General features: G+C 39.8%; 15 protein-coding genes across 15 annotated transcripts; 10 read left to right on the forward strand and 5 right to left on the reverse strand.

Moving 5' to 3' along the window:
* Positions 1-1,869: 1,869 nt before the first annotated feature.
* Positions 1,870-3,368, forward strand: K444DRAFT_515966 (major facilitator superfamily transporter; the record flags this gene model as incomplete). Its single annotated transcript, XM_024873638.1, has 3 exons — positions 1,870-2,780; positions 2,827-2,892; positions 2,942-3,368. 3 exons carry the CDS (start codon positions 1,870-1,872, stop codon positions 3,366-3,368), a joined length of 1,404 nt encoding a protein of 467 aa, XP_024744283.1.
* A 1,218-nt stretch (positions 3,369-4,586) lies between these two features.
* On the forward strand, positions 4,587-6,516 carry K444DRAFT_14718 (uncharacterized protein). The gene is made up of 3 exons (XM_024870570.1): positions 4,587-5,465; positions 5,515-6,409; positions 6,474-6,516. Exons 1-2 carry the CDS (start codon positions 5,029-5,031, stop codon positions 6,320-6,322), a joined length of 1,245 nt encoding a protein of 414 aa, XP_024744284.1. The 5' UTR covers positions 4,587-5,028; the 3' UTR covers positions 6,323-6,409; positions 6,474-6,516.
* K444DRAFT_14753 (ankyrin) lies at positions 6,250-8,453 on the forward strand. The gene is made up of 2 exons (XM_024870574.1): positions 6,250-6,310; positions 6,474-8,453. Exon 2 carries the CDS (start codon positions 6,647-6,649, stop codon positions 8,234-8,236), a length of 1,590 nt encoding a protein of 529 aa, XP_024744285.1. The 5' UTR covers positions 6,250-6,310; positions 6,474-6,646; the 3' UTR covers positions 8,237-8,453.
* Positions 8,454-11,391: 2,938 nt separating this feature from the next.
* On the reverse strand, positions 11,392-14,551 carry K444DRAFT_14729 (uncharacterized protein). The gene is made up of 4 exons (XM_024870572.1): positions 14,456-14,551; positions 14,324-14,403; positions 14,035-14,181; positions 11,392-13,880 (listed from the first exon to the last, which is right to left on the reverse strand). Exons 2-4 carry the CDS (start codon positions 14,335-14,337, stop codon positions 11,585-11,587), a joined length of 2,457 nt encoding a protein of 818 aa, XP_024744286.1. The 5' UTR covers positions 14,338-14,403; positions 14,456-14,551; the 3' UTR covers positions 11,392-11,584.
* On the reverse strand, positions 14,544-15,151 carry K444DRAFT_14664 (uncharacterized protein). Its single transcript, XM_024870567.1, has one exon. The coding sequence runs from the start codon at positions 15,075-15,077 to the stop codon at positions 14,715-14,717; it is 363 nt and encodes a 120-aa protein (XP_024744287.1). The 5' UTR covers positions 15,078-15,151; the 3' UTR covers positions 14,544-14,714.
* Positions 15,152-15,817: 666 nt separating this feature from the next.
* On the forward strand, positions 15,818-16,306 carry K444DRAFT_14784 (uncharacterized protein). Its single transcript, XM_024870576.1, has one exon. It carries the CDS (start codon positions 15,855-15,857, stop codon positions 16,137-16,139), a length of 285 nt encoding a protein of 94 aa, XP_024744288.1. The 5' UTR covers positions 15,818-15,854; the 3' UTR covers positions 16,140-16,306.
* Positions 16,307-20,980: 4,674 nt separating this feature from the next.
* On the forward strand, positions 20,981-22,744 carry K444DRAFT_515380 (uncharacterized protein; the record flags this gene model as incomplete). The annotated part of the gene is made up of 4 exons (XM_024873594.1): positions 20,981-21,150; positions 21,332-21,578; positions 21,643-22,329; positions 22,391-22,744. 4 exons carry the CDS (start codon positions 20,981-20,983, stop codon positions 22,742-22,744), a joined length of 1,458 nt encoding a protein of 485 aa, XP_024744289.1.
* Positions 22,745-24,119: 1,375 nt separating this feature from the next.
* K444DRAFT_623568 (NAD(P)-binding protein) lies at positions 24,120-25,199 on the forward strand (the record flags this gene model as incomplete). The annotated part of the gene is made up of 2 exons (XM_024882292.1): positions 24,120-24,186; positions 24,235-25,199. The coding sequence occupies 2 exons, from the start codon at positions 24,120-24,122 to the stop codon at positions 25,197-25,199; spliced, it is 1,032 nt and encodes a 343-aa protein (XP_024744290.1).
* A 42-nt stretch (positions 25,200-25,241) lies between these two features.
* On the reverse strand, positions 25,242-27,802 carry K444DRAFT_550752 (uncharacterized protein). Its single transcript, XM_024876516.1, has 7 exons — positions 27,585-27,802; positions 27,420-27,517; positions 27,053-27,364; positions 26,575-27,009; positions 26,251-26,522; positions 25,691-26,203; positions 25,242-25,636 (listed from the first exon to the last, which is right to left on the reverse strand). The coding sequence occupies exons 1-7, from the start codon at positions 27,678-27,680 to the stop codon at positions 25,491-25,493; spliced, it is 1,872 nt and encodes a 623-aa protein (XP_024744291.1). The 5' UTR covers positions 27,681-27,802; the 3' UTR covers positions 25,242-25,490.
* Positions 27,803-28,218: 416 nt separating this feature from the next.
* On the reverse strand, positions 28,219-30,006 carry K444DRAFT_623570 (uncharacterized protein; the record flags this gene model as incomplete). The annotated part of the gene is made up of 1 exon (XM_024882293.1): positions 28,219-30,006. One exon carries the CDS (start codon positions 30,004-30,006, stop codon positions 28,219-28,221), a length of 1,788 nt encoding a protein of 595 aa, XP_024744292.1.
* A 1,139-nt stretch (positions 30,007-31,145) lies between these two features.
* On the reverse strand, positions 31,146-33,040 carry K444DRAFT_639363 (uncharacterized protein; the record flags this gene model as incomplete). The annotated part of the gene is made up of 2 exons (XM_024884375.1): positions 31,146-32,931; positions 32,982-33,040. The coding sequence occupies 2 exons, from the start codon at positions 33,038-33,040 to the stop codon at positions 31,146-31,148; spliced, it is 1,845 nt and encodes a 614-aa protein (XP_024744293.1).
* Positions 33,041-34,154: 1,114 nt separating this feature from the next.
* On the forward strand, positions 34,155-36,191 carry K444DRAFT_515577 (MFS general substrate transporter; the record flags this gene model as incomplete). Its single annotated transcript, XM_024873608.1, has 4 exons — positions 34,155-34,825; positions 34,874-35,205; positions 35,261-35,349; positions 35,424-36,191. The coding sequence occupies 4 exons, from the start codon at positions 34,155-34,157 to the stop codon at positions 36,189-36,191; spliced, it is 1,860 nt and encodes a 619-aa protein (XP_024744294.1).
* Positions 36,192-36,569: 378 nt separating this feature from the next.
* K444DRAFT_550762 (translation initiation factor eIF-2A) lies at positions 36,570-39,495 on the forward strand. The gene is made up of 2 exons (XM_024876517.1): positions 36,570-37,512; positions 37,562-39,495. Exons 1-2 carry the CDS (start codon positions 36,928-36,930, stop codon positions 39,077-39,079), a joined length of 2,103 nt encoding a protein of 700 aa, XP_024744295.1. The 5' UTR covers positions 36,570-36,927; the 3' UTR covers positions 39,080-39,495.
* Positions 39,496-44,808: 5,313 nt separating this feature from the next.
* Positions 44,809-47,172, forward strand: K444DRAFT_578971 (HET-domain-containing protein). The gene is made up of 3 exons (XM_024877637.1): positions 44,809-45,840; positions 45,966-46,938; positions 46,990-47,172. The coding sequence occupies exons 1-2, from the start codon at positions 44,919-44,921 to the stop codon at positions 46,853-46,855; spliced, it is 1,812 nt and encodes a 603-aa protein (XP_024744296.1). The 5' UTR covers positions 44,809-44,918; the 3' UTR covers positions 46,856-46,938; positions 46,990-47,172.
* Positions 47,173-47,302: 130 nt separating this feature from the next.
* K444DRAFT_606334 (uncharacterized protein) lies at positions 47,303-47,803 on the forward strand. Its single transcript, XM_024878966.1, has one exon. It carries the CDS (start codon positions 47,439-47,441, stop codon positions 47,619-47,621), a length of 183 nt encoding a protein of 60 aa, XP_024744297.1. The 5' UTR covers positions 47,303-47,438; the 3' UTR covers positions 47,622-47,803.
* Positions 47,804-68,777: the final 20,974 nt, after the last annotated feature.

Here is a 68,777-nt window from a genome sequence, read left to right on the forward strand (position 1 = left end):
TCCTCCCGCGTTCTGCCCGCGCTGAGTAAGAGAGGCTTCTGGAGGAAAGATTCCGGGCCAACACGAACCCGAGCGTGAGGTGTTGAGCTCTACGTCAAACATTAAGAGCCGACATCGGACTCCCGCAGGCTCACAATCCATTCTTTCGTGCATAATAGATGAAGAAAGCATAAGTTACTTCGTGATAATAGAGCTTCAGGTTTTGCAGAACTCGAGAAGACCACAGCCGCAGATCTGTTCAGACTTGGGGCCACTAGGATATTGAGATGCGTGAAATTGAGAACAGCAAGTTGAAATAAAAAAGCCTTCTCGCAAAATGTCATCTGATTATCAACCAATATACTATAAGGTTGAGATGAAAGTTGTGGTCTGAACTTGCAGAAAGCTTTGACTGGGGATGAGGTTGAAATTCGGTTTACTGGATGAGGATTAGCAAGCGGCCCGTTCACAGGCTTTGAGAGGACTTTACGAGCCTGCGGACATGGGTCTGTGAATTACAGGGCACTTTTCAGGCGTCGCGAATTGAAAGGCGATCAATTGAATTCAATTCTATTAAATAACCACAAAATATAATAATATAAAAGGTAAGCAGTACGATAATTAAGAAGAAGAAGCTATAGTTTATTCTCTTAATATAATTAGAAGAGTACTAGCATCTTTTAAAAAGTTGGAGTTTTCCTTTAGTGGAAGTTGGTCGCTAAAATACCCTATTCCATAGACCCGTGTCCGCAGGCTCGTTACGAGCCCGATCGCATAAGTCTCAGGCTAATTTAGCGAGGGCACCTCCCAAATCCAACAACCCCACAATATGCCTACTACCCCCTCACCACTCGTGTTTAACCATACTCTAGGCTTTGAAATTGCTACGAAATAGAAGGAGGCAATACGGGAGCTTCATGGCTAGAAACAAGTCAACTGGGGAGCTAATAGAGCGCTAACAGCTCGGTAAAACTACGATTTATCGTATTTTGGGCATATAATGTTCCCCTACTACAGTTGCCGAGATAAAAGCAATATTGCTAGAGGAATGGGATAAGATTCCACAAGATTGGATAAATAAGTTGATTTTAAGGCAGAATCATTGGGTTTAGGTGCTAATGGAGCGTTACGGGTAATTAACTCCTAATTAATATAATATGGTTGTGAATTGATTGGGGCGAAGTGTGCCTGATAGCCTGAAAAACAGACTTATGCGATCAGGCTCGTGAGAAGGGGTCATCCACCAACCACCCAAAACCCCTTCCCGCCCACGCCTACCCCACCAAATTTTTCCGATTTTTCAAAGTCTTTGCAAAATTCTAAAAACTTTCCAGATTATAGAGAATACTCGAAATATTGTGAATATCGTGTTAGTTCTTCGAATTTGTAGCGTTAAGGTCTCCAAGATCCAAGTTGAGCGGGAAGGGGGTGTGAGCGATTGGTGAGTGACCCCTTCTGCTCGTTGACACATCTGCCATAGTACAGTTTCGCCTATGGCTGTAGCGAGGAGACCCCCTGTCTTTGACATTGCGGTGCCTCGCACTCGCCTCGCGTCTCTCGGTCTTCGGCCTTTGGCTGCGAAAAAGCGACAAGTGTCTCTCTTCTCCTTATTCAGATATCTTATTAAAGATGCAGTGCCCAGGTCTATGGCATCTGATACGCGCTCAAAATCTTCTTCAAAACTGTCTTTTGCATCTCAGTTGTTCTCGTTAGAAGGACCAAGCTAGAAATCAAAATTCGTTTATATTGCTTTGTTTTGTTGATCAGAGCGAGTCTCTAGCCTCTCCATCTCCGCCGTTAACTCGGAAATTTCTTGCCATCCTCATTGGGATTGTATAAATGGCTACAAATGCCCCTTCTTCTCGTTCTTCTACAGTTGCAGACGGCAACATGGACGACAAAGTTGAATCAGTGCCTTACCATGGCCGCAGGCACTCCACAGAACGGCAATCACTTGAACGAATAGGAAGCCAAAACAAGGAGACTGAAGCGAATATATTTCCAGGACCCGAAGCTGAAGTAGAGGCAGACCTCGAGAACGCTGGAGTGATTCCCAGGTCCGTTGTAGCTCCTGGAGGTGTGAACCCAGCCGACTTCCCCGACGGGGGCCTCGAAGCATGGCTTGTTGTTTTGGGGAGCTTTTGTTGCTTGTTTGTCAGTTTTGGGTGGATCAACTGCATTGGTGTCTTTCAAGATTACTACCAGGAGCACTTACTTACGGGGTACTCATCAAGTACGATATCTTGGATACCATCTTTAGAGTTGTTCATGATGTTCTTTGGCGGCCCGTTCTTCGGCAAGACTTTCGATAACTTCGGGCCCCAAGGTCTCTTAGCTGTGGGCTCTGTTCTCCATGTCCTGGGTCTAATGATGGCCTCGTTAGGAACACAGTACTACCAGTTCCTGCTCGCACAGGGAGTTTGCAGTGCTCTTGGTGCGAGTGCTATCTTCTTCACCGCCATGAGTTCTACAGCCACATGGTTCTTCAAGAAGCGAGCTACGGCTTTGGGCATAATTGCATCGGGATCATCACTAGGCGGAGTGATCTTTCCCATCATGGTTTCCAAGCTCATTCCACAGATCGGCTATCCCTGGACCATGAGGGCTGCTGCATTCACGATCTTGGGCATGCTCGTCGTTGCCAATTTAACAGTGAAGTCAAGATTGACCCCTCGACGAAAGAGAGTCGATGTTATGGAATTCGTACGTCCTCTGAAAGAGCCAGCGTTTGGTATTCTTTGCGTGGCCGCATTTTTGTTCTTCTTCGGGACATTCTTACCCTTCAACTATGTGATCCTCCAGTAAGTCAATCGAGCCCGCCATGCAAGCCTAGTTAACAGATAACAGGGCTCAAAGCCATGGCATGTCAACCAACATGGCCATATATTTGATTCCAATTTTGAACGCTGCCTCGTAAGATGGCCACGGTTACTGCACTTCCAGCTTGCTAACATCTTCCCAGTATTTTTGGTCGCATCGTTCCTGGAATCGTCGCTGATAAGGTCGGTCGTTTCAACGTTATGATAATCACCACCGCCTTCTCCACCATAATTGTCTTAGGATTATGGCTTCCTTCCGCATCAAACGCACCAATAATTGTCTTCTGCGTCCTCTACGGTTTCTCCTCCGGAGCTTTCGTCTCCATGCTCCCATCGATAGTTGCCCAAATATCACCTATCAGAGAAATTGGAGTCCGTAACGGAACGATATTTTTTTGTGTCGCGTTTGCTGGGTTGACTGGAAATCCAATTGGAGGGGCCCTGCTTGCGAATGATCATGGGAATTTTCTATATATGCAGATCTTCTGCGGTGTTACAATGGCGGCTGGGACGTGTACGTTTATTGCAGCTAGATGGGTACAGTGCGGGTTCCAGTTGAAGGTTATATAAGGAGGAAAAGGCAGGCATTGCTTGAGAGTTTGGGTTGCGTTAAATAGGTACAATGTCGGGAAAAAATTGTATGGAGGTATCAGGAAAGAATGAAAATAGATAAAAAGATGTATCTTACTCTTTGCATAGCTGTGGACCTATCCTTCTTCTAACTATTAAGTGAATAGCAATGTGAAGGTGGGGGCAAATGTAAACAAGCCAGCCCTCAATTGTCCGAAGTCAATCTGATACAAGGAGAATGTCAAGCCAATCCCGATTTCCTCTTCATAATCAGACGAAAAGTTACTTTCATCTAATTTTGTTGCCCCCTTGCCCTTGACTGAATCCACCTCCTTCAATTTCGCCGCACATCGCACTCAATTTTCAACAGCGGCAAAAATTGACTCAGCATCGTGTCCACCATCTCAGTTCGCGCTATTTCCTTAGATTCCTATCAAATCCACTACGGGTTTCCTTTATACTCAGGTCGGTCACCATTACGAATAAATTCCCGGCTCCTCTACGTCTCATGCCGTTACGTTGGGGAATTAGGATGGAAGATTGTTGCGCATGGCACTCGATTCCATTTCTTTTTGCCCGTGTCGAATGCACAGCCTCGGAGGTAAATAGAGTTCAAACAAACAGACGGTTGATATCTGATAAATTATGTTTGAGCTCTCGCCTCGCCGCACTCGGCACAACCACCCCCCTTCTACATCCGAAAGGACGAAAATTGAAACTATCAAGTGCCTCACTAATTGCTATCACGCTCCTAGAACTTAAATTCTCCCGTTGAGCTTTTTCGAGCTACAGTAAGAGTTGCCTGGTGATTGGCAAGCGAAAGTGGTAGTGGGTCTTACCCTGGTGAACCGGTTAATTTGCGAAAAATAAGAAAAGAACCTTCCTTCAACGACATCTACTAACTGCAACGTTTTCCTCCAGCTAAATCAAATGCTCGCGCCCCAGAAGCCGTTTGGTCCTTCTTTGCAATATTCTCTTTCATGGTGAATAGACATTCGATCAAGCACAAGACCCTCGCGGACGTCTGACCGCTTCGAAGTTTGCTCTGAGGATGTAGGCTGCTTTAGAAAACTTGCTCGATCACCTACCTATAAGATTGCTCTGGAAGCCGCGATGCTAGAGTTGCAATGGTGTCAAAGCTCCTGATATAACCTTCACATTTACCTGGCAGAAAGAGTCATCACAGATGGACTTACAGAGTTTTCTTGCTCGAGGCTGGCATGTTCGTCGATTTGTTTTTTTCTTTTGGATGAAGGCCCAATCGGATGCCGACCTCAATCTCTGGTCGGGCGGGCTTCAGCTGCAGGCCACGAAAAAGAGAGGCTGTCTGCTCACGACGATACCTACTTTACTGGGTTTCGACTTTACACGGATGGCAACATGTCCGCAGCTGAAGCAGAAACGTTTTAGAGAACTTGGGATATCGCGAGATTATTCCCAGGCATTTGGATATCTCCCAAAACTTTTTGTACTTCCAATCGTCACTCCCACCACAGCGCTCTCACGAACTCGGGGATGCAGCCTGAGACATGCTGAAAGCCACGCGATAGCGCCATCAAATCCGCCTTGAGCTGCGCCACTTCGCCCTGCTCATTCATCTGCCACGTCTTTCCTCTTTCAATTCAATCATATCGAACGTTGCATCTTCGCCGACAACGATATGGATATTGCTTCATCTGCTGCTAACGTTGTCGGTCTTGTCTTCAATTTCGCAAAGGCGGCCAAAACGTGCAAGGCAGTTCGTGGCCGTTACAAAGATGCCGCCTTTACGATTGATAGCATTAGGCATCAGTCGGAGACGCTGCAAGCCGCTCTGCACCAACTTGCGAATCTGATGCTCCACGATGCCTCTGCACTCACCTCACAATGGGATAACAATAAGTCTCTGTCCAAGACTTTCGCAGCCACGATCAATGGCTTGGAGCAAACAAACGCAAAACTCCAAGCTGACCTCGAGAGGCTTCACCTTGGGAAGGAGAAGCTAGGACCAACAGATAAGGCTAAGGTTGTATGGAACGAGGATGTGATGCGAGAGCATCAAAGCCGGCTTCAGAGCCAAGTAGGATCCTTGCAGTTTCTGCTCCAAGTACTCCAAGTGTACGTAGATTTGTTTAAGGCTTGAGGAATCTGAGCTGAGCGTTTACAGAGGAGCCGTGTCCGAAGTCAAGAAGGATATCAGAAGTTTGGAGGCCGCCCTCATCCAAGCTTCTGTCTCTCCGGCCGGGAACCAGTGCGATCCGGCTGGATATGCGCCAACGCGCCAACATCTCATATTAGATGACCAAGAAGACCTTTTAGGCCTGGAGTTGTCAGAGGAGACGGCAGGAAAATCTTTCGCTCTTCGAAAACATCAATCCGTCCATTTAGAGTTGCTTGAAAAAGAATTTTCTACCGACTGCGATGCTACGACGAGCGCCTGCCTCATCTCAGATTCTACTTTAGCACCTTCGTTACACGTCGACGAGATTGGAAGCGTGGAAGACCCGCTCAAGGACGCCGAATCCGTCGAATCCTCGCCTGTCTCGCAGCAGCTGCAGCCGGGTGATGGAGATAGTTTTGATAAGGGTATCAATTCGACACCCGCCACCAAGCCTCCTCCAGCGATAGAAGTGGCCGATGATCCCAAATTGGACCCCGATACAGACATCCCAGAGTTGATTAGGGAAGTTATCAGAGGAGATCTTGAGAAGATCTCAAATTATCTGGATGCCGGCCATGATGTCGATTCTCGCCATCCGAAAAACGACAGAACTGGAGCGATGTTTGCAGCATTTCTGAATCATTCCAAGGTTTTATCGCTGCTATTGAAAAGAGGTGCGAATGCTGCTGCCATAGACTGCGATGGAAGAACGGCTCTACACTTTGCAGCGTCAGAAGGGTCCTGTAAGTACATTTCAGGAGACCCTGTTTCTCAAATGTCGTGTCTTGCGACTCCTTTTCCCGTAGGTTGTTAGTTGCGAGACCTACCCGAAGAATTTAATACACGAGCAGAAAAGAGGCAGATGAGTTGCACCCCCATTGGCCCACCTGCATTAGAAGGAGTACTATTTCATTTATTTTACAAAAGTTCCTGGATTGAATTTAGCACAGTCTGACACCCTTTAGATCAATGTGCCAGACTGCTCCTCACGTCAAGGGCCCCCGTAACGAGTCGAGACTTTCTCCATGAAATACCCCTGCATCGAGCGAGCCGATACGGCAATGCAAATGTTGTCAAGTTACTTCTATCCCACCACTCCAATCCTTTAGTATTTGACTGCGAACGAGGGCGAAACGCAATGCATTTAGCGGCTTCACACGACCGGTGTGAGATTGTTGAGCTTCTTTGTAACCACATAAAGAGAATCGAGCATTCCGGGGACTGTTCACTCGCCGGTGGCGAAACAAATGTCTCCTCTCCACAATGTTCTTGTCCGACAATTTTTCCACGCCTGAATGACAAAGATGCTTGTGGTGATACGGCACTCCACATTTCAATAGTTGAAAATCGTCCACGGATAGTCTCTACATTGCTTAGGTTTTCAAAATCGATCGCCGATACGCCAATGAATCACTATGGCACTACGACCAAAGTGCTTCTTAAAAAACCTCAACATTGGTATCGCCCTTTGCATGGAGCACTTCGCGACTTAAAGTTGGTGAAAGCCCTCGTCGATGGGGGAGCGACTGTTGATTTGCCTGATTCCGAGGGGTTGACACCGCTCGTGACCGCGATACACGGTAAAGACAAAGAGGCAGTCGGATATCTTCTAGAACATGGAGCAGACTTCCTCATTTCTTGTTCGAAGCATAAAGAAACGACTGTTCTACAAGAAGCAGCCGATCTCTGTTCTGCCGCTATACTAAACCGGCTTGATACCAAGGACCCGCGAAATGACTTATCCACCAATCGTGGCAGGGCCATCCTCCTCGAGGCTCAGGCCTGTAGAAAATGGGACATTGTTCAGAACTTGATTCGACATTGCCGTGCAAAAGACTGCATTGGGAAAGTTTTGGATGGTGAAAAGATTATTGAATATGCACTTCGTTATTCCACAGTACCGGTTGTGGAATTCTTATTGACGAACGGCGCTAATCCCAATTGTCAACTTTATTATCAGGATGATTATTGGAACTTACCAATTCATGTTGCTGCAGAGGTAAACAGCATCCGAGCAGCACAATGTTTATTAAAACGTGAGGCGTCGTTACTATCGAAAAGTCAAAGGGAGGAACTGCCATCTCAATTCGCGATGTATTTCGCTGGCCCTGAGACGGTTGGCTGGTTTTTGAGGGAAACCATCGCGGCAATCAGGAAACAGACAAAGACTATACACATTGCAGACACGATGACAAGGTTCCTGGTAGAAAGTACAGCACTCGCCTGCCAACAGGGATCGGTGGAGATATTGCAGATCGTCCTCAAGATTGGCAAACAAGAGATTGACGACCTTCCGAAAATGGGACCCTTGCTCCACATTGCAATGCATTGGGGTCGAGTCCAAATAACGAAATATCTCTTGGAAGCTGGTTGCGATCCGACAGAAGCTGATCTGAGAGGGAGAACGCCTACACAAATTCCCTTTTCCGCTTTCAAAGGCCACCACAACGCGCCTAGCAACAGCCAGGAGGATTACCAGGAATGCCTAAAGCTGGTCCAAGAAGCAATCGACCTCAGGGGGACCACCGACACGACGGCTGAATCTACAACTAATCAAATGCAGCTGGTCTCCACCACAACAGACTCACCTACAAGTCGGCGTGATAGAGGAACAGCGGAAGCGCCGCCGAAACCCAATCTAAGGCAACGACCGAAACAAACTGTTGCTCTTGCCCAAGCGTTCGCACCTCGAAGAAGCCGCCGTTTCTTGGGGATATCTATGAAATAAAACAAGAGTCTCGCAGAGAAGGACTCGTTCAGGTCAGACTGCTTGCACTCCAGAGTGATTACAACCGTGCAAAAATCATCAAATCCAATTCCTGAGAGGACTATGGTTGCGATGGGATGAAGCGCTCTGACTAATCCCTCTTGCATCTCTCGAGTCGCGTCAAACCTTTACAACCATCCTCTGGCCACCCGATCCAACGATACTCAGCTTCGTCCCGTAATGCCCGGAGAAATGCAAAATACCCTTCCATTGAACGCCAATCAGGGAGAGAACAAAAAGACATGCGCTCTGCTTTGGTTGAAATCAGGATTGTCGTTCTCGTATCAAGAGGTCCACACTATTGTCCCTGAATCGGTCACGTGCTTCACGGATCACAACCTCTCTCGGCCAATTGAAAGCAAGTACAGAACGAAAGGCTACGGGATACACGAGCATGCCTCGTAATCAATACTTTGGTACGAAAATGCCGCTTGCCCAACAGGCACTAGAAATGCTCCCGTCCAACGCGAGTGATGAAGGCAAAGGCAGCATAGCGGACGTGAATTTGTGCTGCCGCCTGTCTTTAGAAGCTAGGAGGCACGGAAAGACTTCCATTGAGGTTCTTGCCAGTCCTGTCCTTATCAGATCTCAGAATGATGAAATAGAGAGAGTCTCCTTTTTTCGCCACCGCTTGGCATCTCGCTCGGGAGGAAGGTGGTATTTACCCAGAACTTCCGCCGCTGATGGTGGTTTGGAATTGAAATGGCGAAGGAATAACGTAGAGCAGATATCTTTCGGTCCTATTATCTCCCGAGAAGATGAATAATATTGCACTTAAATTCGAGATGGTACAATATCCCTTTCCACGCGGTCCGAAACTCCCAGGCACAAACTCAGATCTGACGGTACAGTAAATGTTTAGATCAGATAAAGAGACGGAAACATTCCCCAATAACAGAAATAATTCATGCACAACTCCATCAATTCGGCCAAACCCCGCACTTCCTTCAAATCGAAAATGGTCATGGGAATAGGGGTGGACCAAAGTCACGTGATATTATCGAGCAACCCCCTTTTCGATCACTTGATCAATTCCACGCTAGGCTAGCTTCAAATAGAGAACGACCCATCTATTAGATCTCAAGGGAGGCCTCACTTGCCTTCTACACCGCTCCAGACGTCCGATCAAGCTTTTTGCTCAGAATAGAGTTTTTCATCGCGTCGGGTGCAGAAAAACTGGTCATCCGCACAACGACCATCCAATGCCAACGTCGAGGAAAAAGGATAAAATCCATCTCCCTCACTCACTCTGCCCTTCCAGATCGGTAATCGTCAAAATAGGCTGATAAGAAAGACCGAGAGATGATAATCCGATTGTCACTGTCGATCCCCCACCAACCCTGTCACCGTCATCATCGCTTGGCGATCCCCTCCTCCATCTGTCACAGAACGACGAAGGACGTCTAGAACCGCCTTTACCCATCCCCAATTTCCCCGCGCCGATCTTGGCCACCCTCAGACACAGCTGTGGCTCGTCTCCCTCACGGTTGTGGCTTGTCTGACGCCGGATCCATGCCCTCCCTCTCCTAACTCGTCGTTGCAGCCTCCTCTTGCAGCAGGACTAGTCTTCCTTCGACTCATGCCGCCACACCCAGCACGTGGAGAGCCACTCCCCTCGCAGCCGTCGCTGCTTCAAGGCAGAGATCGGAGCAGATCGAACCACATCTATCCCACACCTCCCCACCATCAAGCCTCACGCTACTGTAGCACTCTGCAGCGAGCAGGCTCTCACACGAGCCAGTCCGGGCCGGATGTCACGCTGCGTTGCAAATGCACCGTGGTCCACTGCGCCTGGCAATCCGTCACTCCAACCATATCATCTCGTCTTTGATGTTCCTCCCTCCCCTCCGGCCCAACCACGCTCGCAATCGAATCCATAACGAGCGTGGAACAGCCCGCTTCGGCCGTGCCTGACAGGAGATCACCTGCTCGACGTGCAGCACTCGCCGCCTTTCTCGGGATCCCCTGCCGAGGGGAGGTAAAGCAGCAAGGGGAGTCGTTTTGTACGTACCTACGGAGTAACGAGCTGGAGGCGTCAGAGCCCGTTTCCATTAGCGGCTGAACGGGGCTCGCGGCCGGACAGCGTACCCGGGGCCGAGGCCCGAACGACTGGTTCGGGACCAGAGCCGTAGGTTGAGATGGTGACAAGTAGTTGTGGCGTGCTGGGGCCCTTGAAATCGTCGTCTGTTGTAATAATCGGTGCTGTTCTTAGATTAGAAAGATAGAGCGGTAGGTTGGTGTTGGTGTTAGCGAGCCTAGGTCCGTTCCACGTGCTCGGAATGGAGTCGTTTCGTCTAGTTACGACAGCACTCGCCACTTCTAGTCCGCATTGGGGCAATCGACAGTCGATCTTTGTGGCTGGTGTCGACACCTGGGGATGATCTTTATTCTTGGGGAGAGCTGTATCCCTATCAGTCCGGACGATCGGTAGGCAGCTTGCGTGTCCTGAGGGTGTTGTTCAGGTGGGATGTTGTGATTAGGACGGGAAAGGGGTCCAGGCCCAGGGGAGTGGGGAGGGGCCTTGACCAGCTGAAGCCCACTCAGGCACAGGAGATGAAATTAGAAGGGCGAAGAGTAGGGCCGTCCAATTGAGAGTGGTTCACGCTTGGCGTTGGAACCGATTTAGTCGCCGACTCCTGAACCTAATTCATGGCTCGCCGGCTCGGCCAAACACATGTTGAGGGAGAGCAAACGATCGAAGATCTGAATCAATCGCGATTCTCAAGGAAGTGCACAGCATGAGGTGGAGGTTTGAGCTTGAACAGTGTTCCATTTGTGATTTGTTGGGGCAGACACTGCTCCTGGAGATCTGGCTCTGCAGCCATAAACCCAAAAAGACGCCAATTTACCACCTGCCTCCAGGCCTTGTGGTTCCGCCCCCTCTGCAACAGGAAGGAAAGTATTCGTGTGCTTCGTCGCGCCATGTATAATGTCCTCGTCAAAGCGTGTATGCGTCGCTCCTTAAGAGCTAGAAATGAATGAAACACAGCCAAAGCTGCAAAATATGTTCGAGAAAGGGGTAAAAGCAACGTCCCAGGTAAATCCTTCCCAGTACAAGATCTCGACGCACACAATATGATATCGCCTTTTCAATGCAAGACCTCTACACGAAAATTGAAGAAAGATATTGTGAGCTTGTAGTGTTCCAAGGAGAGGAACTGGTATCTTAGAAAGCAATGTGACGCCATTCAAGCAGTCCGCCCATCCTTTAGGACAACATATGAGATCCGTAACAATTACATGAGCATTAGCAGGGCCGTTGGGTATAAGAAGAAAAAAAACCTCCCCTAAAGTAGAAGCAAAACGGTGTTAAAACATTAATCGAAGTTCGTATCCGTCGGTGTGGACCACATTCTGAGCGTCGCCTGCGTTATCGCTGTCGACGACGACATCAACGGACATCTCCCATTCTCGTTTGAGCTGCGAGCTTGCTGAGTTGTGGACTTCTGCTATCTCCATGATGATGTCTTGTCCCTCAGCGAGTTCTCGAATAACGTCGTCTTCAATTACGACCTCGAGGCCACGATCCAGAACATGGAGCGTTCGCATTATTTTCGTCGGCTCTATGTTCCACTTCGCAGCGATGGCGTTGGTGAAGTCTTTCAGAGTTCGCTGCATGAGATATACAGCTCGATAGTACTCGTGCTTCTCTGGTTGATTCGGGTCGCGGTGGAGAATATAGAAAGAAGCAACAGGCTTTATAAGTCGCTGTTCTTGAGGAGGTTTGTAGGAAGAATCGACTCCTAAAGCTTCGATCCAGCCACTGAAATGGCCAGTTTCGTCGGTCTTTGGGATTTTCGTGAGTTGATCTGGAGGACTGGCGAGTTGTTGTGGATTCGATGACTGGACGTCTGCCGGTGCCAATGACTGGAAGTTCTCCCATTGCCCCGGTGCGTTTGGGCCCGAAGTTCCAGCCAGCTGGGATTGTAACGATAGTGAACTCGGAGATGGAGATACTAGCGACGAGGTGCCTGTTGTAGAGCTGCGGTCACTGGTCCTCTGCTGCCATATAGTACTTCCTCTTGAATCCACTTTAGTGAGATCTAGTGGTTCCCCAGCCAGAGCCACAGGGTGAAGATCCGGATCATCCTGTTCAGACCCACGAAGATACAAAATGCTCACCGGCCGTGTGCTAGTAAACATGTCCTGCATGGTCTGCAATTTGAAGTGTAAGTCCTCCTCCATAGGTGGTCGTCCTCCAGCCGAGGACGCAGATGACATTGACCAGGTTCTCTTGTGTTTCTGCACCTTCCCGGGTCGTTGACTTGCCTGAGCCTTGACCGTTGTAGATCCAGTCCGTTTTCTCTTGCCAAAATCCTTCATTCCCGTTTCTGCCTGTGCGATCTGCTGCTTCAATTTGTCGATGGTCTTCTTGACGTGGGCAACATCATTCGAAAGCTTGCGTTCGGCACCGTGATCTCTGAACAGCTTGACCTTGCAGTAAGCAACCTCTGAAAATTCAGGTCCTGAACGTGGTGATCCCGATGTAATCGTCTCGGTTTTCGCGCAGAGCCGAACGGGAATTCCTTTGACACCCTTTGAATGACTGAAATCAGTAGAGAGGAAATTGAATCGGACAGCGATATTGCACTCTGCCGATCCATTCACACCTGGAGTCCAGATGACGGAAAATCCATCAAAGGAAGCAGTGTCGAGATCAACACGGGTCCTCTTGTCGTCGCTTTCCGCTGGCTGATTGGCCTCAACGTACTCGACAGCCTGAAGTTTTCCGCCGCGTTGATGGGCCTCGTTCGTTCCTCGCCCCTCCTTCCATAGCTGCCAGCAAGTAGCCGGGCGTTGTCTTTGCTGCTCGTCTTCGAAGGAGATCCGGACAAACGTTCTGTAACGAGCTCCCGGAGGAAGAGGTAACGTTGGAGCGGAATCCACAATTGAAACGGAATAAGCTTGGCCTTTGTTGAGGTAGGTTACTGGAATTTCGTCCGCATGTTTTATCATTGCCGTTGGCGCATTCAGAGTAACATGGAAGCGGAATTTCTCAGCAGAAGCAGGCATCTGTGCCGCCATAGACATGTCGTATTGTTGTGGTTGGAATGACATTACTGGAGAATGATGCTGAAGTGTGGTGTCCATCGGTCCGATGCGTCCCTCATCATCCATTGGGGAACCGTCGTGATCCATTGTCTCATAGCCCGTATCCTGATGCACAAACGATGATGGAGCAAAGCTTTGCTGCTGCTGCGGTTGCTGTTGTTGTTGCTGGTGGTGATGTGCGTGCTGCTGCTGATTGGGATGGCCAAATGGATTGTAGTTCTGGAAGTGAGGAACGTGGTGGCTGAACGCATTCATGTCCATCATGGTGGATGCGTGGAGAGCATCAGTAGATGTAGGCATGGACAGAGGGGTCCCAAGGCCCATGCTCAGGCCCATGCCCATCCCTGGCGTATGCAAGTCACCAGCTTGGTTGTGATATAAGGTATTCGTGCCTCCTGGTGTTGGGGTGTAGTATCCAGGGGGCTGGTTTGCGAACGAAGAGAAGGCAAAGGAGTTCGGGTCCAGGAGCGAGGGAGTGAATCGCCATGCTTCATGCTGCGCCCTAGGCGTCGGATCGAGGTCTTTTATGTCTTCATGGCCCAGACTGTGGTGCCTAGAAACAGAAGAGGTCAGCGAAGTTCTTTGGAGAGCTGGGGCGCGCCAAATGGCGGTTTTCAAGTGCTTCCTTTTCCACCGTCGTCGACGCTCCGAGTCGCTTAGAGCTCCGAGGTTGCAACAAACCCAGGGAAATGAGGAGATCTACATACCGATCTAGATGGGGCCCACCAGCGACTGCGTCACCGAGGGAGCTATCCCCAGGGCCTGAACCCGCCGACGAGGTCGCGACTGCTACTTCGGGGAAAGTTTGGCGGAAATTGGCGATAAACTCGTCGCCAGGCTTTTGGGACGATGTCCTGCGCGCAAGCACCGTCAGCTCCCCATTCTTCAGAAACAGGCTCCAGGTCACATATCCAAGTCGGATATTGGATGCCTGCGCAGCAAGTAGCTGGCAATACGTGCGCGTGTGTTGTGGCGCCCATGGGGGAAGTTACTTACCGATTTCGAAACATCTGGTTGGAGGCGGAGCTGGCTGCAGCTCACTCATTCAAAGTCGGCAGCTCGAGGGAACTTTGTTTCTCCGGGGTGTAAGATAGCCAAGGCAGGTAATCGGGGTTAGTTGGAGCGTACTTGATCGAAGCATGTAGTAGACGGCCAGGGGGAGGTTGGAGTACTGTAGTAGCGAGCGTGATGGTACGGTACTCTACGAGTGTATGGTGTAGAGTGGCACGGGTGGGGGGGGTGTCGAGGAGGAGGGGGAGGAGGAGGAGGCTGATGTTATATGAAGTGATGGGTGAACGAGGAGAGCAGTGACGGATAGTTCCACTTATGAGCTTGGGAAGACGTTGACATGGGGGTCCATCAGAGCAGACGCAGAGTGCAGAGCCAGCTACGCAATATGGAATAATCGGCGGTACCCACGTACCTCACCAAGAACACACGCACGGCTGCAGCGAACCTTTTTTTTCCCTGGGCTCCCTATATTGCCTAGGGGGCAGTGGAGGTGCAGGGGAGGAGGAGGAGGCCAGAGACTTTTGGGGGAGGGCACCGTAGGGCCACTGGCAAGGGAAGGCGGATAGCTCACGCCCTGGGTGCAGGTGTGCAGCAGAGGGAGCTGGGTTAGGTTGGGTGGTGGAGGCCGCGAGGTCACGACGGGGACTCTTGGACAACAGGCACAGCACCACAGTGGGGCCGCCGGACAGGCTGGAGGCATTTGCCCATGGCATGGCATACAGTAGTAGGATAGTAGCATAGCGGGGCACGAAAGCGAAAAGCAGCGCCGTGTGGCTTCCGGGGCTACTGTAGTAGCTGGCTGCGTGTGTGCCGTCACGGCCTCAGCCACAGCCTGGGTGTATGGGGAAACGATCACCGACCATCAGAAGTGGCAAAGGGAGCCCTGATTGCCCATCTACACACTATGGCGAATTGGACGCGGATGCGGGTTGGCGGTCTCGGGGGGGGCGCCTGGACGGGCCAGCTGCAGCGACGAGGGAGCCGAGGGGACAAGGGCGAGGGACGACGACATGAAGCGCTTGCCGAAGGCACAGTTCACCTCCGCACCCATCCGCACAACACAGTCAGTATCCGAGGGAATGGCAACGGGCATGGGCATGGGTAGAGGGACATGGCGTTGAGGGCATAGTGTTGAGGGCATGGCATCGAGGGCATGGCATTGAGGGCACCCGGCATCTCAATTGTCCCCCGTGCCCAGAGTCGAGTCTCCTGTACTATGCGGCCCAGCGCAGGCCACACAGCTAGTCGGCATGGTCAGAACTACCGAGTACTGTACACCTGTTGTATGAAAACCGTTGCGAAAGTCCTCGCTCTGGAGCCTCCAGCACCTGCTGCTTGATGGCTGGCTTTGCTGGTGGCATGTTGTCTGTCGCGATACACGCCGGGCTCTGGTGTGGTCCAAACCACTCATCACTCGCCGGACGTCTGGCCGAGACGTGGCTGGCCTGTGCTGCTGGTGCATTGCGGCAAAAGAGTATCCCATGCTGAAATTGCATTGGATCACCGGCTCTTCTTGATGCCATTCTGCTCTCCCATCCCACCTGCAACGCGCAACGCGCAACGCGTAAGGTGCCTGTCCCTGTCACTCCACTCGTGCGACCGAATTCCAAACAGCGCCGCCAGTTCACCCATAGTTTTGTCTCTTATAGCTCTGCTCTTGGACAGTACTCCGATGGCGCCACGAAGGCGATATCTTGTGGGCAGGGTGTATAGCGCCACCTCTGGTGGATCTCACTGGGTCGGACGAGATAAAGACGAGTCTTGTGATCAAGCAGCGCTGAAGCCATCCCACCTTACTTGAACTTCCGTCCAGGCCGTTCCATTCGATGCAGCCACTGCTCCGTCTTCCATCAATTGTGGTTGGTATCGCACATTATCGACGCTAACATTTGGACCCGCGATACATATGAGCGATTCGAAGTCGGACTTCAGCCACAGCGATCGACGTCTCGGATTTCCGCCCACGGCTGCCGCGAACGTTATTTTGGTTCAACGACATGGCTCATGCAAACATTGATTTCCCCATACAAACACCAAAGATTGCAAATGTGCTCTCGGAGATGAGGCGAAATTGCGCCTTGCGTGAGTGTCCGCCGACGGCAGGAGCTCCGCACTCAGGCCGTAGCAATTTTGCATGGTTCTTCAAATTACTGATGCCGTCATACCTCGTGGAAGAAGCACTCCTTTCCCCCTCGCACTCCCTGCCCTCAATTTAGCGTTTACATGCCCCGGAACATTATTCTTCATCCCAGGGCAACAAGGTTGCGGGAATGCTCCCCGGATCAGCTCTGAATTCTCCCTTCTGTTGTCCCCTGGCAGGGAGGCCCTGCAAAGGAACCCTTCTCGAAGTTATATTCTCCGCTATCAAAACGGTCATGCTTCTGAATTTGCGACTCTCTTATCCCTTAGCCAAATTAGCTTTGACGTCCTCCGTTGGACGCAGGATGCGTCTAATTTTCCGGCCGTGTCAGTGGGACTTTGATCTCAAATGGCGTCCACTTTTACCCGTCCGCAATTGTAAAGTCGATGGGTTCTAGTGGTGTCAACAAGCAATGTTTGCAAAGCTCCTAACCAGGATTGTAGTTTGCTTGGACTATCCTCTCCGGTTGCAGTAGCATTTGTTTCGTCCATGCTTCAACGGCGGCGGTAACGAAAGGAGAGATTTTAAGAGTGCATAAACGCACATTAGGGCACAGTCATATCATGAGGGATTGCATCGGTCATTGGCCCTGGGTCGTTTGTGGACGCTGCAGCGTAAGATGAAAGCACCAGGACAAATCAATCGCCAGATCTGAAGTCATCAGTCGACACAAGGCGTTGCTTCGACCATGGCATTCTAAATCATCCTTCGCCACTCTCAGGCGTACGGAGCGTAGAGCCGTGGTCCTCAAAGCTCCCTCGGTTTGTCTAGCAGACTTTGATCCAGATGCACAGCCACAGATCCAGACGGCAGCACTTCGAACAACGTCGCTCTCGATCTGTCTGAGGTGACATTATTTACGGGCATCTGCGACACTCGTTGATCATTACAGGGAAGGCGCGATTCGACCTAAAAAGGCCAGTCCTCGCAGAGGGTAAATTTGAGGGGCCTGTCATCCTCAGGTTATCTCGCCAATGGGCTTTGGGGACGGCCGCATCAGCCACTTTTTCTGAACCTTGGGGAACCCGCAAATTCGGTCTAAAAGTCAAATTGCAGTACTACTCAGCTGTGCAAAAAAGTTTCAACTAAAAGTCTCCGAAAGGCAGGACGACGATTGGTCAACTAGAACGAAACGAGGGGCTTCCAGACTCGTGGCCATTGCCTGAGCCACAAGCCACATGCGGCCGAAGGATGATCTTCCCTTGAACTGGTTTAAATGTGGCGAAGGTTGCGTGGCTTGACTGCGTCAATCCACACTTTTCCCGTGTGTTCAGTTCAGGGGCTGCTTTAGTAGACTACGTCGACGGCTTGGGTGCCGCCCAAGAAAGCAAATCAAAATCTACAAGAACGACACACTCCTCCGAGCTGCCGTGACGGCTCTCATCAACTGCTCTCTTCAGTAAGAGCTGTTCTACGAAGGTACATATGTCAGCGCTGAGGGGAAGTTCCCTGAAGCCTCAGGTAAAATCCTTGAGCCACCGGAGAAGCGGGGTAGCTCTCTTGACAGCGCAGTCTGTTGAGAACCTGCTCCCGTGGTCCATGGGTTTTTTGTGTTACTCCATCCCTTCTGGTATTGCTCTTTTCAAGCTGGTTCTCCGAGCATACGCGACTCTGTCGGATTTCGCAAGTGCGTATTGCATCACTTCTCAAACTCTGATCGGCAAGGGCTGCGCTATGTAGAGTAGTACAGTGACAGACTCGGAAGCAGCCCTGCATACTTCAAAGGGTGACTTACGTAGTCGGCGCTGAACGAGTTCACGGGACTCCAAGTCCCCTCCAAGATCCGTTCCGACGTCTGAGGATTTCTGAGAAGTTTAGTTTGAGTGTCTCGGCTGAGATGCGGCATGGATGCACAGGGGCTGGCTAAAATCGTCGCAAAAATCACACTGACGTCATTATCCATTTTCTTTTGCGACTTTCATTCGCTGCTCAATTGATCATTTGATGAGCAGAATTTCTTCTTATTGACAAGGTCAACAGAGACGTGGCACAAGCAGTTGCTGCCCATTCCCATGCACGAATGTTTGCAGCATCGTGATGCCTGCCAGGTAGCTTTGAAGTGTCATCGTAGACGAGGTCTGGACGTCGTCGCAGCTGGCGATAATCTGGGGAAGCTCAAGGGGAAGAGGCTAGCGCGCAGCCTGAAACAGGCGCACTTCAGCACCTCACAGTGTCAGGTGTGAGGCGTGAAGTGAGGCTCGGGCCAGCACGTCCATCCGAATCTGGAAGGGTCACATTGCCCTACGTAGTACAGGTGGCTTGAAGTCGCGCATCTGATGGAGGAGCTCGAGCCGGAACCTATCATCCCCCCTTTCCTCGTCTTATCTTCCTTCTGCAGGAATACACCTGCATCACCGAGGTCACTGCAAGTAAGTCTACAATTCAAAGCTCGCGAAGCTACACCGCTCCGCTCAGTGCTCAGTGGCTTGCAGCCGCCGCCGAGGGCATCCCAAAGCTCAAGTGTCACCAGCCACCGGCCGCTCTAAGCTGTCGCCAGGGGCATTGAAGAGACGATTCTCAACTACCGCCCGTCGGTCCTCCAGGATGGCCCTCGACAACGCATGCGGGGCAACGTACCCCATCCGTCAAGGAAGCCGTCGACAGTGACAATGAACGGGGGAGGCTTGCATCCAATAAGACATTTGGGACACTGCTCCGCACATCTTATTATTTCCTTATCCCTTCGTCTCCTTGCAGCAATTTGTCTGGCCGCTGGGAAATGTTGCCCCGGATATCGCCACCGCAAAAGCTCAAAAATAATTGAACATTTTCAGCATATTCGCCGTCAACACGAAGTTTTCACAGTCCAGGGACGCCCCGCTTCGATATTAGGTTTGTAACGTTCACGGGCTATCGCTTCGGAACAGTAAGTTTATAAAAAGAAACTCTCGGAGGGCTCTTGGATCTGCAAACTCGATGGAGGAATGGATCATCAGCGGTTCTGGGAGATGGGGAAGGACCGGGCACGTATGATGTCATTGTTTCTAATAATGTGTGAGCGAAGCTAGCGAGGGGAGGGGACTCGACGGGAGCCGATGTAACAGGGGTCCAGGTCTGACATCCGGGACCCGATGAGATCTCTAACGGGTCTTCGACAGTAGTGCCCAAAAATTCACTCCTGGGAATCTTTGGAAGAATTATGGAATGGCTTGGCAGCGAAAGGCGCTAGGCAAGAATTTCTCCTCGAGATCTTACGAGGCCTTGCGCGAATACGATGGGGATCTTCACCAGTCGTTTCGTATTCCGCGAATAGCCTCAGCTCTGCCTTCGGAACTGCAGTCAAGATCCTGGCCTGATGTCCTGACTCCTGATTTTTGGTCGCCACATGGTTACATTTCTCTATTTTTCTTGAGAAGCATTGAGATGGACCCCTACTGATAGTTGAACCCTTTTGGGCATCCCAGACGCTGCATTGCACTGCACTGCACTGAGCTTTAGCTTATGAGATGCTTACGACCCTAAGGCGCGCCCTCTCTGACCTCCTCTCACCTCCAATCGAATCTCGACATCGATTCTGCACTTCAACAGCACTGCAAAGACAAGTCCAATGCAGGCATGTTCCGAGGTCTGTGGGGTCGCGATTACCGCTTCGAGCCACGGTTGTTGGTCGCCAAGTCCATTTCCAGATGGAGTGTCCGATAAGTTTTTATTGTATGCCCGAGAGAGAGGGGTGTGATGATGATAATGAGGCCATTACACAAGCACATGAGAGTGGATATTCCCGGGCTATATGTGTGTTTGTGGCGAAAGGGGGAGGGAGGGAGAGCTTATCTGATTCTTTGAGATGCGGTGAGTGGCTTGGATAATGGCACTGGGGGAGTGAGGCGTGGAGAATTTGAGCGAGTCATGCAAGGGGAAGTGCTGTGGGTGAAGATTGGATGGGTTTTTGAGAGAACCCTATGGTGCATCGCCTCTGCCTCTGCGGCGCACCACGCAGCAATAAAGTCGAATCTCCAAATCACTTGCCTTCCATGGAGCAAAGGTTTAGCAGAAGCCTCTCTTTTAGATTCTATCTGGGGGATTCAACCCCTCCAGCCCCCATCGCAAGCGGCATCCATGACTAAGGTTCCCTCGCCAGCCAACCACGGGCTCCCGTGCCCCTCTGATTCGCGAGGAAAGGGTCGACGACGAGGGGTGCTGTTTCGTGAGCCTCGAACATGGCATGCCTCCTTAGAAGTGGGATCGTGACCTCTTCGCCTCCTGTCCCTCCTATCCACCCGTCTCAACCATCTAATTTTCATCACCATTTTCTAGCTTTCTCTGATACAGTTTGAGGTGTTTGAGCAAGGTTTCGAAAGGCAGAGTGAAGGCTGGGCTTGGCTCTCCCTATCGGACCCTTATCGCGCCCGCGTCAAACGTCACTTCTCCGTCAACCACTCACCTCAACCGCAACTCTCCTCTCGGTCCGTACAACCCCGGATCTTTATATTTCCTCCTCTTTGCTTTACTTTTCGTGCGGCTGTGCGACATATCATATTCTAGAGGCGTAGTTATACCTTATAATGGCGTCCACCAGCTCAGGGTCCTTCGAGGACTCGCCGCCCGTCTCGACGGCTCCGAGCTCGACGTCGAGCGAGACGGAGACTGCTGGTGTGACGGGCGCGGCGCATGCCCCGGAGAAATCGCCTGACGATACGAGTAAGCTGCGGATGTTTTTGGGGATTCTGAGGAAGTGAGTTTGATTCCTGGTGAGAGAGGGGGGGGGAGGGGGGGAGGGGGGGCCAGCGGTGTGGCCGATGCGCTGGTTTGCTTTGCTTTCTCCCGGCCTTTTCAGCGCGCATCAGGAGGGGGAGGAAATTGGAGGGGATTTTGTGGTTATGGGGAAAGGGCTAACTAACGCTCGGGAATTGCAGGTTCATCGGCGTAGCAGACATTGCCTCTGTACGGTTTTCGTTGCCCGCCCAGCTCCTGGAGCCGACGCCCAATCTCGAGTACTGGAACTACCTAGACCAACCGAACACATTCATCGCGATTGGGGACTCGAACGACGAGTTCGAGCGTATGCTTGAGGTGCTGCGCTTCTGGTTCACGAAGGATCTGAAATATGTCAAGGGGAAGCCGTGCAAGCCTTACAATTCGGCACTGGGAGAGTTTTTCAGGGTAAGATACTGGGCCTGAGAGGGCTGGGGGTTTTGTTCATGGGATTGGAGCTGATGGGAGTTAGTGTAATTGGGATGTAGAGGATAATGCTCCTGCGATCTCGACTATCAAGGCGGCGTCGATGAATGGGAGTGCGGCCTCTTCTATTAAATCGGGGAAACACACGCCGGCGGGGTCGAGACATGCGTCTTCGTCAAGCATTCCTAAAATCACCAACTTAGAAGCTGTCGCTACGCCTAAGTCAGGGAAGAAAGTCAAGGTTTCATACCTGACCGAACAGACATCCCATCATCCTCCAGTCTCGGCTTTCTTCGTCGATTGTCCCGAAAAGGGACTGACTGCTCGGGGCTTTGACCAGTTGTCTGCTAAGTTCACAGGCACGAGTATCAAAATCACGCCCGGAGAGCATAATCTCGGAATCTTCATCACGCTCGCAAAGCGCGATAACGAGACCTACCAACTCACGCACCCGGCTGCTCACCTGGGCGGTCTGCTCCGTGGAAGCTTAAGTGTAACAGTCGGCGAGCGATGCAGCGTCACTTGCGAGAAAACAAAAATCAAGACAATATTGCATTACATGGAAGAAGGCTGGCTCGGCAAGACGCAGAATAAAGTGGAAGGAGTGGTATTCAGATATGATCCGGAGAAAGATGATAAAGTGAGGATACGAGATGTGCCCGAGAAGGATGTGCTGGCGAGGATATCGGGGACTTGGAGGGAGAGGATTTTTTTCTCGATGGGTGCGAAATCTGTATGTCCCCATTCTCCCTTTCTCAAATATCGCTTTGGATGATTCGCTAATTTGATGATAGGACCAATTAATACCTCTAATTGACCTGGCCCCTCTCTCCGTACCCCCCAAGGTCCTGCCCCCAACCGCGCAACAACTTTCCAATGAGAGTCTACGCTTCTGGTCCGGCGTCACGGATGCGATCACAGCGCGCCAGTTCTCTCGCGCTACCGCCCTGAAGCAAGAGTTAGAGGAGCGGCAAAGAGAGAAGGCGAAAGAGAGGGAGGAGAGCGGTGTTGAGTGGCAGCCGAGGTTTTTCATCGGTGCTGTTACGCCGCTTGGGAAGCCTGAGCTGACGGATGAGGGGAAGCAGGTGTTGAAGGGGCTTCAGGAGGGAAGGTGGGAGTTAAAGGAGAGCGAGGTTTTGGGTGCTTAGAGTCTTCTCCCGCTTTCCGCCTTTCCCTAGCCTCGCAATTTTTCCTTGATAGACGGTTGGCAGTGGGCGGGTTGGATTGGATTGGATAGCATACGCATGGCTCACTCTTTAAGCAGCATCATCATCATGATTACAGGCGTTGGATACGGGGGTTTATTCATGACAGACAGACGGAAGCGGCAGGTTATCCCTCGCCGCGGCAGGCTAGATCTCGACCATAGAGCAGGAGACGTTGGATGAGTACATACATATCATACGCATAGAGTGTTAACGAATCGAATCTTGTACAGCCCCCAGATACTCACTTCCCTTAAAAACCTTGGCTTGTGTGGGTTTGGTCAATCGGTGGGTGTTGGAATGAGGGTCTTTTCCCCCCTGTTGTATATCGTGCCGAGATGTATAGTTGGTGTGCCGTTGTCAGATCCCGAGATCGAGATCTTGAGCAAACTTCCCTTTACCTTTCATCGCCCCTTCGCCCCTCTATCTTCCCGCTCATAAGTTCACCTAGTACTACTTCTCTATTCTCTCCCTAATTTCTATCCCACCCCAGCTTCATTTCAACGTTGATGACGTAGGGAATGGTGGACGGTTTCAGAAGAAGATTATATGAAGCCTAAGCGCAATGATACTGAATGCAGCACTTGATCTAATCCCTTCCTTTCTCCCTATATTGAAGAGCGTATGGTTGTGCATGAGGCGGTTGAGTTGGCTGGCTTACTTTAGCGATTTTTGGGTTGTGTGCCCATTGGATTGAATATTGTTGGCATTCTAGAGGTGAGATTAAATGTAAACAACAGTGCGATATGCAACAAAACTCATTTGGAGGATATTCACCATCACTTGACAAGTATGACTATTTCTCGCTTAAAAAGGGGGGAGTTCGCTTCGCGAAGGGGAGGCAACAACGACGCGGCCATTCATGGCAGGGTTTCAAAAGAAACCAAAGTCTAGGTTTCAATTGGGGAAGAGAAGTAGTTGCTGTTAGAGTTAGAGTTGAGTTCTCTCGAGTGTAAGGATAGAACTGAAGTTGGCGCTGATAAGTAATCGCTACCGTTTTGCCGGCCATTTCCACGCATCGGCATTAGGAGATACCTCACATCGGATGCAACTAATCATTTAAGATCGGCACAACGAGTCTTGCCGTATTTGAAATCTATATCGAAACAGCCAATACCTAACGTGATACATTCCCGAACGCAGTGATTAGTATTGGACCATTACCAAGCGAATGATATCAGTAAACAGGCGTCGAAGCACGCTACTTATGTCAACAAGCTACTTCATGGTGTATAATAGAGGCATAAGACCCACAGTCTCAATCAGACATCCCATAGAACAATTTGGATTCCAACTACAAGCGAAACGAATAGACAGCATGGCCACTTCAAGATCATACCTCGTTATTGGCGGAGCAGGAGCTCAAGGCTTGCCAGTAGTAAAAGGTGCTCCCTCCTCAACTCCTTCAATAAGACAACACTAACTCCTCCCAGCCTTCGCCGCCAACCCCGCCGACACAGTCCGCGTCCTAACCCGCACCCCCACCTCCCCGAACGCCGTCATCCTCTCCGCCCTCCCCAACATCACCCTTTCCCTCGGCTCAGCCACCTCCGAGTCCTCCCTCCGCTCGACCCTCAGCGGCACCTCCCACGTCTTCGTAAACCTCAACTCCTTCGCCCTCGGACAAAAAGCCGAGATCTACTGGGGCATGCGGATCTTCGAGCTCGCTCTCGAGGCCGGAGTTTCGCACTACGTCTGGTCTGGTCTCGACTCCGCTCTCCGCCTCTCAGGCTACGATGAGGCACTGAGATGTGGGCATTACGAGGGGAAGGCGAAAGTTACCGAGTGGATGCAAGCCCAGCCTCAGCAGCCGATGAAGTGGAGTGTTTTGACAACGGGACCATACGCGGAGATGTTGGGTGCTTTGCATCGACCGAAGAGGGATGGGGATGGGGTGTATGTTTTTAAGGCACCGCTGGGTGAGGGCGCCGTGCCGTATATCCATCTTGATGATTTGGCGCTGTATGCGAGGTGGCTTTTTGACCATCCGGAGGAGAGTGCTGGGATGGACTTGCAGGTTGCGACGGAACATGTGGGGGGCCGGTATCTGGCGGAGACGTTCGAGAGGGTTACGGGGAAGAAGGCGAGGTATGAGGCTGTCGCAGTGGAGGAACATATGCCGAAGGAGTGGCAGATGGGGGATGTGAAGTTAGGAGCTGAGTATGAGGGTGAGGGGGATGAGACGTTGTTGACGTTTAGAGAGAACTTCTCGGCTTTTTGGCGGATTTATCAGAGGAGTGCTGGGAATGAGGGGGTTTTGAGGAGGGACTATGAGCTGCTTGATAGGGTCTTGCCGGGCAGGGTGAGGACGATTGGGGAGTGGATGGTGAAGGTTGGGTATACAGGGGATGAACACAAGTTGCTGTTGAACAATGGGGGGGAAGGAATTTTTCAATAAAGCTAAGATCTGAGAGCAAGGTGAAGACGGACCCCATTTGAAAGGATTCTCAGAGGCAGATTTTGATGGTAGAGACCGAAGTTGGCGACTGAAAAATATTATTAGTTGTAGGAATGAACATTGTCTTTGTCTCAGAGGTTGTTGCCCAGCGTAGCTATATTCTAGATTACGCCTCCTGTGGTGATGGAAATTTCCCACTTAACGCTTATGGTATGTTCGACAACTGTCGTATTTGCATTGAAGATGAAGGCGTCTTCAGAATCAAGTTCCATATTCGTTGAAGAAAGGTCTTCAGCCTGGAAAATCGGTGCCAGGCATAGGAATGTTATCAAACTCCCAAAGCCAATCGGCATTATCAAACAAAGTCCAGTCCATAGCATTTGGATCCACATATTGCAAACTTGGGTCGCCATTCGTCGTCCCACCTCCTGCGCTACCTTGTTAATCGTCAGCTGTATCCGCTCAACAAAACGTTCCCACAGATTCCTTACTGGCTTTATCCAAAGTTTGCGCCTTGATATGATACTGCCGCCATTTCCAAAGGCTGTCATAGAGCAGACTAGCACTCAAGCGGCTCTTGATCAGCAGCGTCGGGATCTGTTTCTTGAGCTCTTGGTCGTCCTTTTGCATACGCCAAATATAAGAGAAAACCTCCGATGCGCGAACGAAGACGTCGTTGCCTTTTACTGAGCTGCTTCGCAGAGCGAAAAGTCCTGCTTCGATTGATGCAACACCGGCTGCATAATCGATGCATGTGCAGAAATTCGAGTTTAGTACCTGGATGAGAATCGCTAACGCGGCTATGAGGTATTTGAGGTTCGAGATGGGACTGTAGGAGAAGTAGTTGAACATTGCATGGCCTGAGTTTGCCAATGTAATGAAGTCTCTCGCAGTGCTGTATGCTTTCAGGATACCGCTTCTTCGGTGCTCGAAGTTGGTTGAGTCAAAAAAGTAGAATATCCGCAGGTAGAGACGAGTTTCGATGAGGTGGATGACATCAAGTTCTCTGCAATTAGCAAATGAGAGATACCAAGGAGTAACAAGGACTCACGAGACAGCTTTCCATCAAACTGTGCTTCCAAAGTATTCAAGTCCTCCTCCAGAACATTCATTAACAGAACTCGCTCGCTATCTGGCGGCATGCCCAGCGGACTAGCGTTATTACCTGACATGATTTTCGTGACTCTATCGCAAAATCTAAGCAATATAAGGTGGTAACGCATGCTGTCTGGGAGAGTATAGGAATTTCCAACTTCGCAAGCTCGATCGATACTCCACTCGAAACACCCCATCAGAGGTGGAGTTCCCTGATGTGCTGACATGCTTATAACCATCAGTATTACTCAAACTTCAACAAGGGGTCGTAGATACTAACTACTGTGACACGATATTGCAAGCAGCCCACGTTTTGATATGTCCCTCGGCCGGCAATCTCTCAAAGCCGGCGTACCGAATATACTCATGCAAATGCTGTGGGCGATGCAGACCCATATGCATCGCCGAATTGACAGCAATGCTGGACAGAAAAAGCGAATTATCCGACCAGATACGGAAACCTGGAAACGGCCACATACAGAGCAGCAGAAGCGCTTGTATGGCGGTTACTGTTAAGGGAGGTGCGGAGATGGTCGACCACATGAGTTTTGTAACCGACTTCGTGAGGAAGACAATCATCTTTGACTTCTCGACATGTCTGCGTGAGGCGATGCTGATGATGGACCAGAAGAGCAGGGGTGAGCTCTCGTAGACTCGATCAGGGGAATGCTCAGGGTGGATCAGTGGGAAGTATGGGTGGTAGTGCTCGAAGAAACTGCATTGCGTTAGGAAGAACTGTCAGAATATCGAGGTCTTACAGATTAAAGAGTGAGTCTATCTCTCCTAGGCTGAATGCCATAGAATCTATAGCTCGAATGCTTTGTGCTGCAGGGCGAACACCGTTGCTGCCAGCTAGATGGGCGCTTGAGCTGATGCCATAGGGAGAGCCAGTGGATGTATGAGGAGACTGCAGTAGCTGCGGTGAAAAGCCGGGGGTAGGGGAAGCCCCATGAGATGCAGTTGCGGGACCGGCAACGTCTGTACTCAAGTTTGCCACAATGACGGGTGGGTGCTGACTCTGCACGGCGTCTCTCAAGGTAACCAGCTGCTTCTCTAGCTCATCTATCTTACTGTTGGATTTATATAAGCATGCAATCAAATGAGATAGGGCGGTAATGGCCTTACCTTCGTTTATTGACACGCTTGTATCCAGAGTCCAGAGCGCAGGGGACATTGAGTCTTGCACATCTTGAACATGGATGCTTCGGGGAATCGCATCGTAACTGTTAGGGCTCAGTGTCCAGAAATCTAAAGGGGAACTAAATCAATTTGTTGGATAGAAAAACCTACTTTTGACTGCCTGCATCGTATGCATGCCACCCGCTTGGCCTCACGGTGCGGTGATGAGGAATCTGCACCGTGGGCGTTATTGGCAGCAGCGTTCATCGTGATATGGGTGGTGACGCTTCATTTGACTCTCATACTGTGCACTTCTTCTTGATGGTTCAAGGAACTCTCGTCATACAGCAGTCTATATCGTATTTGTATTCTTTGACGTGAAGGATGGAAGTTATGTTCGTGATGTTTGGTTGCAATTTAGCTGTGACATCCTTGCATGCTCAGATCTACGGTACTGTGGCGACTGCATGCCCCTGCTTCCCGCAGTTGAAGTTCCCTCCAGGGCATATATTCTGCAACGATGAGAATAATTCTCGATACATATTTACTGAATTTCACAACCTTCAATTAATATTGTGGAGAGGTTGTCAATTCTAAAAGTTGTATAAATTGTTTGTGTTTTCTAGGACTTGCTTCATGGTGCTGAACCCGATAAGCAACTTGCATATGAGCATTGAAGAGTGACCAAAAATCCTTCCTTTCATTTACAAGGTAACGGGCTCTTCCAATTTCTGGATACAAGAATCCCATGTACTCCCACTTCAGCTATTTGACGGGTATCCAGGCACCAGCTTCGAAAGATTTCCTACATTGCAAAACCCATTTTCTTGTAACCCTCAATTCTTCTTTCAGGCAAGCTCACGAAATCCGCGGGCTGCCTTCGTTCAGGTTCCAGCATTATTCGAACGCATTCCTGCAGATCGAACCCCTCATTCCCTTCGAACATCTTCTGGATCGTTCCCACAGCCCAGTCCAGTGCTGCGGGCTCCATATCATCGTGCCACCTCGGTTTTGGCTGAGCTGTCGAGCTGAAAGCAGCTCCGCACCCTAAGTCCTTCTTGAATTTGGTGATATATTTCTTGTCTTTAAACTCATCGAAGTGTGCCATCCAGCGAGGATCGAAGGGTGTCAAGCACTGCCCAAAGTCTCTCCAGATTGTCAAGACGATGCCTGAGCCATATTTACCAACATCATACCAATCAAATCGGTACTCCAGCGCGCAAAAATCGCATCTTCTCACCTTGGAATCGTTATCGTGGTTCTCAAAATCCCAAAGCGTATACTTTATACTCTTCTTGTTCAAGTGACGACACAAAACCGCCAGTCTATTTTCGGTTATATCGGTTTCTAGGCACTCCTCGATTAGTTCTGCCTTCGAGAGCGGATTTTCGATGTCGGGAGAGATGTGGAACCAGTGCTGCATCCGGTTGAGCAGTCTCCCTTTCACAGGATACACCTCCGAGCTCCGGATGATAGTGAGTCCTAGGAAGAAGTCTATTGTCCAACCATGGAGTGGGCTCACCAGTAGAGAATTGTAATATATGCCTTGTCGGTAGAGCTTCATTGCAAACTGAATCTGCGAGAAGCGAAATGGCAGTGGGAAAGGCCGGCCCTTGAGTTGTCTGTAGCCGATTATGTACTGAGAAGCACAGGCCCTGTAATTCTCATCGGGATTATCTGGATCTGGAACATATCGTTTTTTGGGGATAGAGTGGAAGATTTCGCAGTCCCGGCAGAGGTACCGTTTATGGGTCTTTCCATCCAGGAAGCGGAGGAGTGCTTGTTTGAGTAGTGCGACCTTTTCAGCAGACGGCCGGGGCTTGTTGCTATTTCTGGCTGTCATGCGCACTTCCGGTACAATAGTGTGAACAAGAGAGAGAGCGAGATCTTTGTTCAAAGACCGTGCGATTTTTCTGACGACAGTCGGGCCCGTGTACCAAATTGCGTCGTTGAGAGAGCCGACTTTTCTGAATTCGTGAAGCAGTTCTTGGTCTTGTTCGGAGTTTTCTACGTGTGATCTTAGGAAGATTCTTTTTAATCTTGCCGGCGTAGGGTCTGTATCTTTGAGGCTATCGGCAAAGTGGACAGCTTTTCTTTTCTTGCTACTGGCGAGGGTTGTGGTAAACTGGTTTGTGGTGCTCGGCGCACCACCCTGAGAAGCGGGATCCAAAGTAACAGTAGCGAAGGTTGATGGCAATCCCGCAGAGGAAGCAGTATCACTGTTTGGTAATGGCTCTGAGGCTTCGTCGGCCGTAGTGTTGGGCTTTTCCTTGTCCGCATCTGATTCAACCGAGTTGAAAATAGTTTCTGGATCAAGGTCTTCTTCGGTATCGCAGAGCGCTGAAGTTGGTTGAGATGAAACATGAGTTGTGTTAGATGAGCGTCTGCGCTTAGAGCTTTTGGGTGGGCGAAATAGGCGGTTTGGGGTCCTCTTGACAGGGGTTAGAAGTCTTCTCGAAGTCGAGGACACTTCGATGGGCTGCTCTTCGAGGCAATGGTATCCAAGCAACCTTGTAGGATCCCAAGTTTGCGTTTTTTGTTTCTTGGGCGCGGCATTTGATAAGGCGCTATGGGGCTTGGAGAGATGTGCCATTTTGTCTTTGTTGTGTTGTTATTATTAGATAATGGATGGAAGATTCTGTAGAGAGAATATGGAGAGAGGTGGGTGGAGAAAGAGTTTCAATTGAAAGATGCGACCACATTATACTGTTTGCCATTCTCTTCTGGACCGACTGAGCTCAAGGCTAAAAGCAACGGCACTCAAATTGGTAAATGGACTGCTGAAAATCTGGTACGCTCACACTAGGTTCCAGGGTTGCGGGACGATCACGTGATAAACCCTTCGGAAAGAACGGCGTAAAATGTACTTGCCCCTTAGCCCGAGAATCTTCTGAGGTCGACAATCCTGGTTCGGAGATATTCTCATCTCATGTTCCGAGATATTCACTCCGAGCTCGAGATGCAAGAAAAACTTATGACCGGACGAGTCTCGCGGGCCGTACCATGAACGATCTCGAAGATTGACTACGGACTGTGATAAGCATCGAAACGGTCCTCGAACTAAGAGTACAATGACGCTGTCGAAATGCAACAAAAACGGGAAAAATAGGCCAACGGCCCGTTAGAGTTTTTTCCCCGAGTTTGTTGCGAAAAGGTGCGTGTATGATGACATGAAGGAAGTTCCCGTCATGCCACATCATATTTGAGGGACGGGCCGTTCCTGAACGATGTTGAATACGACATGGGCTTTGGCGTCACCTCGCACCTTTTCGCGATGTGCAACGGAGGTTGCTCATGGCCTCCCCTCTACTGAAAGCCTTCCCTTCCACCCCAATATCTAAATATAGCAGATCAAATAACCACAGTCCACGATCCCATCTCCTACGGGACATGATCTAAAGAAAGTGGTAGTAGACATCTGCCCACAAGCGCCTCCACACATCCCTTTTTCGCCGGAGCAAGGAGTAGGTACAGCGTCTCGGCTCCGAAAAGGAGGTCAATATCTCGCATGGAATACAGAGCTGCAAGGATTGATCTCGCCTTGTGCTCCACCTTGCCTTGCGAATGAAACTTTTGAATGACGTAGGTAACTTAAGAACAACGTAGGGAAGGGATAAGAAAGAGAGAGGGCCGAGGTGCGGACTGGGTGCCAATTGTTCTTTGGGTATTTCCACATTAGCTTGTCATTTTGTTTCTTTTTTGTTAAAGGGGGAAATCGTAATCGAGGCAAGATCAGAAGATTTTCCTCCGGACATCCATCCCGTTCTCCATCCTCGCAAGCGCCTGCTCGATACCCACAACATCCAGCTCGCCCACCCCTCCATTCGTGGTCTTCTCCACCAGCACCATCCGTCCTTCGCTCTGTCGCGCCTGTTTTCCCGTTGACAAGATAACGAAGCGATGTTCAGCGACGATCACGATGTCGGATTGTGTGCCAGTTGACGATTTGGGGATTTGTGCAACGGCAGAACAGCGCTCGCCTTGCAGCTCTACGCTGTCGAGTTTGATGGCGCGAACGCCTGCTGCCCCGGCAAAGAGGCCTGATCCGCTCTTCTTACTTGCATTCGCGGTCCAGTACTTCGAAAGATTTGGGATGATGGTGAAGGTCTCGCCAAGCCAGAAAAGCACCGATTCTTCTGACGGACTAGTAGGTGAGGAGGCGGGAACTTCAAGAACTGAGATCTGGCCGCGCATAGCGACGTTCGATCCCCTGGAGCCGAAAGGCTCTGTCGATTTGCGGGTCCCAGGAGTCATGGGTGCGAACTTAGAGGTGGTGATTTGAGGTGGGCCGGAGGTGCGAGATTTTGTAGCAGCGTCGATGTAGCCGGTGAGACTGTATTCTGAGCGCGATCCTCCTTTTACCCCTTGGTGGCGGCTGAGAAGGCCCTGTGATGCGCCGGGTCCGACCCCTTCTATGTCCCAGATCGCCCACTGGCCGTCACTGAGCAGTACAATGACAGCTCTGCCGGCTGATACCCATTGTGCATCAATGATAGTCTTCCGGCCAAATCCTGCATGTGTTCCTAGTGGCGACGCTTGCGAATCGGTCTTCGTGCTTTGGAAACCGGTATAGAGAGACAAGAGCCAAGTTCCTTCTGTTGCAGGGCTGTCAGGATCTTCAGTGACCTTTATAGAAGCCTTGTAATCGTAGATGCGGCATACACCGATAGTATCAGCTACCAAAAGGTGACTAGTATTTTGCCTGGAGAGACTTGGATTGAATGAGATGGATTTTGCTGGTGATGCGAGGAAAACAGACTGAAACGGCTCTAGGGCTGGTCTGGGTGATTTGAGAGTAATTCTGAAGAGCAGCAATCGGCCCGTTACCTCTCGAGAATGTGATGCGATTATTATTTGCGTCTCTGCTGGCGTCGAACCTTGACTCTTTTCAGTGACAACTTCTAGTGTCATTGTAACTCCACCGGAAGGCTTCTGGTGTCCATTGAGCAGCACAACGGTCTCTCCCCATGTCCCTTTTCCTGCGGTCGCGAGTGTGAAATCTGATCGGAGTTCTGGTCGCCCTTTGCTCTTGGGTGATGGTGGCGCAAGAGGAACGATGACGAAGCGGAGAGAATTGTCTGCACACGCCGCAGTGAACACGATCTTCTGCTTCAGAGACTCCAGTCCATGCCAAGATGGCCCATCAGCTTTCAAGACCGGGTCGGGCAAAACGGTGAGGTGTAGCACATCGGTCCCAAAGTGAAGATCTAGCTCCTGCAAAATGCCTGGGTATGGCCGTGAAGGGTCCAGCTCCTTTTCCTCGTCTTCAAATTCCGGCTTGTCTTCGAACGCTTTTCCAGAATCGCCCTCATCGTCGGAATCGAGAGAAATAACAGCATTCCCTGTGCCGTTTGCCTTCTTGGCCGGCGCAGAAGAATCTTGGGAGCTCTTGAACGATCTGCCACCTCTCCAAACGAGCTTCACACCATTTTCATGTCCGTAAAGGATGACTGTCGAGCCGTTTGAGGAGAGGATAGGGTAGACTTTGGCGGTATGGATTCGGTGCGGGAGTTCGTAGCTATTTCAATATTGTCAGCTGGGATGCTTCTGGAGCTCAAGAATGTTCACTTTAGCTGGGTATTTTGGGTGTTCTTCGAGACCCGAGGTTGGGGCAAGCTGCCTGCCATAGTTTGGAATCAACGAAGATCCGTTCGATTATTGAAGTGCCATGCTTGGGGAAAGGATGTTCGTTGAAAGAGTGCAGAGCTCATGTTCGTTGTCATCCCTGAAGTCGTGTCGGGTGGAAAAACGTTAACCCGAGCTAAGACCGACAACCGTCGCTAATTCGCAACCCTCTCCTTACTCTCTCCCAACCCTCTTGAACATGAAGCTGAAAAATCCAACTGGGCCATAACCATCTGCTCGGCTCCCACCGTATGTTCGGCCATTCTTATTAAGCCTTTATTGAAGCCAGATTACAGCCCTGCACGTCGAGATGGCTCACATGACCTTCCCAACTGTCATAGCTGTCACTGATGCTTCTGGGTTCTAACCGCATTCTGTCCCCGCTTATCGATCGAGTCCAGCCTTCGCCAAGCCGGCACGGCAAAGACGGCACCTACGGCCGTTCGTTCCCGCTGCCCAGTGCCCAGTCTCGCATCGCCATCACTCTCTTCTTCTTCTTCTCATTTTGAACACACACCGCCAAACCCCGCCATGCTCGGAGCATATTCTATAAAGAGAGACTCCTCTATGGCTGCAGGGAGTCCGGTGGAGAGAAAATGGGGCCAGAACAGCGGTCAAACCAAGCTTATCGTCCCTCAAATATATGCGCCTCATGCGCCTCCAGCGCCTCCTTCAATAATGGCCGTCGGAATGGCATCATTTGCGGCGCCCAGGAAAGAACAAACCCTGGCCTGGCTCGGGCTAGTTCGAGCGGAATATCTCCCGCGCCGTGTGCAAATGCACGGCTGCAGGGGAGGCGGGGTTTGTCATTTATTTTGATCCGAACGGCGAGCTCTCTTGTCCCCACTATTGCCGCATCCCACACCTCTCCTTATTTCCTTCTTCTTCCCCGGGCCTCTGACTCGAACAAACTCGAGATTGAAACCCCTTTAATTTGCCAATGTCATCTTTTTCTACAGCAGTCTTTTCGGCAAACACCTTTTTATAGCATTAAAGAGAGAGATAGTGGAGTGTCGAAGACTTCAGCCACTTTGCCAGCCTTGCTGTCCAAGTGGTCAGACTTTCCTTCATCCATCATTGAGCACCCATACCTAGAAGTGTTTCCAGCAGGCCAACATGGCGCTCTCCAATGACCCCGAGAAAGACAATTTCCATGCACCAGATCCAACAGCGAATACCTCCTGGAATAGAAACTCGACTGAAGAGGAGTTAGAGAAGGATGGGCACACCACCGCGTCGTCACCGATACACACCTCACATTCAAATACTTCCCACGATACCACCAACAGCGATCCATTATCACCCCTTGAACACGCCTTAACCCCGGACCTCGAAACAGACGCAGAACATGTCGCACGCCCAGCATTAACCTATACCAAGTCTGGCGCTTCACTCGCAACCACAGGATCCAGGATACCATCCTTTGAGGTCGACTTTGGGGCCGATGATCTCGATGACCCAAAGAATTGGCCGATGTGGTATAAAGGTCTTACAATTGGCGCTGTCAGCTACTCGACTTGGACCGTCGTCCTGTATTCGACCAGTTATACAACTTCTATGCCGGGAATGATGAAGGATTTCAATGTTTCGAGTGAACCAGTGGCTACACTGGGAGTGACGATGTATTTGGTTGGTTTGGCAGTAGGAAGTCTGATCTTGGCGCCATTGAGTGAGATATATGGGAGAAGACCTGTCTACATTGGGAGCTTGTGTTGCTTCTCTCTGATGGTTCTTCCCTGTGCGCTGGCCAAATCGCTTCCTGAAGTGCTTATATTCCGGTTTCTTGGGTAAGTTTCACAATCCCAGACAAAGGTCCAAATTTAATATCCTTCTAGAGCGTTGGCGGGATCGGCGATGATTGCAAACGCACCAGGAACCGTCAACGATATCGTCGACGAGCAGTATCGAGCGCTTGCATTCAGCATCTGGAGCATCGGTCCGATGAACGGGCCCGTGACAGGACCACTGATTGGTGGATTTGCTGCAGAGTATTTAGGGTGGAGGTGGACAAACTGGCTGGTGCTGATCTTCTCTTCCGTTGGATGGATCATGTGCTCTCTGGTCAAGGAAACTTATGCTCCGGCGCTGTTGCAAAGAAAAGCATCAAAAATAAGGAAAGAAACAGGAGACGATAGATGGTGGTCTCGATACGACCAGCGATTGAGCAGTAAGTCCTTCGGAAGTGGATTGTGGAGCTGTTCGATCTGACATTCGTTTCCTAGTCCTCCAGATTCTTAAAGTCAACCTTTCCAGACCGTTCATTTTAGCATTCACCGAACCAATCCTGTGGTTTTGGAACGCGTATATCTCAGTATGTACCCTTGAAAGCAAGCTATCGATGCCACTATTTTAGCTCCTGACTACTTACTGACTTTCGACTTTAAGTTGATATATGGCATCCTGTACCTCTGTTTCGTAGCCTACCCATTAATCTACACCGGATTGCGTCACTGGTCCCTCGGTATTGCTGGTCTAGCCTTCACTGGCATTGGAGTGGGGACCATGATTGCGATTGTCACAGAGCCAATCGCTCGAAGGGTGGTTAATTCGCACAAGAAAGACCCCGAAACAGGTCGCGTACCGCCCGAAGCCTCCATCTCGATTGTTTGCCTTGCAGCATTCTTGTGCCCAATAGGCCAATTATGGTTTTCGTGGACTTCGGTACCCATTACAATCCATTGGATATGGCCTATTCTAGCTGGTATTCCATTCGGCGCCGGCAATGCCCTCGTCTTCATCTACGCCTCAAACTACCTGGCTGGCTCCTATGGAATTTATGCGGCGTCAGCACTCGCAGGAAACAGTGTGTTTCGATCATTCATTGGAGGCACCTTGCCATTGGCCGGACCTGCCATGTACGCTAAATTAACACCTCAGTGGGCGGGGACGCTCCTTGGTCTCGTTCAAGTCGCATGTATACCAATACCTTTCGTGTTCTACAAGTGGGGAGAGAAGATTCGAGCGAAGAGTCCATTGATCAAGCATATGAGAGCTGATCAACAGAGAAGAGAAGAGAAGGCTGCTGCTGCACTGAGGAGACAAAAGAGAAAGGACGAGGAAAGAGGAGAAAAGACGGTGGTGGTTAAGGAGAAACCGGGAGGGGATCCAGAAAAGGAAGCGATGAGGAGAATTGTTACTTCAGAAAAGGAGTGAAGTATTGAATAGATAATTGTATAGAAGTACGAAAATATACCCATTGACAGCATGTGGTCCGTTATCGGAAACTACAATTCACCTGAATTGACAAAGTCTCCATGCAGTCTGACCACAGCCTCGTCACAAAGGGGCTCAATAGCCGAACAAAGCCAGCCGGGATTTGCACCGAGTTTTCCAAGCTGATTCAGCTGAACAAAGGATCCTGACTGATATTTGGCTGGCTCTGTTTCTTGTTGTCCTATGGGAAATTTTCAAACTCACAGAGCATAGACTATATTATATACTCATAACTCATTTACAGATCTGCACCGTGCAGCCGTGCAGCCCTGATTCCTAGCCGCCCCCTGCCACGACTACCGGAGGCTTAGCGTGGGTCCAAAACGTCTTAGCGGCTTCGCACAAAAATACTTGACGACCGAGATCTGATTTCCTCTTCACTTCTCCACGTCCACGGTACCGTGCCAATCTATTCCTACCGGTGTAGTCAATCTTACCCTCATTCTTCCACGGTCGCGTCGTTCTGTCGACTCTTCAAGATCTGCTGCTTGGTCTCCCCATCATCGTGTGACCCCGCCGCCGCATTTCTCCACCACCTTGCAGAGCCACCGCCAGACACCAAGATCTCGCTTTCGAAAGCCTTTTACCCCCAACAACAAAGGATCTCGACACCGGGACGCGACACGAAGACTACCACCCAACCTGCACCCAGAATCTTCTGTGACTTTCAGTAGTCATGGCAGTTCCGACGCAGTTTGCATACCGAACACTGAAGGGGATTGGCATCGTGGATGCCGCGCCTGTGTACGAGCCTTTGCCTGGGTTTCAGAGACCGGAAGGTAATTCGCGCTGCTGTGTCTATTCACCCTGCGGCAGATACTTCGCCTGGGCTTCTAATGAGGGCGTCACGGTCATTGATGCCTCGGTCGGACACGTCATCACGACGCTCCCCACGCCTAACGTGTACGAATTAGGCTTCTCTCCTCGAGGCTCGTACATCATTACCTGGGAGAGGCCGTCCAAGGATGAAGCTGGTGATGCCGTCAAGAACCTGAAGGTCTGGCGTACAGTCGAGGACCTCCCGGACGACGCAGAAAAACAGGTCGTGGGAAGGTTTGTGCAGAAATCTCAGACGGGCTGGAACCTGCAATACACCGCTGATGAGCGATACTGTGCTCGTGTTGTCACCAATGAGGTTCAATTTTACGAGAGTGGCGATTTGGGCACAGTCTGGAACAAGCTGCGCGCCGAGGGTGTTGCCGACTTTGCAATCTCTCCAGGCAACACCCATTCTGTGGCTGTATTCATTCCAGAGCGCAAGGTATGTTGACTGCTGTTCAATTGATAGATCTAGTCTAACGTGTTTCCAGGGTCAACCAGCTGCCATCAAGATCTTCAATGTTCCTCAATTCGCAACTCCTGTATCTCAGAAGACCTTCTTCAAGGGTGACAAAGTCACATTGAAATGGAACCAGCTTGGCACAACCTTGATTGTTCTGGCACAGACCGAAGTGGACAAGACAGGGAAGAGTTATTACGGAGAGACCACGCTATATGTGCTGAGCGCAAATGGTGGATTCGATTCGAGGATAACTTTGGACAAGGAAGGACCAATTCATGACGTTTCGTGGTCCCCCAATTCGAAGGAATTCGGGGTGGTCTACGGTTTCATGCCAGCCAAGACAACAATCTTCAACCAGCGGGCTGTCGCTACTCACACCTTCCCGCTCTCACCACGAAACAACATCTTATTCTCGCCAACGGGTCGGTTTGTTTTGGTAGCAGGCTTTGGAAACTTGGCCGGGCAGATGGATATATATGATCTTGAGAAGGATTATCAGAAGATCTGTACAATCGAAGGTGGAAACCCCAGTGTTTGCGAGTGGAGCCCGGACAGCAAATACATATTGACTGCTACCACGAGCCCTAGATTACGTGTCGACAATGGGGTTCGTTTGTGGCACGTTGGAGGTGGGATTATGTACAATGAGGACATGGTGGAGCTGTACCACGTCACCTGGAGACCTCAGGCTTTGGACAATTTTTCGCCCGGAGACCAGTTGCATCCGGTTCCGACCCCCCACGCGTCAGCACTAGCATATCTGAGCACAGTGAAGACACCTTCGAAACCAGCTGGTGCGTATCGGCCTCCAGGAGCACGGGGTACATCAACACCATTGCACTTCAAACGCGAGGACGAGGGTGGAGCTGCACACATTGTTAGCAACGGAACCTCACTCGTGGGCTCGAATGGATTTGGTAAGCCACGGAGACAAGTCCCCGGAGCTGAAACTATGGATAACCTTCCGCCTGGGGCCGCTTCCGCCAACGGGCCAGCGTCAGGAGCAGCGGAGGGTGATGAGAATTTGTCAAAGGCAGCACTGAAGAACAAGAAGAAGCGTGAAGCAAAGAAAGCCAAGGATGCAGAGGCTAAGGCAGCTGGACTGACGCCAACACCGGACGGGCCAGCCACTGCAAGCGCCGAGAACCGAAGCCCAGAGCGCAGAGACCGACGAGAGCACCAACGGAGCCGATCCAAAGGACAGCAGGACATCCGCACCCCTTCCCAGCAGCGTTATCGCAGCAACACCCACCAAGGAAAGCACAATGGTCCGAATGGAAACGCACCAGCAGGCCATATGAACAATTTGTCAATCAACCCCACGGCCACTCGTGGCCACGATCCTCCTGAGCTTTCCGTCACCTCTCCAGGTGGCGGTAGCCCAAACGCCAAGAAGCTGCGAGGCCTACAAAAGAAAATCCGCGCCATCGAGGACCTGGAGATGCGTCTTGCAGGCGGGGAGAAACTGGAGGACACGCAGATGAAGAAAATTGGAACCAAGGTCGCGGTGCAAGCTGAACTCGCTACTCTTGAAGCCGAGACCTAACTCACTCGCTCCTAACCCATTCATTGCGTGGAGTTCGTGATTGCGGTACTTCGAAGTAGCGTGCAGCATGGACTTTGCTTTCAAAGCAGCGTTTTGTTGGATTGTGTTGGATGGTGGGGGACCGGGATTTGCATGGTTGAGGCATCATGGGCTGGCTGGGAATGATTGAAAGACAGACACACGAACGAACGAATCGAATGAATGATAATTCGAAACGATGGTGTTATGAATGATGCGTTCGTTGAGTTGGCTGGGTCTGGAACGAGCATGCATGCTGGGAGTTCAACGGCTTAGACCATAGATTAAATGAAGACCCATGACCATTGACGAGCTTTGCTTGCGGTGTATCAATTGAATTGTGATTTTTCGTTTGCGTCGAGGTTGGGGCAAGTTCCTGGTGAACTCTCTGCTCTGAGACCATCTTTTTGCATATTTGTCAATCTTTTGTCAATGTTCACGATCTTCTAAAGTCTTTCAAGCCATCTAGCTTTCGACAATCCTGAACGTTCTGCGGGGTGCTGGGGCAATGTTCTGCAATATTCAGGAAAGGACCCGTACTTTATCAGGGCTTCTGTTGCGGAGATTACCTTATTCTTGCTTTTGGACATCTTGCCTTCCCAGTCAAGTCAAGTGTTGAATGTAAGATTATCACCCCAAAAAAAACGCTGCCGTACCTGCGCCCCAGATGCGGCTAGCGCGTACATCCCTCACCGCCCGAGTGAAGCGTACGCCCGATCGCAAGGCCCCTTTGATTAATTATTACGATAACAACGAGCATTTTTCTTGTAGAAAAAATTAGTAGAGTTATAGTATAATGTACTAATAGTAGCTCCTCGTTCTCCGTTCAAGGAAACACCTCGTTGCGGGCGAGTTATCTCAAATAATAATAATAAACTACTACTTACCCCGCTATTGAAAACGCTGCCGCTGGCGGCAGCGTTTTTTTTGCCCTGTGAAGACCGAACTTTCAATATTCGCGAGGTAAAATAAACGCTGCCGCGAGCGGCAGCGTTTTTAAGAAAATTGGGAGCAGTTTCCTTATTCAGAACAAGTAATTTGGGTAATAAGAGAGAGAGGCTAACTAATAAGGATATTAATTGCTTGCTAATTAATTGCCTATTAAGTAATCTCCTTACTTCCTTTATTACTATATTACTGGAGAATGCTTATTGTATTCGGGAATGGCCTATACTACTGGAGAATGCTTGTTGTATTCGGGAATAGCCTGTACCAGTAAAGAATACATATTATATTCGGGAATAGCCTATACCACTAGGGAATGTATATTATATTCGGGAATAGCCTGTACCAGTGGGGAATATATATTATATTCGGGAATGGCCTATACCACTGGAGAATACTTGTTGTATTCGGGAATAGCCTATGCCACTAGGGAATATATATTATATTCGGGAATAGCCTGTGCCAGTGGGGAATACATATTATATTCGGGAATGGCCTATACCACTGGAGAATGCTTGTTATATTCGGGAATAGCCTATACCACTGGGGAATACATATTATATTCGGGAATAGCCTATACCACTGGGGAATACATATTATATTCGGGAATAGCCTGTGCCAGTGGGAAATATATATTATATTCGGGAATGGCCTATGCCACTGGAGAATGCTTGTTGTATTCGGGAATAGCCTATACCACTAGGGAATGTATATTATATTCGGGAATAGCCTGTACCAGTGGGGAATACATATTATATTCGGGAATAGCCTGTGCCAGTGAGGAATAAGCCAGAAAAGATCCTTTAGTTACTTCCCTTTACTTATATAACTTATAATTAAAAATGTACTTGGGACTCCAGAGCTAAATTAGCTGACTATGCGGGTCGAGTACAGTTTGACAGTTATTATTACTAGTGAGGAATATATGGCCATTCCCAAATGGGCTTTTCCAGTGAGGAATATAGCTAGTCACGTGCACCGGCAGAAAAAAACGCTGCGTCCTGGCAGCGTTTATTTTCGGAATGAATGCAACTCATGGAAGCTGCAGTGCTCTAAACGCTAACGAGCCTAGTATCATAAGTCTGTGTTTTTAGCGAAGTTTTCAGGCATCGCAAAACCAAAGTCGGCCACTTCACTTTATAGTTTCACAACAACTATAAATTAAAACCTTACGAGTTATATAATTCAAGCGCACATGATAAAAGAAGCTAGAATGAGTTTAGCAGGCGTTTATAACTAATTCAAAATATAAAAGTAAAGCGTCCAAAATTGTTATGGGGCTCGTTTCTTAGCGAAATGCCCTAAAAACACAGACTTGTGATACTAGGCTCGTAAGAGACTAACGAGCCTGGTCGCATAAGTCTGTGTTTTTCAGGCTAGTTTAGCGAGCGCACCTCCCAAATTCAACAACCCCACCAATATGCCCACTACCCCCTCACCACTCGTGTTTAACCACGCTCTAGGCTTTGAAATTGCTACAAAACACAAGGAGGCGATATGGGAGCTTTATAGCTAGAGATATGTCAACTGCGGAGCTAATAGAGCGCTATAAGCTTGGTAAAACTACGATTTATTATGTTTTGGGCATATAACGCTCCCCTACCATGGTCGCCGAGATAAAAACAATGGTGCTAGAGGAATGGGACAGGATACCACAAGATTGAATAAATGAGCTGATTCTAAAGCAGGAGCATTGGGTTCAGATGCTAATAGAGTATTATGGATGGTCAACTCCTAATTAAATATAATATAGTCGTGAATTAATTGGGGTGAAGTGTGCCTGACAGCCTGAAAAACACAGACTTATGCGACCAGGCTCGTAAGCCCATTAGGGGCCTCAGGCCCCTAATTTCAACATGCTTCAAATTTATTACCGACGGACTCAATAATAGTCGGACTTAACGTCGCGCTAAAGGGGCCCCTTTAGCGCGACGTTAAGTCCGACTATTAATGGCCTCATACGCTTTGCCGGGATCATCAATCTCGACTTGGCATCAAGAACTCCCAAATAGAACAGTCAACTCCGTTGCCATTCGATTGGCTGACGCATTGGTTCTCGTGCTATCCATGATTCTCGTGCGAGTACCTGAGCTCGTAGAAGCTCAAAGTCTCGCACGACCCTTTATGCCCCCACTAGCCCGTATGCTTCCACCAGCCTTGATTCTCATGCGCGACAGCGATAGCCTTGACGGCCGCAACAGATCCATTCTTCGAAGGGATTGTTGGAGGGGTTGGCGGTGCGTAATTGCCAGTTCTTGTTGGAGAGCGTTCATTCTGGCATGCTTGGTCCCTGTCGATCCCTACCCTCGCTGGGGAGGGCGTATTCGGGGAACTAGGATAAGATGATAACATATTGGTATTTTATTACGGGAATAGCTTGACACTGTAAATTTTGGCCTAACTATTATTCCCACAATACAGCCCAGGCTCCGGTCGGATTAAAAGAGGGCTGCGACTAGAGATCCACCTAGCTGGGAATAGTAAGCTGTAAAGTGCGGCACCGGGAAGAGTTACTTTGAGCCTGCCAAGAACGATCGGACAGACAGTTAGACGCTTTATTATAATTATTGCTGCGAAACAAGAGTATTTCGTAAATATTGCGAACGAAGGAAATGCGCCAGCAGGCAGGAGCGCGAGGTGCCGGATAAACGTATAAATAATATATATCCGGGGGGAAAGGCTGCGCCCCATATTTACGCGCCCGGCTGCGTTTACTTGCGCCAATGTCCACCAAGGTCTATCCATTCTCAGGCCCTCTTGCAGCCTAACCCAAGCTCTAGAACCTTATTAAAAGTCCGCAATATTATCTCCATATACAGTGCCAACCTGTAATATAGACCATACAAATTCAGTCCGCAAACTCAGTTCGCCATTTACTGCAGATATATTATTATAGCAATCTATAACCCTAATAATTTACTGCTTTAATCCGTAGCCCAATAATCCCGGAACTTCATCTCTTGTAAGCTCAACTCCACACCTCAATCTCACACTTTCCTCACTATATATATCTTACTGCATATCCCATTCTATAACGTAATATATAAATACGGCTTGTAATAGCCCGATTCAACTTTTAACCCCAAACTCTTTAGCTACCCTAACCCTGCATTTCAATTCTCATTATGCTCGGCTATAGCTAGATATGAAATACAAACCAAGAGTCAAGTTAGCTCTTTAGTCAGTTATTTAGCGAGCCTGCTATTTATATTCGAGGCTAATAAGACTTGCGTTAATAGTGCCCTCAAAAACCCAACTCTCTTTTCCGTACCAATATTAACATGCAACTTACCTCCCTTTCCGGGCAATTATATATACTTTATCGAGAGATTTCAGATTAAATCCAAGGCGGAATACAGAATAAATTAATTATTGCACCTTCCTAGGTCTGATTTTCGCGGCCTCTAATGCTATAATGGGTTAATCCTCGTATATAGTGAAGCTAAGAATATTATAAGAGGACTGGCATATTTGGAGCAGTATTAATATAGGGCTCTTAGGAGGAAATAGAGGAATTATTAGAGCCGATATATTATAGTAATAGATAGAGTTCTAGGCAAGGCTACAAAGCGTATTGCTATCCTGAGAGCGCGATATAAGAGCTTATATAAAGGTTCTAGTTTAGCCCCCTCCTTTATTACGGAGGCGGACATAGATCTTTTCGATAGCGGAGGGCAATAAACAAGAAGCTTCGGCGTCCGATTTCGCATGCCATGGCACACCCCTCTCCATGCCCCTCGAGCGAGCCATTGCACAACCGCAGCGAGATCAAAAGACCTTGACGCAAGACGCGCTAGATACGAGACTACGGCACCACTCTCCGATTGCACTCCGGAACTTCACGTTCTCCAAGCTTAGTCAAGAGAATCCTACTGGTTGCAGCACAATACGAGAAGACGAGATGCTCTGTCTCACACTGGGTACCGATACCTTGGATGAGAGTGACAACGGCCCGGGGAGCAGCAGAAGGAGCAAGAGGTGGACGATAACGACAATTAACGGTTAGAGCTGCAATAGCACTAACCGCTGGAAGGGCCTAATACTCATACCTTCAATAGGGAGGATGGATAAAAGCGCAAGGCCCCTCAAGCGGCAATGGCTACTTCCCTCCCATGGATTGTCGATTCCTAGCGACAGGGACAGCGCAATTCGCGGGGGTCTAGAGGCGATTTCCAGGGCAAGAGATTGGGATAAAGAGAGCTTGAGCCACAGTTGAGCCACATATTGACGGGGAATGAATGGGGTATTGGTGCCATGCGATCTTCTAACGACTGAGAGACCGGAGAGACCGCAGATTTCAAGGACTAGGACGGGTGATGGGTCGAGGCCAGGGCTAGTCCGGACTACGATTATCTAGAGCCTGACATTGCGGCCCCGAGTTAATTGAATGCGTCGGGAAGGACGGTAGAAAGCATTTAATTCATAGGCGCAGAGCGGCGTTTTCAGGTTTGACTTCAGCATCAGCATGGCTTTTCCGCAGCATAATTGATGTACGAGCATTGGTTGCATTAATGTTGAGGGTGCGCACATGCGATTTGAAGATTTCGTTATTGGCCTATCTTGCGTGCGAGTGCTTGGTTACACAGCATATCCACCACTCGTTTCTCAGCATCCCGTCCTACTTTCGGCCAATTGCTCTACGATGCCCGCTGTTTTCTCCTCATGCATCGCTGCCTTAGAAATACAGCCTTACCGAGGATTACTTTGGGCTCAAAGCCAGCAGCTAGAAGGAAGTTAAAGCTCATCATCGCCAGCCGTACGATAAAGTTCAGATGAACGAGCGATGGGCTAATCTTACAATCACTTGCGCAATCAGTTGTGTTCCTCGTCAACAGAAAGCTCCTGAGTCTAGTTTGTACCAGCAACTGTTGGAACAATGTTGCTCATAAACACCACAACATTGCTGTTAGAGCCGTTCTACGGCGATGAAATCCCTCCCTACGCCATTCTTTCGCATACCTGGGCAGATGGCGAGGTGTCCTTTCCGGAATTCATGCAACTGAGTGAAACCAAGAACGACAGGATCACGAGCAAGGCCGGGTACCTCAAGATCTCCGCAACATGCGAGAGGGCGCGGAATGATGGACATCGTTATGCCTGGATTGACACCTGTTGCATTGACAAGACGAGCAGTGCAGAGCTCACCGAGGCTATCAATTCCATGTTCGGCTGGTATCTGCAGTCAGAGATTTGCTATGTATATCTGAACGATTTCATGCTCGACACGGCAGATGTTCCTTCCCGAGAACAATTTGACGCCGAGTTTCGGAAGTGTCGCTGGTTCACTCGTGGGTGGTGCCTGCAGGAACTGCTTGCGCCGGGAAAGCTACGCTTCTTCAACCAGAAATGGCAGGAGATTGGCACGAAAAGTAAACTGAGTCAACTGATCTCAGATATTACCGGCATTCCCGAAATGGTGCTCTGGGTGCCTTCGAGGAAAGATATCCAGGAGTTTCCGATCGCTGCACGGATTTCCTGGATCGCCAAGCGCCACACCACCAGAATCGAGGATATGTCATATAGTCTTCTGGGTATCCTCAACGTCAATATGCCAATGCTTTATGGAGAAGGCCAGAAGGCCTTCCTTCGACTCCAAGAAGAAATTATTAAGAAGTATAATGATCTCTCTATCTTTGCCTGGAACGGAAAAGCATCAGTATCAGGATTCATGCCTGTATTAGCGCCCATGCCTTCATGCTTCGAGATCAACCCTTCAGATAAACATAGCAGTCTTCGTAGGTATAGTGGCAGCCAGCTTGGTGACAGGCTGAGCACGCAATTTTCTCTTACGAATCAAGGTGTGTAGGTAGTGGGGGAGAAATCTCTTTTCCTATTTTGGACTGTTTCATGATTTTCTCCCAAGACTATGCTATCCCCCGAAACTTTCTCTTGATCGAGCAATTACTAACTCCCAGTTACCTAGGTGTCTTCTTTCCGAGTGCAAAACTCCACTACCAGACTGCGTTACCGGATTACCGTCACCATTACCTCTTGCCTCTGAACTATTCAGATCCTTCCTTCCGAGGTAAGGGCAAACAGAGGTATATTCTTCTCCAAAAAGTCGGCCCTGGGCTGTTTATTCGCCTTCATGATCCCTTGGACCGGATGAAGGCGTTCCAAAAAAGCCAATGCACCGGTGTATTCTTCGAAGCGGTATGCATTTTGAATAGCCTTCCTGAACCGATAACCCGACAGCTTATTCTGTGGGAGCGCTATGCTGTTCGCTTGCGCTGGAAGCCCTGGGCAAAGCCTGGACGCAGATATATGCATATTCGAACGGCACAGCCCAGGGAAAGCTGGGACATTGCCGCAAATCAGTTTCTGCTGGAGATGGCATATGAGCGTTACATGCATATCGAATTTGTTCCCGGGAACTATGACAGTAACCCGAGCTTCAAGTACTTTGTCTTGGTAATTCAAGTAGGTGTTCACAGCCAACGAGACCCTGCAATAGTGTCAGTACGGATTATGAGTGCCGATATTTGGGAGGGGATAACAATTACGAGTTCGAGTTCGGGTTTTCGAAGAAGAGAATCTTTGGTACTTGAGTCGCTTCCCCTTATAAAGGGCACGGGAGACGCTGACAGTATCTCACTTGCGGGATATGATATATCGATGTCGGTGCAACTCGTGACTGAGCCGAACGAGCAGCCATACCATCTCGTATATCTTGACTGGGAGGCAACAACAGCACTGCCGGTCACCATGGGTAACGAAGACGCTGACATGTGGGTGGGAAGAAGGGCACTAACAGGCTCTGAAGACAGCAAGGATCTTTTCACAAAAAGTAGCAACCCACAGAATGGATACTAAGGGGCAAGTTAAAATGACAGCAGATGTCTCAAGTCTCGAGATAGGGTATCTAACGATTTGACCGTTCTGACCACAATCTGAACGTATGATTCCAAGGTTATGTGATCGGATGCTGCGACTGACCGAGCACTCAGAAGTTTTTCAAATGTCTGCAGGCTTTTTTGAGACCTCTGGATACTCATTCATAAACTGGCAGAGCGTTTCGGGCTCAGATTGATAATACGAGCCATGGTGGACAAAACTGACACTAATTTGTAATATCCCAAGTTCAAGCGCGGGCATGTCAAATTTCACCCCCTCCTGCTGTTGCCGTCGGCATCACACATTCAAATTAACGCTTCCTTCGTATACCCCTAGATGATTGAGACACCGAAAATCAGTGTCCCTCCTTTTTGGTCAACTACGAGGACGGTTTGGTTGAAATCAGAAGATAGCTCGTTAAAGAGTGGAAGGGCGATTTTCTCTAACAGCTCGACCTATTAGGACTGAGCGAATTTCTTGATCCGCGTGTATTTCAATGATTTGGAGTTGGAGACGTCTTTGACGACCATCAGCACTTGCCCACGGACAACTCGACTTCATCATGGTCCATGAACCTGCAAGCAATGAAGCGATTGAGAATATGAACATCACTGCGGAATGGAATGAGACAAGGAAAGAGATTACAAAGCTGGATGGTCCTGAGGTGTTGGGTCAGGGGTATGAGTGGGGAGATGGACATGCGATGGATGAGTATGATGCTGGGTTTTATGGATATTTGTACTGAGCGTACCGCCATCCCCCGCCCTACTTTCTCCTCCTTCTCGTCTACTTCCGGCTTGGGATATGTGGCGTGCTAAAAGTGTTCATAGCTCGTAAGTCTTCGCAGACGACAAGTTCCACTCGGAGTTTGCAAAATACCCCAGGAATAGAGGGGAGAGGAGAAGAGACAGACATGCAGTACTTCACAAAGGGGGTGCGCAGGATGAGATGGTCACTTTGACCCAGTTTTTGGGAAGACAGCCGAGGATGGAGGGATTTTATTGGTCGTTTCGTTTGGTGTAGGTGAGGGGTGTATTTGTTTGTCTTGAGGAGAGATGTGGCACGGTTACCGAAGCCGATAGCGATCCTCTTGCCAAACCCCCGAAAAAAAACATTGCAAATGACATTTGTACACATTGCACTTGACTTTTTTCTTACTTTTTACTTCTTATATAATAAATTACTTATAAGATAAGATATTTATAAGCTTACAAATAGCTTATATACTTTCCTAATTATTCTCTTTAATTTAGATTAATTAGAATTCTTCTAATTAGAATTTTTTTATTTGTAAAATTTTGAAGTTCTTTCTTTAATATTATTTTTATAATAGCTAGTATAACGGCTAATATAATAGTATAATCTGCCGGACATAGAAATTCAGAAATAGATCTAAAATGGAACTAAGTTAGAAGATTTAGGTAAAGTAATACTAAAAAGTCAAGGCATTTCTTTCTATTTTACTTTCTAGCTTAGTATTTTTAATATATAAGATTTATTAAACTTTAAGCCTTTAATTATTATATTAATTCCGCTATTATATAATATTAAGCTTATTTAACTTAGCTTATAAAAGTAATATAATATTACTTATAAAGAACTTGTATTTATTTTTAGAAAGCAAAGATAAAATATTAGTTTTAATTATAATAATTGTTTTAAATTATAAATAATTAGAGAGTTTAGCTAGAAATATAATACTTTTTATAATCTAGTTAATTTCGAAGTCTGGCTTTTAATTAAAGCAAATAATATTTCCTTTCTAGTAATTAGTTCTTTACTAATTTAAAAAAGAAAAACTTTGTTTTTTATAATTTAATTAATCTTGAAACTCAGCTTTTAACTAAAATAAATAAATATTAGTTTATTAATAATATATAATATTATTATATAATTATAAAATACTATTTATACTTATTTAATAAAGTAATTAATATTTAAAAATAAAGAATATAATATTATAATATTAATATATTTTCTCTAAATTTACTAAGTTTTATTAAAATTAGTTTATTAATTAAGTTACTTATTATTTATATTTTATTATTTATATTTTATTATTTATATTTTATTATTTATATTTTATTATTTATATTTTATTATTTATATTTTATTATTTATTTATATTTTATTATTTATATTTTATTATTTATATTTTATTATTTATATTTTATTATTTATATTTTATTATTTATATTTTATTATTTATATTTTATTACTTTCGAGTTATATAACTATATATATAACTTCTAATAATTATAGCTATAATAATATTAAAACCTTTTTAAAACGCGAAAAACAGAATTTCTTTTTAATTATATACTAGTTTTTTAACTCGGCTTAATACTAGACTTTTTAAATACTTTATATATTTATATATATTTTCTTATTTTATATTTATATTAATTAGATATTTAAAAGTATTTAATAACTTTAATTATATTATAAAATTAATAAAATTTAAATCTTTTTTAATTTATTTAATTTTAATTTATTATTATTTATATATTTAATGAAAATATATTATATTAATTATTATATGTTTTTCTCGAATAATATTTAATTTAATGAGATATTTATATAATAACTTATAATAAATCTATTTCTAGTACTTTATTAATTATAAATTTAATTAAAGCGCCTATATTAAAGCTATAAGCTATATTATATAGTTTTAAAGCTAGAATAGTTCTAATAACTCTCTTATATTTAGTAAATAACTAGTAAATAATATTAATATATTTCGTTTTATTTATTAAAACTAAAATATATTTAATTTAAAAAGAAAAATTTCTATTATTTATAAATAAAGCATTTATAAAAATAATTAAATATAAAGATTTTTTCTTTAGCTTTATAAATTATAATTCTTTAATAATATTTTTGATTTATTATTAAATATATTTATATTAGTTTTTAATAATTTAATAATTTAGTAATTTAAGTAATAATTAATAAATTATATAAATCTTTTAATTAATAAATTAATATAATATATATTTCTTTAATATATTAAATAATATATTAGTTTTTAATAAAGAGATTTCAATATATAATACTATTAAATTTTTTTTTAATTTAATATAATCTAATAAGGAAATAATATTATAAAAGTAAAAGCAAGAAAAATAATTTAATTATATTAATTAAAGAAAGAATAAGAGAAAAAGAGATCTCAGACTTTTATAAAGCTATAATATTACTAGTTTATATAATAGTATTATATTTATATATAATATTATATAATCTGTTTTCTTAATACTTCTTCTTAAAATATATTCTCTCGAATATATTAGTTTTATACTTCTGCCTTTCTAGCTTTTCTATTTCTGGTTATTTTTAGTATTTCCTTAAACCTCTTAAAAGCTATTATAAATAATAGTTTTATTATCTTATTAGTTACTATTTTAGCTATAGAAATATAGGTTATTTAGGCTTTTTATATCTTTATTAGGTCTCTAATAAAGTAGTAAATAATTATAAAAATAAAAGTTTTTAGCTAGAATAATTGCTTTTTAATTATCTTTTAATATATAAATCTTAGTTCTGTTTTTTCTAATATATTATAATTAGCCTAAATCCCTAAAAATCTATATAATTTATTACTTTTATTTTATATATATAGCAAGTATTATATATTTTAATTTATAGCTTAAAATAATTACTAATTACTATTTCTTACTTAATTATAAAATTAGCCTTTTATAAAATATTATAAAATATTCTTTAATACTCTTTTAATTGGATTTATTATTAGCCTAATTAGTATTCGAATAAAAAGTAAAATATTTAAGGTTTTTTTTAGAATTATAATAAATCTTTTAATTTAGTATAAATTAAAAATATTTTATTAAGTTTTTAAATATATATTTATAATACTTAACTAGATTACTTATAAATTATATTAATTTACTAAATATAAATATAATATTCGAATAAGTTAGTATTATTATAAATATAAGATATCTAATATTTTATTAATATTCTATAATATTAATTCTTTTATTTTCTAGAATAATTATTTATAATAACTTATAATTAGATATTAGAATAGATTTCTTCTTATAAAACTCTTATATAATTCTAAAATAATTAAGAACTATTATTAAATATTATTTTTAGTTAAGATAAATAATATAATTCTTTTTATTTCTAATAATTTTATAATTAAGAATCTTAAAGATCTTTTTTAGAAGCTTGGTCTTAAATTTATTAAATAATTAAATAAAGAACTAGTTTATATTTAATTTATTATTTATAATAGTAATAATATTATTAATATCTTAATTTATATATATATATAAATATAAGTTAGCTAAACTTTATATAAAACCCTAATTTTTTATTTCTTAATAAATTAATTAGTTCTAGTTTTAAATAACTTGCTTTAATTTATATAAGCTTTATAATATTTCAAGTATAAATTTATTCTTAATATTTATATCCTAAAAAGCTTTAAATAAATCTTTTTTTTTAAATATAATTTTATAGATATATTCTTAATATTAAACTAGTAATATTCTAGGTTTTCTTTAGTAATTATTACTAGAAAAAGTTAGAATATATTTATTCTTATTATTAAAGCAAATATCTAATTATAGTTTTTATTTTTAATTTATATAAATTTTTATATAACTAGTTTTATTTTATATTATTTGATTTCTTTATTAATAATAAGTTTAATATTAAAAACCTATTTATAATTAACTAAATTGGTTTTTTTTTTATAAAAAAAAGAACTTTTTTTCAAGAATTATTTTCTAATAACTAAATTATCTTATTTATAATTATCTATTTCTAGAATTTATTATATATGAAATTATTTACTACTTTTTTATAAAATATTAATATTAGAACTCTAGCTTTTACTTTTATTATAAGTATATAATTAAGAATCTCTTTTATTACTAGCTAGTTATTTAATAATATCTAGTTTTTATTTTAAAAATAAATAATTATAGCTCGAATAATCTTTATTAAATACTTATTTTTCTTAATATTTTCTTTTCTTTTTTATTTAAGATATTTAGAAAAGTATTAATAAGTTATATTTATATTTAATATAATACTTATATCTAGTTAATTAATTAATATATTTTCTAGAATATATGAAATAGAATTATTAGATTTAGTATTTATAACTAATAATTATATAATTGCCTTTTTATATATAAAGATTTAAAATATTAGTACTATTAAGATTTAATTTATATTATTAAAAATAGAAAATAGAATTAAATTATTTTATAATTTAATAATTAGTATTATACTTTACTACTTTACTAGTAAATTTAGTATTATATAATTATAATAATATATGCGGCTGAACTAGTATTTAAAATACCAAACTCTTATATTTAAGAGCTTCTCTCCTTAATTTAGAATCCTCGGAATTAAGCTATTTTGCCTTGCTTTCTAAGCCGAGAGACCCGGTCTCGTAATAATTAGCTATTTATAAGAATTAGAGTTTTACTTATTATTATTCTATTTTTTATAAGTAATTAATTTAGTATTATTATTTTTTATATTTGTTTTATAAAGCTTGAAATATTTATTAGATCTTAATATAATAAAATAACTATTTATATAATTAAATTTAGCTTTTTTATAAGTATTTTTATTAAAGAAATATCTTTCTTTAATTATCTAATTACTAGTTAATTTATTACTATATTTGGTATATTATATAAGCTATTTGAATCTTATAATTATAAGTTAATTATATTTCTTTTAATAAGTTTATTAACTTATTTATATTTTAGAAAATATATTTAAAAGTATTTTATAATTTCTTTCTTATATCTTATAAATATATTTATTTGCTTAGAATTAATAACCTTATTTTTATATTTATACTTATTTATAAGCTTCTTATTTTTATAAAAAAAAGTACTTATATTTCTATATTTAAATATAATTAATTCTTGGCTTTTTATTAGAAAATATTTACTCGAAATAAATTCTTTTATTATTTAACTTTAGCTTATTATATATAATATATAATATAGCAAGCTATACTTTATTAAAATCGCTTTATTTTAATAGTTTTAATATTTTAGTTATATAGTAAAAGCTAGAGCCTTTTATATATTACTTGTAAGAATTATATAAAAAAGCTAGTTTTTCTATAATTCTAGATAATAATTTCTTTTCTATAATTAATTAATTAAGCTTTTATATACTATATACTATTTATACTTTACTATTTATACTTTTAATTTTATTATTTTATTATTAAATTACGTTTTATATTCTAGTATACTTTATATAGGTTTTTATTTTATTATAGTTTCTCTTTTATATATTTTATAATAAGTAATATAAAGAGTTTAAAACTTTATAATTAAGGTAATACTTTTATAAAGTTCTAAGAAGTTTCTATAAAGCGGATTATTAGCTTAGTAAATTTAGAGAGAAAAGGGCTATTAAAATATCTTAAGCCTAAGACTAAAATATTAAGAATATATAAGTATTAATTTTAATATCTTATATTAATTTCTAATATATTTAATAACTTGAATATAAGTTAGTAGTAAGATATAATTATTAATATAATATATAGAATTAGTAAAAATAGAGGCTAATTATAAAAGAAAAAGAAGTAAAGAAATAAAATAAGAAATATTATATTAAGATAATATAAATTAGATTTTAGTTAGAAATAGACTTTAGTATATAGAAATAAAATTATATTATTAATTTATATATTATTTTTAGTTATAGTAAAAATCGGAATAAAAATAGCTTTAGTTTTAGTAAAAAAGCTTATTTTTAAATCCGGAGAAAATACCTAAAAAAGAAAATATTTTTAATTTTAAGTAAAATAGTAAATAGAAACCGGAAATAAAAACTAAAAAGAAATTAGAAATAAGAAATTATATAAATAATCTAAAGAAGCTTTTAGGGAAAAAAAGATATTAAGTAAAAATAAAAAATAAAATTTAGAAAAATTAGAGAAATTAGTAAAATTATATTTATTATTTTTATTATTTTTAATAGTATTACTAAGTATATTTAGTTTAGTAAAATTAAGAAAAGATACTATAAGTATTAAGCTAATAAAATAAAAAATAAAGTATAAGTAATAGAAATAAAATTAGAAAAGCTATTATTTTATTATTATTAATATTAAAACTCGAATCTAAATTATATTTATTATTATTAACTAACTTTTCCTAAATCCCGGGTTTTAAATTAAAAAATATATTTAAACGAGAAATTAGTTCTTTAGAAATTTTATTAATAGAAATTTCAGATATAGAAACTTTATAATTAGTTATAAAAGAAATTATTAAGATTAATATAACTAAAAATAAATATATATTAATACCGGATTTAAATCTACTATTTATAGAAGCTTCTAGAATATTATAATTTTAAGAAATATCTTTATATTCTTGAAATAATATATAAATATATATAAGAACTATTATATTTCTAATAATATTAAAAGAAAAAGAATTATCTGTTATATTTCTTTTATTTATAAGAATTAAATTAAGGCTATACTAGAATATTATATTAATAATTCAGGAAATTAGTAAGAAATTAAGTTTTTTAAGGCCTTATTAAAGAAATTCCGAGAGTATAATTAAGAAATATTTAAAATTAGTTATAATTTTCTTAATTAGATTATTATATAAGCCCAGAATAAAAGAATCTCTTTTAAGTCTTATATTAATATATTTAATAAAGTATTAAAAAAATTACTAAAAAATAAATAAATAAATGAAATTATTTAATACCGAGAATTTATAAGAGAATTATTTATTTTAATAAGAAATTATATTTTTAAAAACATAAATTTCGAGCCTATAAATATTTCTATTTATAAATATAATAAGATATATAAGAAAATAGTAATATCTTATTAGTATAAAGAAAAGAAATACTATTTTAATATTACTAATAATTTAGATATATTTAAATTTAGATAAAAAATATTTAGATATAATAGTTTATAATATAGTTTCTAAATCGGAAAATAATTATTTTTTATTAATTTCTTTTATTATATTTCCTAAAACTATTATAAATATAAATAAAAAAAGAATTTAGCCTATAGCTAATTATATAAAACTTACTAAAAGTAATAAACTTAAGAAAAATAATATTAACTAGCTAATAAGAAATCTAGAAAATCTATTTATTACTATTATAACTTAAGAAAATCTATAAAAATAATTTAATATAATTACTATTATAATTCGAGAAGATATTTATAGCCTATTTATATAATTTAGCTAATTATAATAGAAATAATAGTATTAATAGCCTAGTAAATATAATTCGGGTTTTCAGAAAAAATATATTAGAAGTTATAATAATAGTTATAGAAAATACTATAATAGCTATAATAATTAAGCTAAAATAAATAAAGAATCTAGATAATTATATTCTAGAGAAAATTAGTTTTAAATATAATTAGAAAATACTATTCAAATTAATATAACCTATAATATAGCTCTAAAACTAAGAAAATAAATTTATTATAAGTATTATAATAGAAATAAAAATAATATTATTAATTTAGAATATATTTATATTTTTTAGTTCTATTATTTATTAATAAAAGAACTTATAAATTATAAATATATTTACTAATTTAATAGAAAATAATATAAAGAGCTATTTAAGCCTAAATAAAAAAGTATTTCCTTTTTCCTTACTAGTAAATACTAGTAGTTTAATTAAATTATTTCCTAAGTTTAAAGAAAAGAATTTAATTATAACTTAAAAATATAATCTAAAAATATCTAGAAAATAATAAAAGATATCTAGTTTACTAAATAAGAAAGAAATAAGAGAACTAGCTAATCGGGATTTATATATAAAAGCAAATAAGTTATATTTAGGAAATCTAAATAGCTATTTTATTTTAAAGGAAATTATATTAGAATTACTAATATTTCAGGTTCTGGAATTAATAAATAGTATTAAGATTTGGCTATAAATAATATTTCTATTAATACTATAATAAGTTTCTTATTAATAAAAAAAATAAAAATAAAAATAGCTAAAGAAGTTTTCTAAAAATAAGCTAGAATAAAAGAAAAGCTATTCTATATAAAAGGCCAGAAAAATATTATTCTAAGAAATAATAAATAAAGAAATAGCCTAGCTAAAAATATAAATATTAATATTTTCGGAAATAAATAAAATAAATTAAAAATCTAATATACTTTTAATTATAATAAATATAAAACTTCTAAAATTAATAATATTCTAATAAAATTACTAAAAAAAGTAATTATTTTATTTCTAAAAATTTAGAAAGAAATAAAAATACTTATTAATATTTTAAAAATACCAAATCTAGCTATTATATTTTAAAACTAATAAATAAAAAATAATATTTCTTATTTTATTATTTTATAAATAAGAAATACTATTATATTAAATATAATTAAATATATTAGAAAATTTATAAAACTAGTAGCTATAGCTTATATAATAAATAAAATATTTAAGAAATTAGAAATACTAGCTCAGATATCTAATACTAATAAGATTATTTAATTTAAAAGTAATAATATTAATATTTGAATATTACTAGCTTATAAATATATTATATAATTTTTATATTTTTAATTTATATTTCGAGAATCTTAAGAAAATATTAAATATAAAAAAATAATTAATATTAGAATTAAAGTTAATATTTTTTCTAAAAAGATCTTTAGAAATATTAGTAAAATAATATATAATATTATAAATTATTAAATATAGACTATTATTAGAGCTAAATTTGAATTTATAAAAATAATAAAGCTTAGAACTAAAATTATAAATAGAATAAAATACGAAAATATATTCTTTCTAGTTAAAGAAATTCTAAAGATTCTATTTAGTTAATTATTTTTAGTAAAAATAAAAATAAAAATTATATATAGAAGTAATAGTTTATAGAATAAAAGATTTACTAATTCTAAAGATAATTAGAATACTTATATTATTATAATTATTCTATTTTTAAAAAATATCGGGAAATAGAAAAAAATAAAATTTAAAAGTACTAAGTTTATAGAATTAAGAAATTAAATAATATAGAATAGGAAACTAAAAATAAAGAGGAAAAATAGAATCTAATATTAGAAGAAATAAAAAGATATCGGGATTTCTTATAGATTTTTTTATTTTAGGTTCAGGAATTTAAAAAATTAATAATATTTTTAGAGAAATTAAAATAAAGAAGGCTCTAGTTAAAGTATTATTAAAAGTAGTTCCAGATTTAATAAAAAAGAAAATAAAAAGAATATTAAATAAAGATATTTCTAAAGAAAAAATAAAGTAATATTTTCTAATAATAAAGAAATATATTTCTGAAACTATAAAATCTGGAATTTAAAACTAGAAAGAATTCTGAAATATATAAAAGCTTAAAAAAAGTACTTTAGGATACTAAATAAAAAAATACTCTTTATATCTAAATAAGAAAAAGCTAAATAAAAAGATTATAAGCTCCGGAAATTAAATAAAAATAATACTAGAGAAAATAATTATAGCTTTTAAAATAAAAAAAAATATAGTCTATTTCTAGTTATAAGAATATATAAAACAAAAAATAAAAAGATTTAACTAGTAAATACTAATAATAGAACTAGAAAAAGTTCTAATAAATATTCGAACTAGTTTAAGAAATCTAAAGCTAGAGAATATTTATAAAAATATACTAGGAAATATAAGAACTATTTTCTATTAAGAATATTAGCTATTTTAAAAGATTTATAATTTATTTCGAAATGTCTTAAATAATTAAATATTAGGAACTAGCTCTAGAAAAAGAAACTAGTTATATTTCAAGAATTAATAATTAATTAAGAAAATATAATTATATTTAATTAGAAAAAAGTAGGAAAAGTTTATAAGAATATTAGTTTATTTATTCTAATTAAGACTATTAAATATAAAGTCTAGTAAAAAATTTTTCCCTATATTCTAAAGTTCTAGAACTAGTAATAGTAAAAATATTATTAAAATATTTAGACTATAAAGTTCTTAAGAAATATAATAAATCTTATTAGAATTCGTAATTCTTAGTTATAAAAAAAGTTACTAGAACTTATAGACTAATTAATATTACTATAAAAATGAATTTAGTAATTCTATAAAATATTAACTTATTTTTATTTACTAATAAGATCTTAGAGAAATTTACTAGATATATTTATATTTCTTTAATTAATTTTTTTTTAGGATATAATTAACTTATACTAGATATTTATAATAGAAATTTAATTATATTTATAATATTTCTAGAATTATTAAAAATAATTATATTATCTTAGAAAGCTACTAATTCTATTATATAATTTATATAAGTTATTATAATTATTCTAGAAAATCTATTTCCTAAAATTACTATATTATTTATTAATAATATTAAAATAAAGAGACCTTATATAAATTATAATAAATAGCTTATTTTATCTAGTATTTAGTATTTTATATTTAAATATTTTTAAAACCTGAATATAATCTTAAATAAAGTTAAATAAGCTAAAGCTAATATTAGAGAAAAATTATAGTTCTATTATAATAGTATAATTATTATTAGCTTTATTTATAAAATACTTAAAAGAAGTTCTTTAAGTTTAGAAATTATTAAGATTTTGAAATAAAAATATTATAATAATATAACTAAAGGCAAGGCATTTATTAGAATTATTATTTACTATTATATTTGAATTAAAGGCTTTATAATTATTACTAAACCTATTTACTACTTAATAAAAAAAGATATAATATAGGAATAAGGTAATAAGTAAATATAAGCTATATAAATTCTTTAAAAAAAGCTTATTATTATTCTAATATTTTATAAATTATATTATAATTTATTAGAAAGTTAGAAAATAATTATATTAATAATAAATACTAGCCTAGATAAATAAAACGGAACTTTTAGTTAATATAATAATAAAAAGAAAAAGAAAGTTACCCGATATAAGTCTAGAATCTGAAATAATACTAAATAGAAATATAATATTACTAAAAGAAAATACTAAAAGCTAATAAAGTATTTATAGAAAGTATAATTCTAGCTATATAAAGTTTATTTTATTCTTAAACTAGATACTAATATACTTATTATATAGCTAAATAAAGTAATTATGGATTTTTTTAGAGCTTTAGTTATTTACTAGCTAATATAAATTTAATTATTTAATTTTAAAATTAAGTATATTAAAGAAATCAAGTATATTACTATTAATGAATTATTAAAATATCTATAATAAAAGGGTAATACCGAAAATAATAAGAATATTAATAAATAGTTAGTAATAGAGCTTAATATTATTAGAATAGTATTTATTAAATAGAAAGTTTAATTAAAGAAAATAGTTCTGGTTTAGTTATATAATATTATTTTAAGAAATTAGACTCTTAAAACCTTTACTAGATATTTAGATAGTAATATCTAGTTACTAGAAATTAATAATTAAAGCCTTATTATATCTAGAAATAAATTAATAGTATTAAAAAATAATAATATCCGGAAGTTATATAATAAAGGCTATAGTTTTTTATATATAATTTCTAGTAAAATAGTAAATAATAATATTAACTCTTATATTTTATTTAATAATCTAATATTTTTATTAGATTTCTTTAATAATAGTTATTCTAAATAATACTAAAATATTATATAATATCTTATAATATTTTCTAGATTAAAAGAAATATCTAGAGCCAAGTTTCGAAAATTAAATAAAAAAGCTTTAAATTATAATATAAGAGATTAATTATTATAGAGAATTATATTTAAAATATATTTACCTTAGCTTATTATTAATAATTAAGAATAAAGAGAAATTATTATTAAAGAGCTATATAATAAAATTAAATATATTAGAAGAAAAAATATTTTTTATTTAGTAACTAGCTATTATTATTAGAAAAATTACTATAACTATATATAAAAATATATTAGTACTTATAAAATCTATTAATATAAAAATAAAAGAAAATAAGAAAAAGCTTTATATTTAATAAAAGCTATATTTCCTTTTTATTATATTAGAATTAAATTACTAGATTATAAGAAATATAACTTATTAGTTATTACTAAAAATAATTTTTTAGAATAGATTAAAGCCAGATCTTTAAAGAATCTAATTAATAAGAAAATTATTAAGTTTATTTAAAAAGAAATTATTTATAAATATAGTTTATTTAAATAGCTTAAAATAAATAATAAATTAGAATTTAAAGAAATAGTAATTTAGGAACTTAATAAGCTAAGAATTAATAAAATTATTATTTTAGCTTATAATTTCAAGAGAAATAATATAATTAAAAGAAAATATTAATTAATTATTTAAGTATTTATTATATTTATAATAGATAGGAAAAAACCCTAAATAGATTTATTATTATATATTTTATTTACTAACCGAGTTATTATATATAAACTAACTAGATTTATTTTCTTTTATATAGTCTATAATAGGAAAGCTATATTATTTATAGAAATATATTTTCTAATCTGGAAAATATTTAAATAAAATAAAGTTTATAATAGAAAAATATTTCTGGAAATATATATAAAGTAAATATAAATAAGAAATAAAGATATTAAAAAATCCAGAATAAAGAAAGATAAAAAATACTAAAAGAGAAAAAAGTAATTTAATATTATTTATTAGATTTATTTAAAGTCTATTTACAAAAAAGATCTGGTTTTTATATATAATATTAAATTAATAAAATAAAATAAAATAAGAAATATAAAGCTATTATATTATTAGCTTAGCCTATATAAAGTAAGATATACGAATTAATTAAAAGAATACTATATACTAGAAGAGCTTAATAATACTATATTTCGAAAAATATATATCGGGAATTAATTTAAATAGTTTATTAAAAGAAATAAATTCTAGTATTTCTCTGAAAATAAAGTTAATAATAAATATATATCTATAAATAAATATTTTAAAATAGATATAGAATTAGAAAAAAAAAGTAATAATAAAGTATTATAAGTAAAATAATATTTAGGAAATTAAAAAGCTATTAGTATTATTATATATATTCTAGAATTACTAAAATTAGAAAGAATAAAATATGTTTTTATTATAATAAGAATTATTAAATTAGAACTAGTATAATTACTTTATTTAGTTAGAATCTATATATTTATTTTCTAAAGCTTTATATTTCATTTAAATTCTTTTCTAATTAGTTTAATTAACTCTTTTACTATTTAATATAACTCTTTATTTTATAATCTTTATATATATTAGTTATAAATCCGGCCATATATTAATAAGCTTCCTAATTAGTATACTATAAAAAGTATTTAAGAGCTTATTTAATTCATTTCTTCGAAAATTATACTTTAGCTTATATTTCTGTTTTTAACTACTTAATAGAAACTATTTCTATAGTTTTTACTATTTCTATAAGCTTAATTATAATTATATTAGAAGCTATAATTAAGATTATTATTCTAAAGAACTATAGTTCCTAGATAGACTAGTTTAATACTCTTTATAAAATAGCTAGTAATAAGAATATCTGAAATAAAATTAATTTATTTAATAATAAAGTAATTAAAACAAATATAATAACTTATTTTAAGTCTTTTCCTATAATTAATAAGCTTATATTAAAGAAAATAGAGAATTACTATACTAGATACTAAGTTAAAGTAAAGAATTAGAATAAAAATACTCGATCTATAATTAAAAAAGAATTAAAATTAGTATTTCTATAGCCTATAATATTCGGGGATATTAGAGATTACTATTTAATACTTTTATAGAACTATAAGATCAAGAAACTAGACTAGATAAATAAGCTAATATACTATTATATAATTAAGTAATAGCTCTATTAAATAGTTAATATAGAGATTTTTATAAACTTTACTTTAAGATTTAAAGAAAGTAAATAGAGCTCTATTTATAAGGTTTTTAAGGCTTTATTAATAAAATATAGTTTTATAAATATAGTATAAATTATTACTACTTAAAAAGTATATAGCTCGGTTTTATTATAAGTAAGTAAAGAAGAAATAAGCCTAAAGTACTAGTTTACTAGTTAGGAAAAGGTATTTAATTATATTAGAGCTCTTAAAATCGCCGAAATTAAAAGTACTCTAGTAATAATCGAGTTCTTAATAGCCCTTTAGTAGAAACTTATACTAATCTTAGTAATAGAATAGCTTAGTAATCTATATAGTAAGAATAAACTAAGACTTCTAATTCTTATATTTAAATAATATAGCTAGGTATTTAATTAGATTATTTTAGAAAATTAGAATACTAAGTACTTAGAAGCTTTTATAATTTTTACTATACTCGGAAATTAAACTAGTAAAGAATTAGATAATAAACCTGATTTAAATAAATATAAGTATTATAAATACTCTTATAAGAGTACTAAGAATTTCAAATACTAGTAAAACCTACTTAGTTATATTACTATAGAAATTATAATTACTAGATTAAATAAGACTTAAATAAAATTCAAGTCTAATAAAGAATAGATTAGAAAAATCCGGAAAAAGCTCTTAATTAAGTATTAGAAGAATTTAAAACCTTAGCTAGAAAAGAAATATAGTATAAAAATTACTAGTAAATAAGTTATAAAGAAACTAATACCCGATACTAGTTCTAAAAAAAAGCCTAAAATATCCGGAATTTAATATTCTAGGAACTTTAATATTATTTTAATAAATTTAATATTTATAATTTAGAGTTTAGATTAGAAGATTTATATAATACTCGATTTCTTAAAATATCTGCTTTTTTAAAATACTTTATTAGATAATTATAATACTATATATCTAATTAATTCTAGTACTTTTATTAAGGCAAAAATTAATAATTATATAAAAGCAGAAATAACTAGTCTTCTAATTATTAGATATAGTACTTATATAATTAAAAATATAATTAATAAACCTATAGAATTATATACTAAAGATCTAATTCTTTATAATATTATAGTTATTAAAGAATTTTATATAAATATTATTTCTAAAGCTTATTTAGTAAAAAAGAAAGCTTAGTATTATAAATATAAACTTATAATTATATTAGGAAATTATAAAAAAATATATAATATTAATATAATTAGAATATAGATTTAATTTAGTTTTCCTTAAATATAAGTTATTCTTTATTTATTTTAATATTCTATTCGAAATTCCTATTAGTACTAGTAATATATTTATATTTCTAATATTCGAATATTTAATTAGAGCTTAATATAAGAGATTAAAGAAATATTTTAAGCCGAGAAATAATTCAGAAAAAAAATAGTATATAAAAGCGAAGTATTTAGCTTATAAAGCTCTATAAAAGCTTATTAATTATATATATAATATAAAAATTAATAGACTAATAAGAATTATATACAAATTTTATATTTAGATATATATTAGGTAAATAATCTTATATAGGCTAATTAAAAGAAAGTTTATTTAACTATTTTAGAAAATCTTATAGAACTTATTTAATTACTTAAATAGCTATAATAATTTAAGCTAGATTCTAATAATTAAGAATAAATTTAGTAGAAAGCTCTTTAGATATCTTTTACTAAATAAAGAGGATTTACTAGTATTTAATATAATAAGAAATTTTAAATAATAGATATATAAATAATATAATTTTTTAATTATTTATATTAAATATAATTAGAAGAAAGCAGTTATTTTAATCTAAGAAATATTAGCCTATTAGATCTAAATAAAGAAAAAAAATATTAAAATCAAGCTTTTTTCTTTATATATATATAAGCCAAATAATAGTATTAAGTAAATAGAATAGAAAATTATAAATAAAGCTATTATAATATATTTAATAGCTAATTTACTTAAAAGGCTATAGCTAGAGAGTTTTATAACTATAATTTACTTATATAATTAGAGCTTTTTATATATAAATTACTAGAAAATATAAAATAAAATACTTGATTTATAATTCTATAATTATTTCTATTAGTATAATTCAAAGCTTATAATATAAATAATAGTCGATTTTAGGCCTAATTAAAATAAGATCTATATATATAGTTTTAGAATATATCTAATAATTAAAGACTATAAAATAAAACGAAATAAGAAAGTATTTAAAGTTATATTATATAAATATATTAGATATTTAGTTAGATATATTATATCTAATATTTATAAAATCTGGTTTCCTATATTTAATAAGAATATTTTTTTATAAAAAAGATTATAAATATACTAAAGGCTATAATATAAAAATTATAAAAGATATAATAAAACTATTTCTAAAGAATAAGATTTAGAATATTAAATTAATCTTTAATAATAAAAAATCTATATAATATTAAGTTATAATCTATAGATTTCTATACTATTATATAGAGGCCTATATAGGAATACTAAACCTATATAGCCTTTATTCGCATTTTTTACTTACTTATATTTTACTTTAGTTTATAATTATAATATCTTAATTAATCTAACCTAAATTAAATTAATTATATTATCCCGAATATTACTGCCTTTAATTAATCTTCTAGTTCTCTCTAAAGAATAGCTAGCGAACCGTAATATATATTTTGTACCTTAAGTAATAGGCCCTATACTATATAATAATTTAAAAAGAATAAGAGAAAGAGAGAAAACAGGAGAGAGAAAAGCCTATAGATAAGTTAACGGACCTATTTTACAGGCAGGCTAACTCTTCTAGACCTGTAAACCCGTTACTCTAACTACTTATAACTCCGTAATCTCGGCCGCTTTCTTACTTATAAACCCTACCGGTACCGGAATACTAAATTAAATCGGTATTAATTTCGTACTCAGAATCCAAACCCTCCTTCCGCCCATACTACTCTCGCAAATTATATCTAGCTCCGGCAGCAGGCTACTAGTAAGAAGGAGAGAGGATAGGCCGGATACCGGGCAATTACGGTCGATAATTATATACAAGAGCCGACCCAAGAGAAGGAGCAGGAGCTCTAGGACCGGCAGTAGCAGTATAAGGATGGAAAGGCAAAGAGAAGGGTTTAGAAGGGAGAGAGGAAGGGGTTATTGCGAGAAAATTATTTAAAAAGGGGGTAGCCTAAAGGAGAGTTTGAGGCGTAGTGGGAGAAGAGATTAAAGGAGAGGCAGAGAGCAGATGAGTTTTTAAAAGCAAGGGATAAGGCAAGGAGGAAAATGAAAAGGGATAGAGAGAAGCGGGCAGAGTGGATAGAGAGGGAAGAGAGGGAGAGGAGGGAGAGGGAGGAGAGGGAGGAGAGAGAGGGGCAGGCTAAAGGAGAAGCTTGCGGACTAGTAGAGAGGCAGGCTTACGAGCTGAGAGAGAGGTAAGCAGAGTTATATATAGACGAATACGAATATTGCAATAATTATTAGCTTTAATTCCAGGGCAAGTAAGGCTTGGGGAGGCCCGCAAGAGGGAAGGGAGGGCTCTATAGGTAGGAGTGAGGCTTGGGAAGGCCCGCGAGAGGGAAGGGAGGGCTCTACAGGTAGGAGTGAGGCTTGGGGAGGCCTGCAAGAGGGAAAGGGGAGCTTTGCAAGTAGGAGTGAGGCTTGGGAGGGCTCGCGAGTGAAAAGGGGGAGCTTTACAAGTAAGAGTGAGGCTTGGGAGGGAGTTACGGGTGAGAGTACGGGTAGTAAGGGGCTTTAGAGGGCCCGCAAATAGAAAGGGAGAGCTTTGCGGATAAGAATAAGGCTTGGAAGGGCCCGTAAGAGAGCCGGGAGATCCGAGAGAGCTTTATAGCCTCGGTAAATAGCCTGCAAGAATAATATTACTTCTCTTGTACTCGAAAAAAGCCTCTTATAGATTTTGGCCGGTTCTTTATATATAATATATACCGGAAGCAGAATAAGAAAGCAAACCATACCCGGTATATAAAGCAAAAAATTTAAATAAAAACTCTTAAAAAATACTAATTTCCCGTATACTTATATATTATATTAGTATAAGCTTGTAAGCGCAATATAGCTATACTTAAGAAAAAGGTTTTATAAGTAAGAGAGAGAGCTTATAAGTAAGAGAAAGCTTAACAAGTAAGTATAAGGCTTAGAAGGCCTATAAGTAATAATAGAGCTCTATTATAAGGGAGTTATATACCTCTTTTAATCTCGAATCGAGATTAGGGCAAAATTAAAGACTGGCCCCGGAGCTTATATAGGGCCGCCAGAATTTAATTTTAGTAAAGCGGCCCTAATCTTATTATAATATAATAGCTTATTAAAGTAAATAGAAAATAAGCCTGAATTAGAAAGTAATAAATAAATAAACTAATAATTAAAAGAGCCTATAAATATACTAATAAATTATAATTCGGGAATAGAGAGCTTTATAGCCTTACTAGAAATAGAACTTATAATTCTATAAAATATTTTAGAGCTAGAAAATATATTAGAGTTTAGAAATAGTAGAAATAAAGATTCTAAGTTTTTAAAAAGGCTTAGTATTATAAAAAAAGATATAATAAAGTATATTAAAACTATTAAGGAAATATATTAAACTAATAAAAGTAAGAAAGAATTTTCTTAGAACTAGTAATAAGGCTTACTAATAGCTTCTATAAATAAAGCAGGAAACTCACTTATAAAATAAATAAAAAGCTTAATAGAAATAGGAGAATTCTTTATAAAAAGAGCAGATAGCTTAGCTAAAATAGAAGATTAAATAGTAAAACTAAAAAGAAAATAGATAAGAAAGCTAATTATTAAAACTAGAAATAGGCTAATTTAAATACATTTATATAAGGGAAATAATTAGAATAGAGATTCAGGTAAAGCTAGTAGTAATATAATTACTATAATAAATATATTATTATAAATAATAAGTGAATTAAATTAGATTAATTATTTAAAGTTTCTTTTAGAATCTTTTTAGCTTAATTAGCTAAAGAATTATAAAAAGAAATTCAATTATAAAACTATTTATATTATAATTATAATAGTAGTTTAATTAAGAATATATCTAGAATAAAGAGCTTCGGGTAATATAATAATAAGAAAAATTCATATTAATAATTTTCTAAAGGCTCTAAAAATATAAAATAATCTAGAAAAGTATCTAGTTAGGAAATACTTTAAATTAGATACTAAACTAGAGATTAATAATTTTAAAGCTCGAAATTACTAGAGAATTATTTCTAGTAATAAAGCAAGTATATTTCTAATTTCTTTAAAATAGATATTTATATATAAAATTAATTCTAATAGATATATTACCTAATATTAATTAAGGCTAGTAATTTATAAAGATTTCTAAGAAAAAGTATTACTTTTATTTATATATACTACTATATTTATAATAAAGTCTTTTTAAGTAACTAGTATAATTATAGCTTATTTTAATCTAGAAATAAAATAATTTAATATTATAAATATATTTATTAATATAGAAAGAGATTCTAATAGGCCTATAATAATATATAAGCTATTAGATAGTTTTAAGATATTAGGTTATATAATAGAAGTAAATCGAGCTTTATATAAGCTATAAGACTTTTTTATTCTATAATATAAGTACTAGACAAATATTCTTAAAAGAATTAGGTTCTCTGAATTTAATAAAAAGTCTTATATTTATATAAATATAAATTATAAGGTCTTTATTATTTTTTATATAAATAACTTTTAAGTACTTTACTATAAGAATAATAAAGTATATATTTAATTAATTATTACTTAGATTAAGAGAATTTATAAGCTTTATAATATATAAGATATAAAATAATTTTTAGGGATTTATATAATTAAAAATCAAAAGGCTAAAAAGCTTTAGCTAGTTTATAATATTTATATTAAGAAAATTACTAAGAAGTTTAGAATAATAAATAAGAAGTACTCTAATATTCTATTATCTGAAATTAATTTTCAGAAATATAATAATTAAGTTAATTTATATTAAATTAAAGTATATTAGAAGAAAATTAGATTACTATTTTATATTATAATTATAATTAGACTAAATATAGCTTTTACTACTTTAGTATTCTTTTAGTTCTTAATAAACCCTGCTTTAAAGCACTTTATAGCTATAGATTAGACTTTTTAATACTTATTTAGAACCCGGTTTTTAGTAATTTAGTATAATAGGAAATATAAAGAAATATAGCTATAGATTATATTTAATACTTTATATATAAATAACCTGAATATATAATAATTAAGTTATAGATATAAATTTCTTTATTTAGAGATTTAATATTATAGAAAGCCGCTTAATAAAATACTATAATTATCTCTTTAACTAAATTAGAAATATATAAAATTACTTATATAATAAAGGAAACTATAGCTTTCTAAAGGCTATTTAGGGATTTATATTTAGGTTTTAGAGAGCTCTGAACTATATTTTATAATAATAAGTAAATTATTTAACTAATTATTAGAAAGAATAAAAGAATTATTATAAAGCTCTATTATATTAATATCTAGAATATATAGCTATATTAAGAGTATAATAAGAATATCTTTTAAGTTATATATTTTTAAACAAGTAATATATTTGTAAATAGACTTATAAAAAATCTATCTCGATTTAAATTCGAGAATTTTAGAGCTTTATTAAATTTTTAGAATATTAGAATAAAATAATTAAATAATATAAAAAGAGGCTTTTATTTATATTTTTTATTTATAAAATCTATTAAAATAATAGAGCTTGAGAGCTAATAGTAAGAGATCTAAAGATATTTTATTATAGTATTAATAAGCTTATATAAAAGATCCTTTATCTAATTAAACTATTTCTTATTCTTTTTATTAGATTCGGAATCTCAAGTATAATATAAATAAAGTATCTAAAAATAAATAAATACTTTAAAAAAGTCAGAATTTATAAAGAGAATTAAAAAAAAAGCTTATAGTATTTTTAGTAATCGGGAGTTTATATTGTAGTAAATGCGGTGTAAGTAGTATATAATCAAAATCAAGAGAGGAAAG

The sequence above is a fragment of the Hyaloscypha bicolor genome, assembly GCF_002865645.1.
Source record: "Hyaloscypha bicolor E unplaced genomic scaffold K444scaffold_10, whole genome shotgun sequence".
In the NCBI taxonomy this organism is placed as follows: Eukaryota; Fungi; Ascomycota; class Leotiomycetes; order Helotiales; family Hyaloscyphaceae; genus Hyaloscypha; species Hyaloscypha bicolor.

Coding starts and splice junctions, on each gene's coding strand:
- K444DRAFT_14753 (XM_024870574.1), top strand. CDS start 6,647: ATGCATTTAGCGGCTTCACACGACCGGTGTGAGATTGTTGAGCTTCTT.
- K444DRAFT_14784 (XM_024870576.1), top strand. CDS start 15,855: ATGCCATTCTGCTCTCCCATCCCACCTGCAACGCGCAACGCGCAACGC.
- K444DRAFT_14718 (XM_024870570.1), top strand. CDS start 5,029: ATGGATATTGCTTCATCTGCTGCTAACGTTGTCGGTCTTGTCTTCAAT. Junction 5,466..5,514: donor CTGCTCCAAGTACTCCAAGT/GTACGTAGATTT, acceptor GAGCGTTTACAG/AGGAGCCGTGTCCGAAGTCA.
- K444DRAFT_550752 (XM_024876516.1), bottom strand. CDS start 27,680: ATGAACGCTGCTGCCAATAACGCCCACGGTGCAGATTCCTCATCACCG. Junction 27,010..27,052: donor ATAGACTCACTCTTTAATCT/GTAAGACCTCGA, acceptor AACGCAATGCAG/TTTCTTCGAGCACTACCACC. Junction 26,204..26,250: donor GTTTGATGGAAAGCTGTCTC/GTGAGTCCTTGT, acceptor CTAATTGCAGAG/AACTTGATGTCATCCACCTC.
- K444DRAFT_578971 (XM_024877637.1), top strand. CDS start 44,919: ATGTTGCTCATAAACACCACAACATTGCTGTTAGAGCCGTTCTACGGC. Junction 45,841..45,965: donor ATTTTCTCTTACGAATCAAG/GTGTGTAGGTAG, acceptor CCAGTTACCTAG/GTGTCTTCTTTCCGAGTGCA.
- K444DRAFT_14664 (XM_024870567.1), bottom strand. CDS start 15,077: ATGCTACTATCCTACTACTGTATGCCATGCCATGGGCAAATGCCTCCA.
- K444DRAFT_550762 (XM_024876517.1), top strand. CDS start 36,928: ATGGCAGTTCCGACGCAGTTTGCATACCGAACACTGAAGGGGATTGGC. Junction 37,513..37,561: donor TATTCATTCCAGAGCGCAAG/GTATGTTGACTG, acceptor ACGTGTTTCCAG/GGTCAACCAGCTGCCATCAA.
- K444DRAFT_606334 (XM_024878966.1), top strand. CDS start 47,439: ATGGTCCATGAACCTGCAAGCAATGAAGCGATTGAGAATATGAACATC.
- K444DRAFT_14729 (XM_024870572.1), bottom strand. Junction 13,881..14,034: donor GGTGGGCCCCATCTAGATCG/GTATGTAGATCT, acceptor TTCTGTTTCTAG/GCACCACAGTCTGGGCCATG.